This window comes from Triturus cristatus, chromosome 8 (genome assembly GCF_964204655.1).
Source record: "Triturus cristatus chromosome 8, aTriCri1.1, whole genome shotgun sequence".
Lineage (NCBI taxonomy): Eukaryota > Metazoa > Chordata > Amphibia > Caudata > Salamandridae > Triturus > Triturus cristatus.
The window spans coordinates 599,557,928-599,630,016 of record NC_140591.1 but is presented as its reverse complement, the minus strand read 5'-3'; the positions used below and the strand labels follow the sequence as shown (position 1 = coordinate 599,630,016).

General features: G+C 45.4%; 1 protein-coding gene across 1 annotated transcript; it reads left to right on the top strand.

The window, feature by feature from the left end:
• Nucleotides 1–26,259: 26,259 nt before the first annotated feature.
• Nucleotides 26,260–63,497, top strand: LOC146802461 (glutamine amidotransferase-like class 1 domain-containing protein 3, mitochondrial). Its single transcript, XM_085620433.1, has 4 exons — nucleotides 26,260–26,388; nucleotides 36,589–36,760; nucleotides 39,779–39,983; nucleotides 63,263–63,497. Exons 1-4 carry the CDS (start codon nucleotides 26,275–26,277, stop codon nucleotides 63,453–63,455), a joined length of 684 nt encoding a protein of 227 aa, XP_085476559.1. The 5' UTR covers nucleotides 26,260–26,274; the 3' UTR covers nucleotides 63,456–63,497.
• The last annotated feature ends 8,592 nt before the right edge of the window (nucleotides 63,498–72,089 follow it).

Genomic DNA, 72,089 nt, shown 5'->3' with positions numbered 1-72,089 from the left:
ACAAGTGATTGTAACAAGACCAAGGACTCAACTCCAGCCACCATTGCCCTTAAGGAAACTGTTCCCCCTAGTTCAGCTCCAAGTGGTGGTACTCAGAATAAGGGTGTAGTAGGGTTAAGCCTGGGATCGGAGATGGACTCTGGCCTAGTCAGAGTTCCTACTCAGGCTGTACTGATCTGTGATGGAGGCATGGATATTGCCTCCCTATTTCTCAGTCCCAGTAATCTGGGTAAATACAGACAGCAGCCTTTGATAAATGGAAAAGAGGCCTTGGTATTCAGGGACACAGGAGCAAGTGTCACCATGGTGACAAAAGATCTTGTGGCTCCTGAGCAAATCATACTTGGTGAGATGTACCAAGTGACCAATGCGAGCAATGTCAGGACAGACCATTCCTTGGCAGTTTTTAATTTCACCTGGGGAGGGGTAACTGGCCCTAAGAAGGTTGTGGTAAGTGCAGACCTCCCTGTTGAATGTTTGTTGGGCAATGATTTAGAAACTTCAGCTTGAGCTGAAGTGGAGTTCAGGACTCATGCAGAAATGTTGGGAAACCCTGCAGATGTGTTTGCTATGACTAGGTCACAGGCAAAAATGTCTAACACTGAACAGGCCCTGGATCCTGGAAAAATAGACCAGGCGTCTTCCAAAAAAAGGAGCAGTAGGGGTATGGCAGTGTCTTCCCCCCTGACTCAGAATGCAGATCAGTCTCTTGAGGGAGATTATCTTAGTCCTGAAGAAGGAACTGTCTCAGATGAGCTTGAACCTGATCAGGTTGAGTTCTTGGGGACAGGGGGCCTTTCCAGGGCAGATCTGAACCAGGAGCAGCTGAGCTGCCCTTCTCTTGAACCCCTCAGACAGCAAGCTGTTGCTGAGGCTGCTGGGAGTGCTAGTGGGTCCCATAGGATCTACTGGGATTATGGACTCCTTTCCTCATAGAGTAGAGACCCCAAGCCTGCTGCCACCAGGAGGTTGGTTATACCTCTGACGTTTAGGGGCTTCCTATTGACACTAGCACATGACATCCCTTTAGCAGGTCACCTGGGCCAAAACAAGACTTGGAACAGAATTGTCACTCACTTTCATTGGCCTCCCATGTCTGAAGACACCAAGGAGTTTTGTCGCTCCTGTGTCACCTGTCAAGCCAGTGGTAAGGCAGGTGGTACCACAAAGGCCCCCTGATACCACTACCTGTGATGGGGGTTCCCTTTGAGAGGGTTGGGATTGATATAGTTGGTCCCATGGATCCTCAAACTGCATCTGGGCACATATTTATACTAGTGGTAGTGGACCATGCCACTAGGTATCCAGAAGCAATTCCCCTTAGAACCACCACAGCTCCTGTGGTGGCAAGAGCCCTCCTGGGAATCTTTTCCAGAGTGGGTTTTCCTAAGGAGGTAGTATCAGACAGAGATGCAAACTTCATGTCTAGTTACTTGACTGCTTTGTAGAAGGAGTGTAGAGTAAATTACAAATTTACCACCCCTTATCACCCACAATGCAATAGGTTCATTGAAAGGTTCAACAAAACCCTCAAGGGCATGATTAAAGGTCTCCCAGAAAAGCTTAGGCGCAGATGGGACACACTTTTGGCCTGCCTTCTCTTTGCCTACTGAAAGGTTCCACAGAAGGGGGTTGGTTACAGCCCATTTGAACTTCTGTTTGGACATCCAGTTAGGGGTCCATTGTGTCTAGTGAAGGAGGGATGGGAGTTACCTCTCAAACCCCCTACACAGGATATTGTGGACTATGCACTTGGTCTTCGCTCCAGGATGGCTGAGTACACGAAGAAGACAACTAAAAACCTTGAGGCTAGCCAGTAATTGCAAAAGGCCTGGCATGACCAAAAGGCTGTACTGACTGTTTATCAGCCAGGGCAGAAAGTATGGGTATTGGAGCCTGTGGCCCCAGCAGCCCTCCAAGACAAGTGGAGTGGCCCTCATGCAATAATTGAGCAAAAGGGAGAGGCTACCTACTTGGTGGACCTTGGAACTCCCAGGAGCGCCCATAGGGTGCTCCATGTCAACAGGCTCAAACCATATGTTGACAGGGCTGACATGGGCTTGCTCATGGCTACTGATGAGGGACAGGAGGAAGTGAGTGATCCACTCCCTGACCTGCTCTCACAGAATCCTGATGATGGTTCAGTTGATGGTGTAGCCTTGGAAGACAGCCTCACTGTCCAGCAGCAAACTGATTGCAGAAAAGTTCTCAATCAGTTTAGACAAATGTTTTCACTGACTCCAAGTCAGACTACCTGGTGCACTCATGAAGTGGACACTGGGGACAGTCTACCTGTTAAAAATGATATTTACAGGCAACCTGACCATGTCAGGGACTGTATCAGGACTAAAGTCCAGGAGATGTTGGATTTGGGTGTGATTGAACCCTCGGGTAGCCCTTGGGCTAGTCCAGTAGTCTTGGTAACCAAACCTCACACCAAAGATGGTAAGAGAGAGATGAGGTTTTGTGTAGACTACAGAGGTCTCATTGCAGTCACTAGGACTGATGCCCATCCAATCCCTAGGGCAGATGAGTTTATAGATTATTTGGCCTCAGCCAAGTTTCTCGGCACATTTGACCTAACAGCTGGCTACTGGCAGATCAGACTAGCTGATGATGCAAAGCCAAAAACTGCATTTTCAACCCCTAGTGGGCACTACCAATTTGTGGTGATACCCTTTGGTTTGAAGAATGCACCTGCCACTTTTCAAAGGTTTGTGAACAAAGTCCTTACAAGCCTGGAGGCCTATAGTGCAGCTTATCTAGATGATATTGCTGTCTTTAGCGCCACCTGGGAGTATCACCTGGTCCACCTGAGAAATGTTTTGGAGGCCCTGCAGAAAGCAGGCCTAACTATCAAGGCCACCAAGTGCCAGATAGGGCAGAGTCAGGTTGTGTACCTGGGCCACCTTGTGGGTGGAGGCCAGGTTCAACCATTGCAGAGCAAAATCTATACCATCATGGACTGGGTTGCTCCAACCACCCAGACTTAGGTCAGAACTTTCTTGGGCCTGACTGGGTACTATAGATTTGTCAAACGTTATGGATCCATAGTGACCCCTTTGAATGATTTAACTTCTAAGAAAATACCAAAGAACGTTCAGTGGACAGTCAGCTGGCAAAAGGCATTTCAGGTACTTTAGGTAGATCACAGATTGGAGTATGCGGTACCCTTATAAGTCCCTAGTATATGGTATACTATATGCCCAGGGCATAGGTACCCCAGAGGCATCTCAGGAGCTGCAGCATGTCAATTGCCACCCCTGGGAGACCATTCAAAATGACACCACAGGTCTGCTACAGCAGCCTATGTAAGGTGGTGCATGCACCCCTTATTTAGATATAGGTTCACTATATCTATCCTAATCACTGCACAAATAAACCTATCAGTCATCCCTATGGCAGGCCTTATCAATCCTGAAGGCATGGTGCTGGGTTTTATGTGAGAAGGTGCCCATGCATGAGCAGAGCCCCTCTGCAGCTTTCTGAACCTTTATTCTGGGGTTGTTTGTGATGCAGCCAACCAGATACTCTTAAGTGCATTATAACCTCACGGTAAATGCTAACTTTAAAACGGCTGCATGGAAACATGTTGTGTTTGGTGTCAAACACCTTGGAATCATAACTCCACACCAATAACTGGTGTGGGAGGTATGATTCCACCCTACTAGAGGGAGAAATATGACTACACCGGCACACCCGGTACCAGCTTTAAAAAACCTGGCATCACAAAATGGATGCTGCCAGCCACAGACATGAGTCTGCCCTCCTGCTGCTGGATAAAACACCAGCAGTGGATGGCTGGACAATAGGTTTCCTGTCACAAGGAGGTTGACCACCTCCCAGACAGGCTTTAGTGTATTGGGGCTGGGTGGGTGCACTCTGAGAGTGCTTTGATGTCTGCACTGTGGGTACATTTGGTGTCCCTGTGCATAGTCCAGCTTAAACCGGTTACAGGAGCTATCAGCCCCTGCTCCAGCACAAAAATGGACAAAAGACATGGGTGTAGCCACCCCTCTGTCCTGACCCTCCCATAGGTGGGTCTCCAGAGTTTGTCCCACCCCTTCCTTGGGTATACAGTAGGAACCCCTGGTTACAGGACTTTAGATTTACCTAGACGAAACTCTGCTACAGAAACCAAGTACTTCAACTATCTACACTAGGTTGGATGACCGAAGTATCTCCCTTAGAGTAAAGGAGTTACTCCACTGCAAGGCAGGCACCTGAAAAGCATCTGACCGGTTTGCATGTACGCAGCTCCTGAAGGACTCTGAAGATTTTGCAACACAGGAGGTGGGTTCCCAAGCTTCCCCAAGGTCCTGAAACACAGAATGGGACTGTCTGGAGCTGTATTTAACTGGGTCGCCTCTTTCCTCCAAAATAGATCCCAAAGATTCAAGGTCAGTCAATCCCTATCCAATTCCATGCCAGTCACGCTAGGAGTGCCGCAAGGCTCCTCCCTCTCACCCACCCTCTTCAACCTTTTCATGGAACCTCTCACCGAACTTCTCAGCCTCGCTAAGATTCACTTCCATATGTATACAGACGACACACAAATCTACATTAAGATCAACTCACTGGAAGACATCAAATTGCTCAACACCACTCTACAAAAAACCCAAACATGGCTGGCCGAAAACCACCTGAAACTAAACTCCCTCAAAACGGAATTCCTCCTTATCGCTCCCCCTATCAAAACACCCTCTATCCTGGTCTTGCTGAAGCACTTAACTGCTCTCAAAGGTCAACCTCTCATTGTTGACTCAGCGAAATCGCTTGGCGTAACTTTGGACAGCAACCTAAAAATGCAGAAGCATATCAGCGCTTCCACAAAAGGAGCTAACTTCCACATGAGGACACTGCGCAAACTGAAACCCTTTCTGCCATCCTTCGATTTCAAACAAGCAGTTCAAGCCCTAGTAATCCCTAGAGAGGAATATGGGGCGGTTACCTTATGCTGCCTCCCAATATCGTCGACAGCCCCGCTAATAGCCGCCATCAACTCCGCTGCGAGACTCATCACGGGCTCTAAGAGAACCTCTCACATCTCCCCAGTCCTGAGAGCCCTCAACTGGTTACCGTTTGAAGCAAGAATTCATCTGAAAATCGCGTGCATGACGCACAAGGCCCTTCACCATAACTCCCCGCACTACCTAGCTCAGAAACTGGTGCTCTCAGCTGGCTTCAGAGCATCGAGGAGTGCCAAGACTCTTCTTCTGAAACCACAACGATTTGCCAAGAAAAAAACCTACAACCGATCCTTCTCTGGTATGGCTCCCAGGATCTGGAACGCGTTGCCCATTGAAACAAGAATTAACCCTTTCTCTGCCTCCTTCAAAAAAGAAGTGAAAGCGATCCTCATGGCGAAATTTACGTGAATTTACTGTCTTATTACTGTACTTTTGTTCTCCCAGATCTGTTTTTATGCTCCATTCTGTCTTCTCTCTGCTATCGTTAGCTGTATTATTACATTAATGAGCATTGTACGTTTGGACGCACTTATATCTTTGTTTGCTAAGGTTACCCCTTGTTTTCTACATTTTACTTGTAAAGTGCTCTGATACTCGCAAGGGTCTTGTTCGGATTATGTAAAACATTCAAATAAATAAATAATAGACTAGTGCTCTCAGCAAACCTGAGACCTGCAGCCCTCGTGGGGACCATGCAACCCGTACCCCTGGACACCCTGCACATTTGCAGCAGCATATGCTTTTTGGTGATCCCTGAGGCTGTGCTTTGGGCTACTTGTAGTCCAAACCCCGAGCAGTGATTCCACTGAACATTACCAGACTACACTCCACGAGTGATCTGTGGGCTGGTATTTTGTGGTCCTCTCAAGGTCCCATCATGATCCCTAGTCCGTCGACCTGTGGATCCCTGTGAAGGCAACTTTGACTTTCAGTGGGCATTCCTGTTTGCTCCAAATGTGCCCTGACTCTCCATTGCTTGGCGAGTCCCCTGGACCTTGCTAGTCCTCACCGAAGCATCTTTTCCCTAACCGCGTGGGTTGCAGTTGCCAAGGCTTGTTGGTCTCCAATCCGGACACTGACCCCCCAGCACTCAACATCCTTTGTGGGACTGCTCACCTGTGGACTTTGGTTGTCGTTGACATCTCCTGGTTCGCGTGGCTGCAGAGTTAAGCTTCACCTCATCTCACCTGAAATAACCGACATTGGTGGGCATTCGTCACCCGAGCCCCTGGTCACCCTGAAGTGACCTAGACTCTGTCACCTCTGCTTTCAGGTTCTTCTCAGCTCCGATCCCAGTGTGGATCACACCGGACACTTCTCATCTTACCGGCAGCAGCACTTTGCAGCATCACGCCATTGAAAACGACGAAGATTCCTGACACCATTTGACACCTATGCACTCGGCTTCTCTGGGTTAGGTAACACGAGTACTCCAGTGCTCACATGGGTGCTGGCCTTAGAACCTTCTATGGTTGAAAGGGTTTGCTCAAAGTCCTCTCCTAAGTGTCCTTAATCTTTAAAACTCCAACCGCGACTTTCCCATAGGATTGTATGGAGCTCGCCGCAGTGTTCTCACACTGCATGCGTCCCCCGTGGGTCCCCTGTGTCACTACCTTGGGTGGTTCCTTGGGGTCCCAGTGATTCTATATGCTCTAGGCACTGTGTCTAGTCAAGTCGTGGTTGTTATACCACTTTCTTAATATATGGTTTGGTCTCCCCCTGGGGCCCACTGTGAATTGTGCTATTTACTGTTGTTCTAGTGCTTTAATATTGTGTATCTTGTTCTCTAATCTCATAAAGAGGTTAGTAGAGAGTGTTTAGAAATAAATGCATATCTTTTATATATACCTTGTGTGGCTCTCCTTTCATTTGGTCATTCAGGGGGTTATGATCTGGTAATCCAAGCTGCTTTACATTCCTTCGAGACTTAGCCTGAAGGCTGCTCTCCATAGCTTCCACTAGGATAGCTTTAAATACATGTTGTCTTTAACCTAATCATCAATAAGGGTCGTTTGGACTGGTGCAAGGTGCCCACTATAACTAGTGGACAGCATATACCAGGCCAACTTCTCAATTGGTGTGCTGCTGTTGGAATTCAAGCTTGCTAATGCTTACCAGATAATCTCATTGAGTGACTAACTGAAAACCACTATAGGTACCTAGGTACATATAATCAAGACTAGAATAAAGTAAGTTCTACTGAACTTAGAGTTGGGTAAGACAAGGGTCTAGCACACCCTTTCTCCAACTCAAGAGAGTTTAGTGGTTCCCACTAAGTTAGGTAGGTGCCACACCACATAATACTAGTATGTCTTCTAGGGCAGAACCCAGTGGGGCTCTGACACTAAGTATGACCATATCCCATTCCAAGAATTGAGGAGTATGTTTACTGCTAGGAAACTGAAGACAGTGAAAAACCCCAGAACTCAACGCCTCATAAAGGCTTTGCTTTTAGATGACCTCAGAAAGACCCCAGGGTCTGATGAGGCAGGCACGTTGTGTGGGACAGCAGAAGAGGAAAGGACAGGAGGTGAAAACCTCTATGACCTGAAATCTGATGCTGGCCAGGGGGGATCAAGATGATTCTAACCTGGACAATACAACTCTTCCTGAAGGTGAGGGAGAAGGCCTCAGTGGCCCTCTCTTTATCCCACCTGGAACTTCTCCCACCCCCCTTCCCTCTCTCCTCCCTGCCTCCCTGCATGACGGATGTAGAACTACCCACCTCCCCAACAGCGCAGAGTGCTTAGTGTCCATTCCCAATACCGTAATAAGGGGGAGAGTCGTCTGCAGTCCCTTATATCCTCCCCTTACTTCATAGTGTACCTTAGTTGGATTGTCCCGTTCAGTGGTCAGTGCAATAGAGATGCAGCCCTGTTTCACGGTAAATTGTCTCAGAAGTGTCTTGTGGTCCCATAACTGTCTTCAGAGAGCCGCCCGTCACAGTGTCGCCCACTCGGTGATAGAGTCCGGCCTTGCAGACCGGTATGCATTTGCGTTCAGCCAGTCCACCAGTGTCAGTGTTCATTTGTAATATGGGCGTGTTTACTCTCCGCTTGCTTGCGATAGTCTTTCCGTTGCTCCTGTCTCTCCTGACTCAGAGTATGGGGTTTTTAGGAAAAACCTTTGTAAGTATTCTGACAATTCAATTTCTAATTCCATTCATAAAGTGATCTCTTCATCATTTAGAAGTGTGGCCACTGATACAGGAAATTCTGAGGTGAATGATATTACTAGCTCTTTGTCAATACCTGTGGATGGCAAGTCACTTTCCCAGCTAGGGGAATTATGTATCCATGGCGACAAAAGAATGATGAAGAAAAGTTATGTTTCCCCTCATGGGTATGAGGGAAACGGGTTGGCAGACCTGCTACTCTGCAGTAGCTGCAGGGCCCTGTTTTACACCCCTGAGCCTGAAAGATAAAAACTGGGAATGAGCCTCATATTGTTAATTGAGAGGAGGGAGGAACCACTATGTTTGAGCCAGAACTCATTCAGCATCCACTTTTGGCGGACTGGGCTCATCCGATAGGAGTGTTAGATCTAAAATGAGGGGAGAGTGTCTGAGACCAACATTACATGAGAAAGCAGCCATAACTCTAGGTTTAATAATACAATTGTAACATTTTTAAGCAAAGGTGGCAAATATCCCACTAAAGATGTGGAAATGGCATGCATGGTCCTTTTTCCAGGATCCATTATTAGATACCCAGGATCCTGTTTCCTGTGTTTGGTGTGCTGCTGAAGAGGTAAAGAAGTGAGGGTGTCAACTAGACCTGGAAACAATTTCTGGTTTGGATTAAAAGTGTGATCTGTTTTTTGGGGAATGTAAATGCAGGACTTTCTTTTGAATGATTCATGGGCCTGGTGTTGCATATTGATCCCAAACCTGGCGAGCTGACAAGCACAAATGCTGGGCCACTTAGCAAGATTATTTGTTTGGGGAGATATTTATAAAAGAAATTGGGTGATATGTTCAGTTTGCCTCTGTGCACAAGTCACAATCATCCCTAGCTCATGTGTTGATTGGTTCTCTCTTAGGGCCAGTGCATATGGGGGTTGTTTCACCAACCGGGGAACCTTATACAGACCCTTTTACCATCAGCAGTATGGACACTCAAGGTCAACATTCTTCCCACAAAGAAAGAAAGGACGCTTTGTTGTATGCAGAGGCCAAGCAAGGGGGGGTGGGGGGGACTCAAGGTAAATGTAGTGTTGTCTTCCTTATAGGGGAACGAACATTACTACACTAGCAAGATACAGGTTCACCCTCTATGTTCAACAGTTGGGTTTACCGTTACAAGACACATGGGTATTACGGACTGTGAGAGGGTTTCAAAGAGAATTCTATGCAATCACAGTACAGACCTGGTGCCATTTGCCAATACATTTTGATAAGGATGTTTGGGATCTGATCACCACAGAGGTACAGGATCATTTGTAGAAGGTCGTTATAGAACAATATCACTTACACCCCCAGTGTACACCCCATGCGTTTTGTCAGCAATATCATTCTAGTGCAGATGAAGAACAAAAAATATAGGTCAGTAATAATTTGAGGGACAACTACCAGTACAGTCTATACCACATTTTAAAATGGAGACTATCATAGGCCTGAGTGACATCCTTCTTCCAGGGGACTGCATGGTGTATCTATATTTAAAGAACACCTACTTGGCAACTCCAATATGGCAAAAGCACAGAAAGTAACTGCACTTTCTGTGGCAGGGACAGGTATTTTGATTCAAGTCTTTCCATTCGGTCTATCTTCCACTCCTCGGTGCTTTACCAAGTTGATGGAGACACTAGCGGAGGCCCTCAGAGCACAGAGACTGAGAATGGTGGTATATCTGGATGATAGATTATTTCTGGGACAGGTGAGAGAGAGGCTAGTAAAGAAGATAAGGGTGCCATAGAATTGATTCAGTCATTGGGTTTTGTTATCAATGTGGAAAAACTGCAGTTGGTGCCCTCAAGAAAGATGGAACTTTTTGGTTGCCAGAAGGAAAGATAAAGGTGATGAAGAATGAGCTGCGGGTGACGTTGTCACAACAGTCGATTTCTCTCCATCAATTAGCGAGGCTAGTGGGTTGCTTTCCTCCTCTTTTGAGGCAATTTTCAATGACACCTTTAATACAGGTCTCACCAGTGTGTGAAGACAAAACACCTTCAGAGAGGTCTAGAATACTCACAAACCACCCCTTTAGATCAGGAGTCAAAAGAGGAGATATACGTCTGGCTGGTCATGTAGAAGCCCTAAGTCCCCAGAACTTGCCTTAGAATCAGATACAAATCTGGGGGCTTGTTACTGGACTGGAGGAGGATAATCCAGGAAGGATTCATTAATGGACATACATTGTTTAGAGCATCTTGCATATTTCTTTGCAATTCAGAGGTCTTAAAAAAAACACAGGTTTCAAACGTAATGTCCTCCTTTGCATGGACAACATTAAGACAGTCAGGTACATAAACAGACTGTTAGGAACAAAGTCAAAGCAATTGGTGGGTCTAGCCATGTCTGTTTGGGAGACCACATACAACAGCAGTGAGGGGATCTCCAAATATGTCAAGCTCTAGCAACAGATGTTTTTTTTCCGGGCTGGTCCATTGGGAATATTTATGCTTTTCTACTGTTTATCAGGATTCAAAGATGTGTTTCCTAGATCCACAGACAGTTGGTAAGGGTCAAAGTGCTAAATACATTGTGGAGGGCATGGCCTTGGATCCTTTCACTCCTGGAATTGTCAGCTGATTGCCCAATTCTTATTCCAATCTTTCGTCTGCTATTGAGGGACTCTAAGGGACAGTTTCACAATCTGATTTTGGAGGGCAGATACACTCTGGTGGCATGGAAACTTTCAGGGTGCTCACAGGTATGCTGGGCTTTTCGAAATTATCTTCTACTTGTATCGGAGTGTCCTGAGTGAAAAGTCAACCAATCAATCAATCAATCAATCAATAAATCAATCAATCAATCAATCAGGGATTTGTGAAGCACGCTACTCACCCCAAGGGTTTCAAGGCATGGGGGAAGGAATCGTGCAGCTACGTCTTACCCAAAGAGCCATGTCTTGAGGCTCCTCTTAAAGGCATGCAGAGTGGGGAACTTTTGATGCTGAGCGGGAGTTCATTCCAGGTCTTAGCAGCGATGTAGGAGTAGGCTCTTCCCCCCCTTCTGGGTCTACGGATGTGAGAAGTTTTAGCATGGGTGAGGTCGGCGGAGTGGAGAATTCTCTTGGGTGTGTAGAAGGAGACTCTTTTGTTGAGGTACTGGGGTCCGGTGCTGTGGAGGGATTTGTAGGCATGAGTGATTAGCTTGAAGGTTACTCTCTTTTCGACTGGGAGCCAGTGGAGGTCTCTTAGGTGCTGGGTGATGTGGTCTTGTTGTGGGATGCCGAGGACGAGTGTGGCAGCGGTGTTCTGGATGGTCTGGAGTTTTCGGAGCAGGGTTTTGTTGATTCTGGCATAGAGGGTGTTTACGTAGTCCAGTCTGCTGGTTATGAGTGCATGGGTGATGGTCTTTCTGGATTCGGGGAGATTCATTTGAAGGTCTTGAGGAGGATGCGGAGTGTGTCGAAGCACGTAGTGGAGACGACGTTGACCTGTCGGATCATGGTGAGGGGTGAGTCAAGAATGATGCTGAGATTGCGGGTGTGGTCCATAGGTGTGGGGGGGTTGCCGAGGGCAGTGGGCCAACAGGTGTTGTCCAATGCAGAGGGGGTGGGTCTGAGGATGAGGACTTCTGTCTTCTCTGAGTTGAGCTTCATGCAGCTGCTGCTCATCCAGGAAGCAACGTCTTTCATTCCTTCCTGGAAGCTGAGTCTGGTGGTGTTGGCTTCCTTTGTGAGGAAGAGGATGAGCTAGGTGTCGTCTGCATAGGATACTATGCTGAGTCCGTGCTGTCTTGCGATGCCGGCGAGGGAGCTCATGTAGATGTTGAAGAGCGTGGGCTGAGAGATGATCCTTGGGGTACTCCTCAGCTGATCTCTGTGGGTTCGGAGAGGCAGGGCGGGAGTCTGATTCTTTGGGTTTCCCTGGTGAGGAAAGAGTGGATCCAGTCGAGGGCGATTCCCTGTATGCTGGCGTCGTGGAGTCTGGTGGTGAGTGTGTGGTGGGAGATGGTGTCAAAGGCTGCAGAGAGGTCTACTAGGATGAGGGAACCTGTATGGCCCTGGTCGAGGAGAGTGTGGATGTCGTTTGTGGCAGCTAGGAGGGCGGTCTCGGTGCTGTGGTTGCTGCAGATTCTGGATTGGGAGGAGTCGAGGATGGAGTTAGATTCGATGAAGCTCGTGAGCTGGATGTTGCCGATCTTCTCAGTTACTTTAGCTGCGAAGCTGAGGAGAGAGATGGGTCTGTCGTTCTCGAGGTCCGTCGGGTCGGCAGAGGACTTCTTGAGGAGGGGCTTAACTTCTGCTCATTTCCAGTCGTCGGGGAGCATGCATGTTTATGGTGCGTCGTAGTACAGGTGCTATGGTGGCGGTGGCTCTGTGGAAGATGTGCCGCATGCAGGGGTCTGTGGGGGCTCCTGAGTGAATGCTTTTCATGGTTGTGGCAGTGTCTTCTGTAGTGACCGAGGTCCAGGTGGAGATGGTAGGCTGGCTGCCGTTGCTGGAGATAGGTGAGGTATCTGTTTGTTTAAGTTGTCATAGAGGGACTTGATCTTAAGATGGAAGTAGGGACCAAGTTTGTTGCAGAGGTCCTGGGAGGGCGTGATGTCTGAGGCTTCGCTGGGGATTTGGCGAATTCCTGTATGATGCTGAAGATCTCCTTGGGGTTGCTGGAGTTGGCAAGGATCTTATCCTGGATGATGTTCTTTTTGGTGGATCTGATGCGTTGGTAGTATTCTGTCATGACTTTCTTGTAACTGGTCCATGCTTCCGGGGTTTTGCTGTTCCTCCAAGTTTCTCGAGACGTCTGCAGGTGCATCTGAATTCTCAGACGTCAGTGGTGAACCAGGTGGCTTTTGTGGGGTGCTGTTTGTCGGTGTTCCGGAGGGGGGCGAGCTTGTCTGTGCAGTGGTTGATCCATCTGTGGAGTTTGTGGGCTGCAGAGTTGACGTTGGTCATGGCGGGAGGGGGTGCGTGGCTGAGGGTGGAGTTGAGGTGCTCTTTGGTGACCTTACTCCAATTCCTGCACGGGAGCGTGGTGTAGGTTTGTGTGTGGTGGGTTTAGAGAAGGAGAAGTGTATGCAGTGCTGGTCCTTCCGGAGGGGTCACGTGGGGTGGCTGAAATGGATGTTGTTCCTAGGGGTGGGCGGAATTTGCAAAACTAACTTTCGCAAATTATCGCGAAAATGTTTAAAATTATCGCAAACAAGCGGAAATATCGCGAAGATGCAGACGTTTTTTTCCGGCATGTTCGCGAGATTTTCTGCATGGTTGCGGGTCGCCAACTTACCCATGTGGTTGCTTTGCGGGCGCGGCCATCTTGTTTTGAGTTGTCTCGCGGTGCATGATCGCGAGAAGAAAGACGTGATCGTGCGACGCATGACGTCACTGCGGGTGCGAACTGTCACGAGACAGCGCAAATGGCTAAAAACAATACAACATCTCATGGAGAACGCGACCGGATCAAGAAAACTTGTTGGCGAACGCAGGGATTCAGGTAAGGCGATCGCGCGCGCGCGAGAATGTATTATTTTACAGCGCGAGCAAGAAACAAATTATCGCCAAGCTGCGGAAACCGGAATTTTTGACATTTTCGCGCTCTCCGTGGAACGCGAAAATGTCAAATTATCGCAATTTCCGCGAACGGAACAAAATTTTCGCCCAGGCCTAGTTGTTCCCTCATGCGAAGATGGGGTCGAGGGTGTGTCCTGCCTTGTGGGTGGGGGTGGTGAAGAGCTGCTTTAGTCCGATGTTGGCGAGGTTGTCCAGGAGGGCAGTAGAGTTGGGGTCGCTTAGGTTGTCGAGGTGAAAGTTCAGGTCTCTGAGCAGCATGTAGTCCATGGAGGCGATGAGGTCAGTGATGGTTGCGGCAAACATGGTTCACGGTACCGGAGGTCTGCAGGCAAGGGTACCGCGTAGGGTCATTCTGGGGTTGGTCTTGATCTGAAACTGGAGTTGTTCCGTAGTGGCCAAGTAATCGTTTGTGCTGGATGTGGTGAGTTGGAGGGAGTTCTTGTGTGCGATGGCAAGTCCTTCTCCAGGGTGGTTGCGGCGGTCCTTCGTCTGGATCTTGTATCCGCCGGGGATGGCAATGGCGAGGTCGGGGCGGAGGTGGCGTTGGTCCAAGTTTCAGTGATGAAGGCAACGGTGTTGAGGAGGTCCCAGATTTCTACTGCGTGTCTGTGCAGGGAGCGTACGTTGAGGAGGATGCAGCTCAGGGGTTTGGGTGCGCTGGCGTCCGGTGGCGTCCGGCGGGTGGGCTGTAGCTGTGGGGGTCCGGAGTTGGGTGAAGGTCCGGCGGCAGTGTTGGCAGGAGAACTGGTTGTGGGTGGCGTTTGGCATCGACAGCTGGCAGTTGTTGTTTCTTCCGGGGTTGAGTAGAAGAGGGCAGCTGAGTCGTAGCGGTGGGAGGTCAGAGAACCAGGGTCCCTGGCACTGGTTGTGGTCGGGTCTCAGACGGGCTTGCCTTTGGCACACCAGTGGCTCGCCTGCTGCGCTCAGCAGCCGCCATTAAGGTATAACAAGGACCTATAAGTAAGCATGGGATTCAAAGAGTAGGTGATGTGTGGTAAGAGATATTGATCCTGTTTTCTTTGACGTCACAAGTGTGCTACATTTTCTGGCATTGTTAGCAGTGAAACAGAAGTCTTATAGGACTATTAATTGATGGAGATCAGCTATGTCAGCAGGGTTTCAGAAAGTTGACGGGAGACCGCATTTGCAGTACTGGCTAGTTTGTAAATTACAATATCAAGATGTACCAAGAATGCCATTGAGTTGCTTGCCTTTTCTCTAGAACATAAGTTGTGTTTGGTCAGATGCCTCAAGTAGTAAGTACACATAACAGAGCTTGAAAACTTCTGATCTGCAACTTTGATAGCTTTGCACAAGCCAGTTATTCCTATATCTTCTACTACTCTTTGTTGGTGGGTTAAAAGTATAGTGACCATGACAGGGGTAGACATCGATTGTTTTGGGGTTGTTGGACTTGGCCCTCCCTGCAGGGCCACCCCAAACTTTCTGCCTTCAACTCTCCTGTTTTCTGAACCCGTCTTTGTTGGCTTTTAGGACTCTGAGTACTTTACCACTGTTTGCTAGTGCTAAAATGCTTGTACTCTCTCCCTAAAACATGGTAAAATTGGCCTACTCCTGATTGACACATTTAATTCACTTATATGTCCCAAGTAAAGGGGGTACCCATGGCCTATAAATTAAAATGTTCTACTAGTGAGTTTGCTGCACTTTTTTTGTTCCTTCTACTGCTGTAGCCATTTCCAACATGTCTCAGGGCTGCTATTGCAGCCTGTCTGCATTTTTAAACTGCCAATTCAATCTGCCAAAATAAACCTTTTTAATACATACATACATGTCACCGCTAATAGGGCAGGGTATAGTGTATTTAAAAGGTTGGACATGTAGTTTTACATTTTCACGTCCCAGTAATGAAATACTAAATTCCTTTTTCACTACTTTGAGGCCTGCCTCTTTCACATTGTTAGAAATGGGGTTTCTGCATGTCAGAGTTTGTGCTCTTTATAAGCTGGAACCACCACTCTAGTCAGGGTAAGGTAGATACACACTAAAAGATAACCCGTGCTCACCCTCTGGTAGCTTGGAACAGGCAGTCTTATCTAAAGATGCAATGTGTAAACTATTTGTGCAACACAGTAACACATTGTAAAACACCAGATAAATACTCCACACATGGTTAGAAAACGAGTTTATATTTATATGAATAAAACAAGACCAAAATGACAAACATTCAATATATAGAACAGGAGTTATGCATTTTTAAAGAATAAATCAAAAAGAAGTGCTTAGAAGCAAATAGCGCTTAAGGGTTATTTGAGGACATGCTGGACTGTGGTAAACCCAAAGTTCAAGCTGACCGCGATGGAGGGCAGGCCGGATACAGGACTCATGCAGGCAGTCTCAAGAATTTGGGGGCCTGGGACCAATTGTATTTTGGGGGCCTCTTTTTGGAACAGTTTTGAATTTACGACCCAGTTTCAGCTCCTTCGTTTCCTCTTTGGCCAGGTCACGGACAGTGCAGAGGCACACTCATCCAAATACTAAAGTTGTTACATCTAATATTCATAGATTGTGATGCATGTTTTCAATATTGTAACACAGCACCAGCTCATAATATTGCTACCAATATTCTCTGTGACACCCTCCCATTTTCGTATATGAGATCCTGTTTTGATCTAAAAGAAACGTTATTTATGGATGTTGCATCAAACATAAACACACCATCTTGCTGCAAAATGTCTGTATTAGACTTTCACACATCACTCACATCAAAAATAAAGTAAAGATCAACAGTATTTAAAATAATGTGTTGAAAAATTATTCAAGGTCATCAGGGCAAGCTTCTGCAAAACAGAGCTGGCTCTACAAGGGGTCCCCTGGAAGGCTGGGGCCCTGGGCCAGAGCTCACTTTGTCCATGTCTTAAAATGTCTCTGCATGCAGGTCCCACTGAAAATGTACCTTGGATGGAGAAAGCATCAATGTCAAAGACTCAATGCGTCTTTCCCAATCCGTGTAGGAGATGAAGGCTTCATCGCCAAACTCCTTTACAAGGCATGCACTGCGTCATTGTTGAGCTGTGCTGCCCGTCATCGTCGAGCAGCGCAATCTGTCAAAGAGATGTCTATCAGCTCCTGCGTCTGCGTCCAAGGGCAATGCGTTGGTTCCAATTGGCACAAAGTCATCACTGCATCGATTTTGATGGTTCTGTACAGCAAAAACACCCTTTCAAGGGCCCAGGACTGGGTTGGCACCACTTGGCAGGGCAGGACTCACAGATGGTAGAGTCTGGGTGCTTCTGCAAGGTTGAAAAAAAAAAAACAATGACATCTAGGAGGAAGATGGCGGCCGGCTAACACGCTCGGTCGGGAGCTCCGACAAAAAACCAACTTAATGAGAAGCATAAGAAGCAGAAGAGCTTTCTTTTCGTAATACTTGCAGATTTTTTTGAAAGGGGACTAAAGCGGCGCAGCTTTTCAATGAAGGGACTTGGAGAAAAAAAAAAAGAAAGAAGAAAGAAATGGTAAACAGGACCCAGAGCTTACCTTTGAAGCAGGGATTCTCACGGAAGTATCCCTCGGCAGCCGGAGTCTGGGTGAGTGCGCAGAGAGCAACGCGGAACTGCCGGAGGGCGTTCCAGAAAATTACTTTCCAGTTCCGGGGCACGAGTGGCGGAGTCAGCGGGGGAGAAACTGACAGGCAGAGTTGCAGTGAGTCGAGTCAGCAGAGTAAAACGGTGATTGCACTTCAAGTAGCGGGGGCATTACAAAGTGAAAGAAAAGAGAGCAGAGAGTACATCATTAATATTAATTTACAAACTGCAACTTCAGTGTACCCCTGGCTAATGAATTTTGAAAAAGATATCCCACCATTAATAACTCAGGAGGGAGTGTTCGCCTCCGTTACACGAGTTACACGAGGTATCAGAGCTCAGGATCCTTCAGGAAGCTTGACAAAACCAGCAAACAATAAGTGTAACAACATAAGAAGTATATTCAGTACTGGGGGAAACATACTGAAGATAGCGGAACCAGACCTGATTGTAAGCTGCTCTAATAAAGAGGGTTCTGGGAAGTGCACAGGAGAAAATCATACGCTTATACAACACAAAACGAGGGTGTATAATACGCGTTCTGGGAAAATAGGGAGAAACCCTGTTTCCAGCAAAATAACAGAGGAAGTGAAAGACAAAGACCTAGAAGGAGGAGGAAAATACTCCTACTGTTTAAGGAACCATAAACTAGCATCGCAGTTTTCACCTGTAAAGAAAAGTGTGTCTCCACGAATAACTAGACGTAAACGGAGAGTGCTACCTGAATTAGCAGAACTGGCAGAAAACGTCAAAATAAGACCTGCAAGATTAAAACCTCCCACAAACCAAAAAATTAAAGTTACTCCTTCCCTACGATCTTATTTTAAGGTTCAAGAGACATTACAAGTAAGAAGTAGTAACCTTTTAACACAGGGAGAGTGCTCTGAGCCTTCAATTAGTTCCGATGAACTGCTAGAAAAAACACCTATACATAAGAAGGCCCCAGGCAATGTGAGTGGTGGCGAGGAGGAGATCTCAAAAAGTATCAGAGGGGAAAGATTAACTTTTCAGGTTAACGCTATTCCAGAAATCACACATTTAATGGAGGCAATGTCATCACAAGGTAAATTTGCAGAGAGATCTTCAGAACAAGGTTCCCCCACAGCGGCTACAGGGCAAGAAGTAATGATAACTGAAAATAATGGCTGCAATGAATGAAAAATGTTTGGTCTCTGAAGAGAATCAAAATAAGATACGTGAAGTATGTGAAGGATTAGACCAAAAATTAAATGACCTGGGACAGAGAGTTACTGCAGTAGAAGCAGCAGTGGAATCCCTTAGCGAAAAGGTTAGCATGGATCAAAAAGAAATTTTGAAAATAAAAGACAGCGAGAAATCAATTAAAGAGAAGCTGGAATCATTGGAAAATCAAGGAAGAAGAAATAATCTTAGGATTCTAAATGTCCCAGAGAACATGGAAGGAGCGGATATAAAATCGTTTATTGTTGCACTTCTTGAGGAATTTTTCCCGTGGGCTAAAAGTCACAATTTAACGGAAAATATTCAGAGGGTCCATAGAGATCCGTTTAGAAAAAATAAGGAAAAGAAAAAACCCAGGAAAATTCTGGTCAATATTATGTTTTATACTCTCAAAGAAAAAATACTTAGTGAAGGTTTAAAAAAATGGAACATTGAACAAAGATAATTGGTCATCCAAATACGCTCTGATATATGCAAAGCCACACAAGATAGACAGTGGGAGTTGGGACAATATATGCAGGAGCTGAAACATTGGGGGCAACGGTCCAGATGAAATTCCCAGCAGCACTAAGAATAATGTGGCAAAATAGAATGCATAATTTTAGAGAGCCTCAAGACGTAGAAAATCTTATAAAACAGATAAAAGATCAGCCCCGAAGGGAGAATTCAAACTAACTGAAACCTAAGAGATATCCCTTAAGAAAAACCCTGTTAAAGAAGGAAAGAAGGAAAGAAAACTCTTACAATATATATAAGTAAAAAAGTTTGGTGAGTTGGAGCTCAAACTGGGTGGATAATATCACCCAAAAGAAGAAGGGAGGCTTCCTCAGGGGGGGGGGGGAAACGAATCTCACAGAACATTACAATGTAAATAGAAAACACAAGGGTGGGGAGCAAATTAGGGAAAAAATCCAGAAAAAATATCCTCATAAACCAAATGGAGTCAAAGGATGGCAAATAAAATATGTACAAGAGTGCCTCAACACAGATCCTACTGGAAAACTCACTAAAAGGAAATGAAGAAATGAAGAAAGAAAAAGTAATAAATATATTATCATGGAACGTTAATGGCCTAAGAACCCCAAACAGAAGGAGGAAAATTATGGAATATATAAAAGAGATGGACAGTGAGATTATTATACTACAGGAAACTCACCTTGTTAGCACGGAATGGGATCAGATAATAAAAAGATTAAGCTGGGTTGGAACATGTATATGTACTACCCAAGACTGTAATGTGAAGGGAGTAGCAATTATCTTAAAAAATTCTTTGAAGGCAAAACTGATAAGTAAGAAAGTAGACAATAAGGGAAGATGGGCCATAGAAAAAATAAGAATAGGAGGGTACACATTAAACATAGTAGGTTACTATGGCCCAAACTTAGATGACCCTATACCCCTTCAAAACTTATACTCGGAACTTTTATTAACATCCGACCCCATTATAATAGGAGGAGACTATAACATAATAATGAATCCACAAAAGGATAGATCACCCTCAACTAAACAACTCAACCTACCCAAGATGAGGGAATGGCTAAGTATATATAAAAAAGATCTAGATCTGGAAGATATGTGGCCACAAAAAGGAGATAAGATATACCCTTTTACCTTTCACAATAAGAAATTAGGACACAAATCAAGGATAGATTTTTATCTCTTAAACAGATCTTTACAGAATAGAGCCATTAGTATTGAACACATTCCTGCTCACATTTCCGATCATTCAGCGGTAAAATTAACCTTGCTTATACCCAAAGATACAACCCCTTCTAGATGGACAGTAGATCGTTCTTTACTACACAAACAACAGTATATCAATCAGCTAGAAACGGCTACATCACAATACTTTGAAGAAAATACAACGGACATCTCAAAACAAATAACCTGGGATGCTTATAAAGCTGTGATAAGGGGAAAATTGCTTAGTCTAGGAGCACATAAATTAAAAATGAAGAAACTGGAAATTAATAAAATGGAATTGGATATCAAAAAATTGGAAGTAGAATTAGAGAACGAAACTGTTCCGGACAGAAAAGAAGAACTGGAGATAAGATATCAAAGATCAAAAGAAAAACTAGAAAGTTTTTTAGAAAATATCGTGAGAGAAAAATGGGAAAATAGTAAACTAGCGGATTATGAATACGGGGAAGGATGCGGAAAATTATTGGCATGGAAAATAAAAAGTGAACAATCTAGAAATAATATACCATGCATCCAGATACCAGACCAATCAATAGAAACTTTCGAAGACGATATAATAAGACAGGAGTTCTTAAAATATTACTCGGGTATATATAACGAAGATACAAACCCAACTGAAGAACAAATAGAGAAATATCTAGAAGCTATCTCTATTCCTAAACTAAAAAAGGAAGAAAAGGCAGAGTTAAATCAAAGAATTAAACCGGAGGAAGTTAAAGAAGTAATAAACAACTTAAAAAGAGGAAAAGCCGCTGGACCAGACGCCCTACCAAACGAAATTTATATAACATTAAAAGAGCATCTAGTTAACCAATTAACAGATCTAATGAACTGCATATATATAGATCATGAAAAGATTCCAGACTCTTGGAATGACGCGATAATCAGCATTATTTTAAAACCTGGGAAAAACCCAAAAAGTTGTGAGTCATATAGACCAATATCGTTACTTAACTGCGATTATAAAATCTTTACGTTAGTTATAGCAAAACAACTCGCCAAAGTTATGCCTAGATTGATTAACTCAGATCAGAAGGGTTTTATAAAAGGGCGGCAAATTCATGAAATTACCCATGAGTTGTTTGCGGCAATTGATATCGCCACTTCCAAAAAACTTCCCCTAACTATAATCACCTATGACGCAGCCAAAGCGTTCAATAGGGTAAATTGGGCCTTCCTAAATAATGCAATAGAAAAATATGATCTAGGGGAAAGTGTTGCTTATGCCGTAAAAGAAATATATAAGAATCCAAGAGCTAAAGTAATAGTTAATGGCAGCCTTACCAATAATATTAAAATACAACGTGGTACACGGCAAGGGTGTCCACTATCGCCGTTACTCTTTGACCTTTATATCGAACCATTGGCCGCTCTGATTAGAGATCACCCACAGATTCTTCCTTTCAAATAGCAAAATTGGTCCAAGAAAATAGCATTATATGCGGATGACTTAATGGTCTTCACAACAGATTATGAAAATTCACATCAAGTATTGGACAAGATGATGAGTGATTTTGGCAAAGTTTCAGGTTACCTAACAAACAAAGAAAAAACTGAAACAATGAGCTGGAATTGCAACCCAATTTCGCCTTATAGTAGGGACAAACTAAAATATTTAGGAGTCACTTTAGTCAAAGAATTGGACAAAGTCCCACAACTAAATTTAATGATAGTCGCTAAAGAAATTAGAAGAATATTTAAAACATGGTTAAGCTTATCATTAACTTTCCTGGGAAGATCCAACGTAATAAAAATGTCGATTATCCCAAAGTTTACATACCTTTTTAATACCATACCATTGGATTTTAAAAAAGCACCCATGAAGAAGATACAAAGCGAAATTGCAAGTTTTATTTGGGCCTCCAAAGGAACGAGAATAGCCTGGAACAAACTAAGGAGGAAGAGAGAGCAAGGAGGGATAGCTAGTCCTGACTTACTTGAATATTATAGGTCTTTCCAATTTAAGAACTTTAGATCTTTACTAAGGAAGTATCAATACTACCCAAGTTTCCTGCAAAGTATGACGGAGAACACAGACCACTTCTTGTATAAATTCGGACATCCAAAATTTTTTAAAAACATTAAATTAAAGATTCTATACAATGCCGCTAGACTTTGGTTCCAAATAAGAATTTCAGTAAACATACCATACTATAGCACCAAAGCACCAATATGGGATTCTCCAGGGTTGCCGGAATGCTTAAAGGATTCTCTAGCAGTACCACTCAAAACAGCAGGAATATTACTATGGGGACAATTATTAAAAGGTAAAGAGATAATTCCTTGGAATTTACTATATGAACAAACGGATGGCAAGATATCGAAATTCAAATATTATCAATTATCAAACTGGGCCAAGTCCCTAAAAGAGGGTAATATCGGAAATGAGATTATTGAAAATGAAATGATAAGAACCACATTAATAAGAAAAGAAATATCAAAATGGTACTGGACACTTATCGAATCAGGGGAAAAAGATTTCTTAATTCCAGAGAAAACTTGGAGAAGAGATATATCAGACCAAGAAATAGATTTACAAAGGACATGGCAGGAATCTATGGGGAAATGCTGGTCTTGTATAAAATCAGCACCACTAAGAAGAAACCATCTGTTTACAATACACCGGGCGTATTGGTCCCCAAAGAAGCTATCTAAATTTAAAGGTTCCAGTTTCAAGCTCTGTCCCAAATGCGGGGAAGCAAGAGCCGACGACATTCATATGTTTCAAAAATGCCCTGCAATAACCAACTACTGGGAGGAGATTGGTAAGACCGTGAATAAGATCTTAAGAACCAACATAACTGTAAGTACCTCTCTTATCATTTTCGGGATCCATAGTGGTATAGAGGCGGATAGCAATAAGCTAAATAAAAAACAGGAAAATTTACTCTTTGTACTAATGCTACTAGCCCGGAGAGAAATCTGTATTAACTGGGTTAAACCAAGCGCCCCAAATTACACAAATTGGTTAAATTACATCATAAAAATTAATAATTTAGACAGAAACAGAGGCCATACAAAGAGAACAGATTTTTGGGAAATTTGGGAAAATTACTTCCAAAGCAATTAATCGTTTTTTCTGGGTCATAAATAAGAAATCCAATGATTAATGCGTAAACCATAATACCAGGCAGAAATGATTTCTGCCGAGTAGCCAATTTGGCTAGCTCTTCCCTACTAAACCAATGGTAGTATGGGAAAAGATAAAAGGTAATTGGAGGAAAACTGATGGATCAAATAACGAAAGTGACACTCTCCAATGAGTTTTCCCGAAAAGTGATGGGACTGAAAAGGCAAAGATTAACGAAAGAAAAGATCATCAGACTCCAGAAACCTCCTTATCAATTCAATCGCAAAATGAGGATAAAAAAAAAAAAAAAAAAAGTTGAAGAAAGTATTTGATGGCCCCGAGACTTCAGAACAAGGGGGCAAGTCAGAAAGCTGTTGGAGTCGCTCTGGGTTCATATGGGATGGGTCCAGTCCTTTTCCTCAGCAGGGCAGAGATCAGCAGGCTGCAAGGCAGCACAGCAAAGAAGAAAAACCATTGTTCCAGAGCAGCAGCCAATCAGAGTGACAATCCATGTAGCATAGCAGTCTTTACTCCAGGCAGAGTTTTTCACAGGTCCAGTAGTGTCGTGTCTTGGTAGGGTAAGATCCCCAGTACTTATACCCAGTTGTACCTTTAAAATGGGGGTGACTGCAAAGAAGTCTCTTGGAAATGCGCACAGGCCCTTTCTTCCTCACCCTGGTTCCAGACTATCAGTAGGGGGTAATCAGACTTATGTGTGGAAACCAGGAAACTGCCTATTGAGGTGTAAGTGTCAGCTCCCCCACTCTTCCTGTCCAGGAAGAGCTATCAGAATGCCGATGAATGCAGATGAGTTCTCTGGCACACCTACCCTTCCTGTATATGTGGCTGTCTAGAGGGAATGCACAAAGTGCAGCAGTCACCCACCCCAGACGTATATTGGAGATAGGCTGCAGGCACAGAGAGTAGTAAGAGCAGAGAAATGCCCACTTTCTGAAAGTGGCATTTCTAAAACAGTAATGTTAAATGCAACTTTACCAGTAAAGAGGATGTATCATTACCATGCCAAATGTATAAAACATGATGCAACTACTCCTTTCTAATCAGGAATTGAATCTTAAAAGTGTATTAATGAATGCTCAATGCTAACCTATGAGAGGAGTAGGTCTCACTGTAGTGAAAAACGAATTTAGGAATTTGTCATTACCAGGACACGCAAAACTTACCAGCACCTTTCCTACCTTTTACTTACACAGCACACTGTCCTATGGGCTACATAGGGCCTACCTTAGGTGTGACTTATGTGTAATAAAAGCAGAGTTTAAGGCTTGGCCAACGGTTTTAAATGCCAAGTCGAAGTGACAGTAAACTGCACACACATACCCTGAAATGGCAGGCCTGAGAAAGGTTTCAAAGGCTACCTGTGTGGGTTGCAGAACCAAAGCTGCAGGACCACAAGTAGCTTTTCAGTTTGCAGGTCCTGGGAAAATACTATACCACTTTAAAAGGGACTTACACATAAACTAAAGATGCCAATTGTATATACGCCGATGGTACCATGTGTAGGGGAGAAGCACATACACTTTAGCCCTCGTCAGCAGTGGTAATGTTCTCAGAGTCCTAAGGCTAACAAAAAGAATCAGCAAAAGAGGAGGTAAGTAGGCAAAAAATGTGGGAGAAGACCATCCTAATGATGAAAGGTCTAACACACATGATAACATTGGTTTACTTTAATACATTTATTAAGTGCTAACTTTCGATTGGGAACAGGTAGAAAAATCATGTTTGGCCTCAAACGAATTGTAATTTAAAATCCTCTTTAATGGCAAAGATGGGTTTTAAGACATAATTGTGAAAATTCCACTTTTAGAAAATTGGCATTTACTTGTCCTAACCATTTGGTGCCTGCAGTCTGTATTCTGGGTCTCATGGCTATGAATAGTTGGCAGTTGGCCTTTGTGTATTCCTTCCAAACAGTGAGACAAAGGGGAACTGCCAGGACGAAAAGGGTGAAGACATTACCTACCCCATTTACATTTATTATTATTATTATTATTTGGAGTTTTTATATAGCGCATAGCTACCCTAGGGCATCCCAGCGCTTGTCCAGGGCGACAACCATTAGCAAAAGACAGGTTCAACATTTCAAACGCCTACCTTAAGCACCCTCAGAAAGTAACTTGACAACAGCCTTATGTCACCCTAGACCTCTTGGAACTTGGGCAGGGAAAGGAAGGCACTTTCCAGAAACAGATGTGGGATTAGTCTAGAAATTTCCCGCACTTCATAGGCTGGCACCAAGTATAACTATTGGACTCTCAGACCAACTCTTTAGTTCACTCCTGGACCTGCGTCAGACACGCAGAAGGACTGGTTTATACTTCAGAGGTCTGCTCTGCTGCTTGAAGCTTGCCCTGAGCTCAGCATGCCTTGTTTCTTAATCCCAGAACTACCAGAGGGACTCCAAGGGGCATACCAAGCTCCAGAGACCTTGAACCCTGTACCTTGTCTCTGCCTGGAGTGAGTCCTGAACCCTCAAATGGTGGCCAACAAGCCCTGAACCCTTGGAAGTGTTTTTAAATCCATGCTAAAATAAATATAGCATAACCATCACCTATCACAATGCAACAAACTTTAGTCTAAAAATCTAGGATTTGGTTCAAGATGTCACACTTTATCCTACTGGGCAACATTTGCAAACCACCAAAGAGGTTTTGAAAAAAGTCTGAAAATGCTGTTCGCCCAGTGATCAGCATTGAAAGGAGTGATATTTTCAGAGAGAAAAAAAAACTAATAAAGTTAATTAAATGATATTGTTATTCAAGCACGACACAGGGAAGCGATCAAATGAAGGGTCCTAATCCGCAACTCTTTGGGAACAAACTAACGTGCATATTTTACGCGGCAAAATTTTTGCACGCTGTGAGATGTAAAATCAGACAAGGCTGCAAATCAACGGTAATCTAATCCCAAATTCCATGCAGGTGTCTCATTCTCAAGTCAATGGTGCTCGTGGCGAGTTTCACGATAAAGTGGTGGTGGCTATATAGTATGTCTTCTAGCTCTACATACAATCTTGCATTTAAGCACGCCCTGCGCTACCGTTCTCTTATTTAGTTTTATTTTCTCGTGCAGGCAGTAATATGGCAGCGAAGAAGCGCGTGGCTGTGGTGCTGGCCGGCTGCGGCGTGTTCGACGGCAGCGAAATTCATGAGACGTCGGCCGTGCTCGTGCACCTCAGCCGCAAGGAGGCTGAGGTAAGTACACCCCATGACTTTTTCCGCGGAAGGCTACTTTGCTTACGCCCCATTCGGTCAATTTGAGGGTGCACTTGTTTACACCGCTGGTTGACCTGTGTGGTAGAGGGCACCGGTTGTATGTAGCCAGTCCGCCTAACTTAATTATTTCTGGGACCTAATGTGTGCGCTCCGGAAACCTTTGGTGTTACTCGCCGCTACTTTGTAATGTTTCCTTCCACATAGTGTGTGTTTGTCACTTTGTTTCCCTCTATTATTGATACAAACCGTGACTGGGGGTATATAGTGTCACATCGCTGTTAACAGAAGAGGGAGGGGCGCATCGAATGGCGGAGACTTGCTATTCAAGTAGTTGGCTGTGTGTTGTGGTATTGGGGCGTTAAATACTAAGAACTTTTTTTTTTTTTACCTAAACGGAGGGTACGCGCCCCTCTGAGCAGGGATGTATATATTTAATGGGAAAGTAGCAAAAGAACTCTTTACTATAGTGAGTACTTGGGCCTTTGTCTTATTTTCAAGCTGTGCGCGCAGCGCGGTCTTTACCGTCTGCGGCGGCGCGGTGTGATCATGGGGGGTGATTAGCCAAAGGATTACTTCATTGGGGGGAAAAATAGATTTAAGTGCAGTTGGTCACCAAGCGTGTTTTCATCTTGTGCTGCTTAGTAATGACCTGCTTAAAGAAACGAATGCCTTCTAGTGGTCATGGAGAGTAATTGGACCTATCTTTCAACGTCGTCTGAAATAACTTGTACCAAACCGCACAGGGGCATGGCCTCTTTCTCTCTGAGGGCGGGTTACTTTGACTTGAAGTAGTTCCGAATTGCGTGAGACGAGTCGCGCTCTTTGGCAATTCCTGCATAAAGCACAGTGAGTCAGTGACATGCACATGTGCCGCACCATCCTATAGGTAGGGGCATACAGGGCTTTAAGTGGATGAAAAAGCGGGGGGGGGGGGGGCTCGGGCTCAAAGGGGTTTGGCCGGTATAGTTAAGGGCGTGGTTTAAAACCCATAAATTAAACATCTGTGCTTAGCATAGTGTGTCGTCCTACAGTTATTTAGCTTTTTCTTCCCTCCCATCTGGCTATATAATTAAAAAATTAACACTACACATTCTACAAGCCAGGTCTATTGGCTTTCCCAATGGTGGTTAGTTGCACAAGAGAAGTTGGCAACAACTATGGGTTCGTTTGTAGTATTGAAAATACTCCCATTCTGAAATGAGATCATGAAAGGACTATAACGAGTATCTTTGAAGTTACATCAAAGGCGGTGAATGATGGCACTGCTGCAAAGCTAAGATTATTTTCACCCTGAGGATGAGGGAAGGGATGGACAGCCCGATAGGGACCAGTCCCCGCTCCTGCTTTTTTTTTTTTTTTTTTTTTTTCTTTTTTCATATTAGAACTGCCGGTGCTGAGCACTGACTGGACCCGGCCCATTTAAATCCCTGAGTGCATACACATTTGTTAAGTCTTTCACTGAACGCAATCAACAAAAAATAAATAACTGAACTAAATTACCTAAACAGTGTTATGACCTCAAATGAAGTGTTCTCATCCTACCAGATGAGGTCAGGTGCTTTCAGGTTGCAATGGCCCTATGCGTCGTCATCCTTACCAGGTCCTTTTAAGTGGCTATGCTTAATCACCTGATGCATAAGATGAATTATACCATTGCCAGTAGTAGGAAAGCAGGGCTCCCAGAGTTCCCCAGTTAAATAGGGGAAGATGTCTTGCAAACTGGTAGACCCATAGTCGGGCCCACTGGCATGTGGCAGGGTCGAGTAAACTATGCGGCAAGAAAGGGCAAGCTATGCAGAACATTTTATGATGGTAATATTGCATTATTTTGTCACTTTTACCTTTAACACTGTCTGGCCATTGGTTGCACATCATTAATACCAGTTTAATATATATCTATAGCTCAAAAAGCAACAGAAAGGTGGCCAGTCCAGGTAAATAAAGAGCCTTTGCTGTTCAGCAACACATCGCTGCGTTTTGAGTGACATTTAAGCAGTTTGAGCTAGAAACACACTTTTTTTGCAAAAAATTTCAAATGATGCAGCACATCTATAAATGTGCGAAAAAATGCCACAGCTGCACATTATCTATTCCAGTGGCCATGCCCTTAGTGATGGAGATAGGGGCTGATAACTGACTGCAAACAAAGTAACCATGATCAACTGTGCATGCAGGTTTCAAGTAAACATACTCCATCTGCATGAAGTGATCGACTGGCAGCTTAAAACCATTCTGATTGAAGGATTTCTCTCAAATAAGATTGCTCAGCAGTGTTGGATTCTATATTAGAAAAGTTCAGGGTGTGGACGTGTGATCTTAAAAGGTTTAGATGTTATGTTTGGGGCGGGGGTGGGGGATGAATGGTCTGTTTAAGATTGAGCTCCTCGGTTTTAGTCATGGGTGGGTATTAAACGCTTCCCGAAAATAGAAAGGAACAGTAGGATATTAAGAGCTTTTCAGGGGGAAACCGAATTGGCTCCAGTAAAATCTCAAATCTTGCAGGTAGCAAGAGTAACCTGAAGTAGCCTATAGTAAAACGGGTATCCGCTGCATTACAAGGGACCTTTATGGCTTTTTTTAATTGGAAAAGCAAGCTCTGCAGAGTAAGTGTGGATACATTGACTAGGAAATAATAAAAAAAAGAATCTCCGCTTCTGACAATGTAACAAATAACATGAGGTGCAATAAACACTAACCTACCGCTTTAAAATACCTATTCCATCGGTTCTGCAGAATGAAAAAATAAAGAAGCAAATAAATGTGCAAGAAAAGTCTGGCAGTATGCCAGTTTATTGGTATAAAGCAAACCTAATGGAATAGACTAGTCTTAGCTAGGCTGATTCCAATTGGGTGTTCAGAGTCCCAGTGGGTGTTCTGGATTCATGGCACAGATGTACCTTCCCTATATATAAACTACCAATTAACATGGCATTGGGCTGCTGCACAAGAGTGATAAGCAGTTCACTATCTTCGTCATTAGACACTGGGCCTGATTCACAAAGGTTCAGTGAGATGAAAGTCTAACTTTAGGACTTTCGGTATTCGCAAAAGTCATTTGAGTAGTTAAGTTAGACTTTTGTCTCAGTTTAACTGGTCTTCAGTTTAACTAAGACCAAGTCTAGTCTCAGTTTAACTTCAGTAAAATTTTTTAAATATACGCACACCCACCCACCCACCCGCGAGCCATGCCGGCCACCACTGATTAATAGTCTGTGATTTAAATGTGGTTGTGCCATAGAATTTGTTTCTTTTGACAGACCACATACCCCCGTATAACAATGTAGATTATGTCTCCTGTTGTAGACCACATTTCTCATAAATGTTACATCACCTAGATGTGTGGGGCATGTTTACTATGGGTCACTTTTTACCTCCACTGCTGGGCCTTTGACACCCCGGTATTGAGCCCTTGTTGGCTATTTTGAGTAATTGCGCTTGGGGCTCCATAACTATTTTCCACATAAGCTATCCATGCCAAAATTGCTTTCTTTCCTTCAACATCCTGCAGATTCTAAAGGTACCCAGAGTTTGTGGGATCCCCTGGAGAGCCGAGAAAATGGACAAAATCCATCTAAATATGGAGGTTTTTGGGGGGGAAAAAGTTCTCAGGATCAGTGTTTATTTCCTTTTTATTTTCCTCCCTATAAAGGTATCCATGAAATGGCTTGCTGTGCTAAAGTCTCAATATTGCCAGCTTTCACAAACATGCAGAGCTGAATAAAAAAGTTTTACACAGTATTGGTGTTTTTTCAGAGGTGTGTTTTTTTTTTTTTTTTTTTTTTTTTTTTTTTTGTTGTTCTCAACCCAATTTTCGTTTGTGGTGGAAACTAGTGGGTGATCCAGGACAGCTATAGATTGCTGAAAAGTAGACAACATTCTGAATTCGGCAAGGGATCATGTGTAGATACCTCAAGGTTTCCCGGAGAAACCAACTGTTTGAAATTAAGACATAATTGAAAGTAAGTAGGGAAACACCGGCAGTTTGTGTAAACACTTTCATCAGTAACTTTTTGTCATGGCAGATTTACAAAGCAAAATACAATTGTCCTCCAGACCCTTTGTAGGGATATAGGGTTTCTAGGTACTAAAAGAACCCAAGGTACCAATAACAAACTGAACTACATCAAACCATGTTTTTTCCTTGTGTACATACCAATTCATATGGTGAAATGAGTAGAGTAAAAAACATGAGTATCAAGGAGCCCTATGTATTTCTGAAATAGGAACGAGACATGAAGTTTAGGAGCAGTTGTTTGTACATCTCTGCATTTGTGTGTACCCATACAAGTGTATAATTTAGAGGATATTCCTTACACACACTTACTTTTGAAACGAAATCCAATTGGTTATAACAAATGTTCTATTTTATTCTCCTGCATGTCTTCCGATTAAAAAAAAAAAAATGGTACCTCACATGCTTGAGTAGCCTACTGCCTGTGACGCACTGTATGGATCTGCAAAAGCAGTTGGACAGAATGCAGAACCATGTCATACATTCACCCCAGTACAGAGATCTTGGCCTAAATCCATTGTTTTTTTTTTTTGCTCGCATGCCATTCCAGTTTGAACCCAGCCATATGCTAATCAGTCTTGACCCTGTGCCTCATGGGAACAGTCCAGCCCAAACTGCCAAGCCAGGTCCTCCCTGGACTGGAAACAAGCATCCTAGGACCTGTTTCGGGGTTTCACTCTTCAGCCAGGATAGCTTGAGTCCAGTGGCATGGAGAGCATGAGACGGGTGTCTTTTGCACTGTATGGATACATCCAATTTTTCCACTGAACTGTCGTGGGGGTAGCTGTGGATTTTGGGCCCAGCTCAGCAGGCACCTAGGGAAACCTACTTGTCTGGCTGTCACTAGGTTATTTTATGGCTCTGTGACTGGGTGAGTATCTAAAGTTTCAGCGCTCTGTGGTTCTTGTTTGCTTTGTTGGCCCTAATTTGGCATGGTATGCCCACTCGTGGGCCCCTTGCTCACTCTGCCATTGGATTCAAGCAAGCCTGGTTGATGAGGGTGTTGCCCCAAAACCGGTCCCAGGATGCTTGTTTCCAGTCCAGGGAAGACCTGGCCTGGCTGTTCGGGCTGGACTGTTCACATGAGGAACAGGGTCCAGAGTCCAGACTCATTTACATATGACTGGGTCTGAACTGTGATGGGGAAGTGAGCTAAAGAACGACTATGGATTCATCCCAGATTTGAGCCTGGGGCGAGTGTCTGAAAGTTTCAGCACTCTGTCCATCATCTTTGTGTTTACTAGGTAGTTTTACCTAGAAGCCCTTGAAACGTTAAACTTTGGTAAACGCACATTTTCCGTTGCAAAAATGTAATGGAAAGCTCTAGAATCTGCGGGGAGCTTCAAGTTTCCTACCGTTTAATTCCCACATGCCCCTGATAGGAATGGTTCCCACGTGTGGGTGTCCCAGCAGACCATGACAAGAGGTCCTACAGCACTATGTTGATAGGCAATAGGGGTAGCTGCAGTATCTGGGGCTGTACTGTGACGCCACCCTTAATCTCACAAGCCAGACCTTTTTGAAAACTAGACAACTGGAAGATTAAAGGGTGGTGTTGCATGGATCCAGTGAGGTTTTCTTACCCGCAATGCTCTGCAAACACCACTTTGTCAGAAATTGGGCATTTTCCTAACATATTTGTGATGGAAACTTCTGGAATCTATGAAATTCCTACCAAGGTCAATGGGAGCCCCTGTGAATGGACTCCCATTGACACCCCCCCCCCCCCCCACCCCCACCCCATGGTTTGATTAGTTTGTTGCAGGCACTAGACCCAACCACACAAGTGGTACAGTGTTTTTATCTGAACTAGTGAGGCAATGCTGGGTGGTATGAATTTTGTGAATTCCTTCAGATCCCAGAAGTTTCCATCACAATTAGTAGTATGCATGGTGTTGCGATGTGGACAAAAATCTTATGAGATCATGCCAGGCATACAACTCTGGAATCCCCTGGTTGTCTAGTCTAAATAAAAGTCTGGTTGGTAGTTTTCCTTTGGAAGAGTACAGCCCTAAAATCTGCAGTCGGTCATATTGCTCATCTCCCCACATAGTGCTATAGGGCCACTTGTGTCAAGGTCTTTGTCCACTCACAGGTAGGCTATCCTTTTATCTGGAGACTTGGGGGGGGGGGGGGGGGGGGGTGGAGGAAAATGCTTTGAGGTAGGAAGTTTGTGGCTCCCCACAGATTAGACATTTTCCTTAAATGTAAGGAAAATGTGCATTTTTAGTTAGAGGTGTGCAGGTCATTGTTGGCAAGAAAATGGCATGGAATCAATGAGAAGCTCACTGCCCTGGAATCTCATGGATGTCTAGTCTTTAGAACTATAGGCCTGGTAGGTTCTTCCAGGTGGCAGCTTACCCAAGCCTAAACATTGCAGTCATTAACCATTTTGGGAGTAATTACCCCCCCATTTGCCCCCAGGGGTGAAAGAAAAACTGATGCCATATTTAATTTGGGTTTGGGCATGCCCATGGTGGGCAGCCCCCCTCTATATTGAAGATCCTTCTATGGGTGTCTAGTGGGCTTTCAGGGAGGGGGGGCAGATCAGGGTAATTTCCCTTCTGCTCCCCAGTGGGTGAAAGACTGGGGCAATTAAATATGCTGGGGAAGTACACGTCCTTGCTTAAGGGGGTTTCCCCCCCCCCCCCCCCCCAGTGTCTAGAGGGTGGATCCCTGCTTGGGAATTGCTATCCCATGGTGGTCCCCAAGCAGTGATTTACTGGGCAGAGATGGCATTTAAAAGGGGAGTCTCCCCTTTTCAACAATACTTCTATCAAAGGAATCGCTGCTCTGCAGGTTGAGATGCCCCGCGCACTGATTCAGTGAAAGTACAAGGAGCCTAGCCTCTGTTTACTTTCACTTTCCTGTAATGTCTGTGCACCCTGCATGCTGATCATCATTGCGGGGGAAAATAAAACAATCTGACTGCTCGGGAAACTCTTCCCGAGTAGCCTGATTTAGAATAATAAAGTACTCCCTCTGGAGCTCTGCACTAGAGCTCCTTTAAATACCTCCCCAGTGTTGGCCAATGGCCGACAACTGTACTGGGGATGTAGTGCGGGCAATGGCCACACCTTAAAAGGTTCAGCGAGTATTGATGATTACACAGTCCAAGTAGTATCGTGCAGGCTCTAATGTCTCCAGTATTATACCCCAATTCCCATACCCTCTAAGCATTTCGTTGTCTAGACACGCGGAGCATAGTTGCTATGGGTCGCTCCATATTCACAGCAAGTAACATGTGTTTACACGGTCTCCTCACTGAGACTGAACAGGGGACGCTACACAGGTGAGATAGGCATTCCATATTTTTCATATCATGTTCACTTTTGTGCTTTTAGATCTATATGATTTGAGTGCTTGCTGCTTTCAGTATTTGATATGACCCTTTCTTGCAGATCTTCAGATAAACTGAACTAAAAGCTACTTTAATTCTTGGAGTACTCACTTGAAGGCTGTTGATTGCTGAGCTCTAACTCCGTTCATTTTCATTATGAGGGTTGTTTAAAGTTATGAAGAACTGGATTGGATCACTTTTCCCTTTCTTTGCATGATTTACAGACTGGGGGGGACATTGTCATCTTCCTAGTCTCTCTACCTTTTTTATACCCTTTAGAGTCAGTTTAGGTTGATCAACTAAGGCTTAAGTTGAAGCTTAGCACTCTGCTTGATAGCTGGTGCGCAATTGCTTTTAGCAGGTTTTTTGGGGTGATTCAAAGGCAACATGCATAAAGTCTGGTTTGTTCGTGTCCCACTGTTGTGTGCAATTACCTACTTAGTTTTTATCATTTAACTCGTTTTAAGTGCTGAGAATAGTGGACCTACTTGAACTGCTTGTGGGCCTTTTTGATGGAATCTGGAAGTGTGTAACCATTTTTAGATTTTGAGCAGAGTGATTACCTACTTGTTATGATGAATGTCCATAAACCCCCTGACTGGGTCCTAAGATGGGCAGAATCCTGTTGACCTGGTTTAATTAAGTTTAAGGTCTCACTCCCCTCGGAGTTTGAATCTGCTGCTTGGGGACCAATAAAGTTATTGGTCCACCATAAGGCAGTTTTAACTTTGTTTTGCACCTACTCTACTCCATCCGCAACTTGCGCCCAAAGGGACCCCATTTGACTGCATATTAACACATCAAAGAGCTCCTTTAGGATTGAGCAGGAAGTTGTATCACACCATTAAATTAATTTTCAATGGAGCATGCGGTCTTTAGTATTGAAAATAATTTTCTTAAGTTATAGGAGTTTTGCCTGAATGGTAGCATTTTGATCTCCAGCTTTTGCTGACTGTATCTGTGTGGTATTTAGTAGCTTTGGACTGATGCATGTCTAGGTCACTCAATTTCCTCTCACCCTTTTGTATTGAGCAAATAAAAGGTTGGACATTTACTCTTAAGTTTTGCATGTCCTGGTAGTCACAAACTCCTAAATTCGTGTTTCACTGATTACTACCCCTCCTGTAGGATAACATTTGGGATTCCTTATTGCATTTACTAAGCTGTAATTTCCAATTTGGAGCTGGTGGATATTTCATGTTTGTCTAGGAAATTTGAATGATAAAGCCTCTTAATGGTAAAAAAATATTTTTAAATGACTAACTTTTTGAAAATGCCACTTTTAGAAATTTACGTTTTCCTATCCTTAGCCCTTTCGTACCTGTAGTGTCTTGGGTCAAATGAATGGGAGGCTGTCAGCTACACCCAAACATTGGACAATAGATGGATTAGGTGTGCCTAAGTAGTCCATCTGCAGGCAGGATATGGGGCAGAGCTGAGCACGGGCCCGTTTGTGCCCTGCCTTCACACAAAGGGTCAAACCACCCTGAATTGTCACTTCAGCCAGCTTGGTGTCAGGACAGGGGAGGCAGGACATGCCATGCACGACATGCCATGCACTTCAAAGCAACTGTCTAGAAGCTTCTCCCACCTTTCAGCACCATGGTATAAAAGAATGACCTCGGGCACTAACTTAGAGTATCAACAGGTCCAGAATTGAACTAACAGGAATTACAGCTGTCTAGCTACATGGGCTGCCGCTTTGCTGCCCTCTTGCATGGGGAAGAACTGGACCTGCAAGGTCACTTTAGCGCAGTATCCCCGAGTGACTCCACGGGCTAGTCTGCTGGGCTCCTGATCTGACCTTCTGGGACATAAAAAGTTCCCCAACCAGCTCCTGACCCAGCTGCCTCAAGTGCCTGACGCCTCCACCATGCTACCGCTCAGGTCCTGGTCCTTTGGTTAGGCGCACAGGCTCTTAAATCAATCTTTTGGTCTTTGCGACTACAAACTGGCCCACTTTCACTGAGATCATGCTACTTGCACTGAAATACAGCATGAGCCGCTGCCTCATGCAGCGATATCGACTGTGACTGGGAAATGCCAATGTGAAGCTCCAGTCAGTCTGTGGCACCTGGCCTGGTCTTCACACCATGCTGACAGTCGCCCTGATGCACTCCTTCTGTGTGACCCTCTCCAAATCGAACTGGACTCTCTGCACAAAACAGCAAGGTAAAACCTCAGCAGGACTCATCTGGGACTGTATCTGACCTGCGCTGCATTGTGACTGGCGTGAATTTTTTACTTTGACTCGGTCCAGATGACCAGATAGTGGCGGTTGGTGCTTTGTGCTTTAAGGTGCTATTTTTCACTTTATTGTTTAAACATTCACAACTCTGGCTCTACTGGCTGGGTTTCTGTCATTTTGCTCTTTTTTTTTTTCTAACTTGATTTGGGGTCTTTTTGTGTGATTTACTGTGTGAAGTGTTGCACAAATACTTCACAGATTGCCTTTAAGTTAAGCCTGACTGCTCTCTGCCAAGCAACCAGGGGGTGGAGCACAGTTTAATTTGGGGTTTGTTTGTGCTTTACCCTGGCAAGGATTGTGGTTGCTGCTTGACCAGGGCTGCACCCCAGTCAGCCAGTAACCCAATTTCTTACAGCATCTAATTTCAGATGACAACATGCTTCAGCACAATTTTGTACTAATGTTTCACTGCTCCTCCTGCAATAATTCATACTGACCTTATCTAAGATTCAACTGGCCTGCTCTGGAAATATTTTAGTAAATTGGGGAATAGTTGGTGTTTAAGCTAATGATTCTAGGTGGCTTGAGTGTTTGTTTTTTGTTTTTCTTTTATAAATTGCTTTCTAATTTAAATTTTAGGTACAAATATTTGCACCAAACATTGACCAGATGCATGTGGTCGATCATTTGAAAGGAAGTCCCACTGAAGAGAAGAGAAACGTTCTTGTTGAAAGTGCCAGACTAGCACGTGGTGATATTAAAGATTTAACAGACCTTAAAATCGACGACTTTGATGCTGTCGTTTTCCCTGGTAAGTCTGTGCACTGTTGACGTTTGTCTTTTTCTGAGCCCAATTAGCAATTCTAGCTTGGCTTTATAACTATCTATATTACATGCAACGTTGTTGGCTAATACTTGGATTTGATCTTAGGCTATTTATGAAAATTATAGGTATGGTTTGCATTTTTCCCTTTTTGAAGGTAGAACGACTTGTTAGGATTTCATTCACTTCCTAGCTGAGAACGCTAATGCTTAAGTTGTACTTTGGGTAAGAAGGTTTCAAATAGTTTGCTTATTTGCACTAACTTCCAATTGCTTTTTACACCTGTACTGTAGCTTTTTAGGTTGAGCCTAGCAGTGCATGCACTTCTCTTCGAGGCATGCTGTAGCTCCTCAAGTGACCTTAATTACATCCCTCCCACCCCATTAGCTCCTCTGGGTGCCGGTCTAAATTCCCTTCCTTCAGTGGCTAATTTTTGCATGTGTCCCTCCTTTTGGTGGGTGGTTTCTGGCCCTGTTACAAGTATTATGCCCCCTGTCTGTTTTGGTGGTTTTTCCCCCCACTTTTTTTCTGTTTCTGATAGCTTTCGGAACGGAAGCATTTATCTTGTCTCTTAGCCAAGCACAAGACAGGCCCTAGGCCAATTAAGGAATGTTTGTTTTTCTACTCCTTGCAGGAGCCCCTCACCACATCATGGTAGGCCCAAGGAACATACAGTGGGCGATGCTATTAATTACTATTTATTTGCTTTCTTAAAGTGCTTACCTATTTCCTAACTGACTTTGTCCCAACCGTACTAGCTCCTTTTTTTTATTTGAAACATTATGTTCACACAATATAGATTTAAAACGTACATTACATAAGCAACTACATCACTTTCTAAGCTCTACCGTACAACGCGCTATCCCTGCATGCATTACATGCCACTCTACTTTACACCACTGAACTCTACACCACTGCAATTCACTCTATGCCATGCCACTCAGCTCAACTTAGTGCCACTACACAACACCAATCCATGCAACGCCACTTCAATCGTACTAGCTTTCTATTTAAAACATGATCCATTTAGTTTTTGTTAAAAATTTGTATTGTTTCGAAAGCCGTTTGGTATCTAAATATTGTATTGGTTGAGTGCCAAACTAAAGATGCATAAATATTGTATTGGTTGAGTGCCAAACTAAACATGCATGCCCAAGCCATTTATACTTCATTTAAAATGTGTATTTGTGACCGTACGTATCTCACAAGATCCTATCACAGGGTCTTATTTATTTACAAAAAGCTGCAGGCCCAATGCCAATCTGCAAATAAAGCAGAATGACCTGTGCTATTCGAATTGTCCCAGCTCTTCCAGATTTTACGTTTATAGTTATTTTATTATGGCTTGCTAGCAGTTGACTAAAAGCAATGCAGTCAACCGTAATGTGCAGCTCACCAAATGTTAATATTTCAGCTTTATAATTAGGACGCCCTTTGCTTACTTTACAAGTAACAGCCATTACAATTATATAAACTAAGTTACCAACAGGCCGGTAGTTTCCTTTTCAATTGAAAGTTTACTATTATAAACATGTTAGATTGATCCATTGGGATATGTGCATTACATTTGCTCTTATTGCCTTTTAATAGTTTCCAGACAAGTGTAATTATTCTAATTACAATTGGTGATTTTTCTTTTTTTTAAAGATGCATATACCACCCACATGCACCCCAGCAACACACTTCTCACATGCATCCCACCAACACACACCATATAACACATCACTACATTCAGCACCATGCCACTCCTCTTTCCCCCCCCCCCCCCCCAAATGTTACTACACTAAGCAGAACTTAGACACCAAATTTGCAGTACGGAGCACAGCAACCACACTGATTTACATCATACCTTGAAAAACATTGCTCTGGCTAAACACTTGTAAGGTCTCAAAGGCAAGACCTATTGGCTATGCCAATGCTTGTTTTATCTTGCAAGTCTGCATAGTTGTATGTAGTAAAAGCTATTGGTCCAAATTAATTTCCCTTTTTGCTGTAACAAGTCGTCGTACTTTGTCAAGTACTCTTGCATGCACCATTCCTCCATGAAAGGGGGGGGGAACTTTCCTTAAAAAAAAAAAAAGTTCGAAATGTACAGGTGAGAAAATGGTCACCCATATTAATGAGACCACAGATGAGCAGGGTCTGTCAGGAAGTATGCTTGGGTGTATTAAATTGTGAAGGTAGGGCGTACTCTTTGAATTTTGACCACTGTTTGGCCATTGGTTGAGCACAAGAATGTGGTGCACTGACTCTTTACGGACTTCTCAATACTACCTTCTGAGCAATCCAAGGAGTGCTTAGGCCTTCCACAGAATAAATCTTTCGACACACAGAAGCATTTCAGCTTTTTTATGCATGCTAATCTGTTTTTCTAAACCTGTTTGAAAGGTTCTTAATGAAAGCTTATTTGTGCTGCATACTGTTCAGTTTTATAGATTTCTTCTGCTTTGTGGTGCTTCGCATCCGTGTGACCACATGCTGTTAGCATATCTTTACACTTGCACATAGTTCATGCTTCCAACCATGATAGTGTTGGTTAGATCAGGAGATGTGCAGCAGTAATGTGTTCATGGGAAACAAAAGTGCACAGCATGGGCATACTGTGCTTCACTTTAACCTAGAGATTAACTGAAAGCGACTTTCTAGCCTGAGGAATGCAATTTATTTAATTTGAATCAACTAGTGTCTGCTGGTGTTATGATGTGTTTTTTTGGGGAGGGGTGCAAAATGCAGTAAACTAGTGCAACGGCTTGTGATGTTGCTGCTAAATATTGTGCAAATCTGCTTGAGAGCCTTATGGAAAGGATGGATAGTTTGAGAGGACTTGTGGTTTGTATGCAGTGTTAATTGATGTGTGATGTCAACTGAACTCTCATTCTAAATTCTGGTATATGAAAACTACATTGGGTGGCTGTCTTGTATCAAATTGTCTCCGAACTGTAGTGTTCTCCACCTTGCTATTCTTATCTCCTGCTTTAAGGTTGGCTCGACCACTTTTAATTTCAGGTGGCTTCGGAGTGGCCAAGAACCTGTCGTCCTGGGCAGTGGAGGGCAAGGCATGCACAGTTAATGACGAAGTGAAGTCCACTCTTGAAGCTTTCCACAAAGCGAAGAAGCCCATTGGACTGTGCTGCATTTCTCCAGTATTGGCGGCTAAGATCTTCCCAGGCTGTGAAGTGACCATTGGCAAGAATGAGAATGTTGATGGACGGTAAGAGTCTTGTAAAAAAGTGCTGTAACAAATATTAGAATTTTACATTAAAAGTAGCTAGTGTAGGAATGCAGAGATGGAACTTCATAGTCAAGATCTTATGATTTGCCAAGTAGTAGTATGTGCTTCAACTTGGAGCAGTAGCTCTCAAACATTGATACATGGCATATGCTTTAATGGTCCTCCGAACTTTATACTTCCTCCATCTGTAGAATTTGATTTGTTGGGCTTTTCTGTAGTCTACATAAATGGGGCTAGATGTCTTGATCTTTAAGGACAAATTGGCTTCTACAAGGCAAGTTTAAACTGCAACCGTTTCCTAAAATTGTGCCCAAATGTTCTATTTTAAAAACGCTAGAATTTTGTCTGCATTCAGAAATGCAGCTCTGCTAGTCCCATTTGTATTCTTAACTAAAGTCTTGATACTAATTGTAAGGTTTGCTTCAGGTAAATTACCAAGTGAACCTCTGTAAAGGTGATCCCGGTCCTAATCTTTTTGAAATGAGTGTCCACTAAGTGCTGTTACTGGGAACCCTAAGCGTTTCCTTCCAGATCTAATCACTGCTAGACCTGGTCTTAATGTACAGAGCAAAAGTGCAAGCATGGTTGCAGGGTGGTTGTGAAATTCCTTGCTTGGGGCTTCAATGAGCAATAAGGGATTAGCGCTTTATAACCGGAAGGAAGCAACAATCCCCTACCACTGAGCCTTCCTGTCATGCTGGAAATATGTAGTACCAAGGCTTATTGAAGTTTCTAGGCCTCAGGCATGCACCCTGAACTGGGTTTCTACAAGCGAGATTGTGGACAAAGGAATTTTGTGAGCTGGATGGCTTCGCCTAGTGTGAAGTTTACACTCTTGCTGTACCTCTTTGAACTACTGTTCTTGGAACTGCCTTGGACTTTCAGCTAAAACTCACAACTACTTCTTTGAAGCAAGTGTCTCAAAGGGCCTACAAGCCATCCAAAGCTCCAACCTGGTAGATACTACCAGCTAGTGAACACTTAATACTTTGGGCCATATACATAGGGTATGCTTGTCTATAAATTTGTTTATATTCGAAAATGACGCTATTCCCCAGATAGCCCACAAAGTCTGGATATTTGTTATTATATCTTTTTCACCGTAAAGACCTCTATTACACTTGTCAATGTCTGGGTCTTTTTTTTTCTTTCCTAGCTTCATGGTTTAATGCATTTTTCGCTTGTTCATTAAAGTGATGGTATTTTGCACGAAGTGGTTGCTTAACCTTATGCTATTTAGCTGTTTTATGTAACCTTTCTGTTTTCACGTTTTTTTTTCTATTGAAACCAGGAGTCTTTCTTTGTTCGGTTTGAATATGCTAGACTCGCAGCAAGACGTATATCAAATTGGACGGACTGACTGCTTTATTCATCTGCATACATTTTAATTGTCAACTTGTGCAACTGTTAAGTATCTTGCTACTGTGCAGCTCTTCGGCTTTATCCTCGTAGTATTGGCAAGTAAGATGCCCACTTTCAGAACTCAGTTGTGCTGCACGAGAACGTGCACATTTTTGGATGGAGTAGTTGGTGTTCATGGCCACTTTGGCGTTCTGCTCTCCATTTTGAGTTCAACAGTATCACACTTCCCATTCTGTCCTAGAATGCATGCATTTGTCCCAACCCATAGGAGTAAAAGTATTCAACATTCATAGAATGAGGCAGTTGTCTTATTTCAACTACACCAACACTCACCCTGCAGTTGGTAAAAACCTTGAAATCAATTGTCACCTTGCAGCATATCTTCTAACGTGATTTGGTTCTCTTGTACGTTTTGGCTAAGGCAAGTTATTGCATGCTTTAGTTATGTATCCCCACTTTAAATTTGGTTTTATCCTACTTTCCTAAGATTTCTTGTGCTTTTTGCACCAAGTTGCTTACTACGCTGCCAACCGCTACCCAGTTTATAACTTGTAGAAGTCTTTCATGTTGAATGATCTTGATGCTAAAATAGCATTTTTTTTCATGGAATGTTTTCACATATTTAAGTTCTAGGATGTTACTTTGGGGTGTGGTCATTTTGCTTACTCTTTGGCACAACTGGTTGTGGGCTAAAATTTGAAGCATGTTTGAGTTTTGGGAACATCTGCCATATTGGACTTGCTTGACAATTTAATAGTTTGGTGTTTTCTGGAGCACACCTTCTCCCCTCACCCAAGTGGCTTGAAACCACTTCTTGGTTTTTCCTGACCAGGTGACATCTACCCCTGGAGAAAAGGATATCTCTGATGACCCCTTCCTTAAACTAGGATTGTGGAACCTCGAGGCTTGGTCTTGCAGGGCTAGATGAGGGGTCCCACCTTAAGCCCCCAAATTGGTACACATTCAAATGCTAGTGTTTTATGGTTTGTGCCATTTTAATACAAATGAGAATTTTCTCCACATTGGACGTAACCACCAGTCTAGAGTTCTGTTTGCTTTCAGTTAGGCGGTTTGTAGCAGTTTCATAGGGCTTCTGCTTACCTGCTACAGACAGACAGATGGTGTAACGGTAAATATCGCGACAGACCACATGTCCTCCAGCTTGCGATTTCTCTCTACCCCTCCCTAATATGGGAGGGTTTCATGCCCTTTCCTCCATAGCGGTACTTAATTTGTCAACATAAGTGCCAGGGCACTAGTCACACCACTGCAGTTTACTTCCCCCCCCCCCCCCCCCCTATTGCCCCTACCAGTGTTGCAAATGACAAAACCGACACAACTGCTATTGGGTTATTTGTGATAAATTTTTATTTGAGAACAGATTTTCATTGGGAAACCCATTTATACTGATTAACGTTCAGTACATGTCCTAACCGTGCCTCAAAGTTCCTTGGAAATACAGTACTAGGACAGAATCCATTAACACATAGTAAGACTGAAGTCTTGAAAGCTTCCCAGAGCTTGTCAAACTTTGCCCTTTTTTTTTTTTTTTTTTAATATGGAAAAACCATGTCCTTAAATCCTGCCACTACTTGAGCAATACTTTCCACGTAACAGTTATGTATTTTTCAAAAATTCGAAAATATTAAAGTCAATTATCTTTGGGTGCTCATGACGGATGTTTGAGATTACCAATCATTAGTTAAAACCAAAGGATCAAACCTTGCAGCTTTTATCACCTTGTTTTGGCAAACCGTCAGGGTACATTATGGGGAGCATTGCAATTCCACAACCTTCCTGAACCGCCTCTTACAAATTCCTTTGGAAGTCACTTATGCAATTTCTTTGGATTGTGAGGAAGTGAAGGAATGTCAGCTGTAAAGAGTCCAATTGTGAAGTCATCTATGTTGGCCAAGAAACTAGCAATTTCAGCATTGCTTAACCACATGCCTTTGCAGTCCACAATCATCCAGTTGTCTTTGTTTGCCTCCAAATAATAGATTCTAATTGCATCCATTCAACTATTCTAGAGTATACGTATAGATAATTCAGCAGTGCTTAGTAATTGCAAAATTACTTCACAGAATTGTTTAAAATATTGCGAATTACTGTAGCTACGGCTTTCAGAGTGCACCCAGTTTCAACCGAAACATTACAATTGTCTTTCAGGCAGCAATCTTTGGGTGTTTTAGATCACTGTTTGCTTATGGACGATTTGTTCTTAATTGTATAGTTCCTTTCAAATGGGCAATCTCTTCAGTCTGTATCCTGTTTATGTAATGAAAATAAACTTCCTTTAACCATTGGCCAGTATTGTCTGAGAATCTATCCTACACCATCTTTAATAAAAAAAAAAAAAATATTCATCAATTTTTCAACATACATCGGTATCTAACATGCATGTCACTTCACAGCCGCAACAGACTTGTAGAGTAATAGAGTGGGCACATTCACTTTATGCAACAGGCATCAGTACATAACGTCTTTAAATATATAAGTTAGGCAGTCAATCGCATTATCCAGGTTTGACATAGCAGCAAGCAATTAAGTGTTGCGTTGGGAGGCATATCCCCTTGTTCCCCATCTCATAAAGCAGGCACCATATTGGGGCAACTCCCACGATCAGGCATAGTGTGCAGTATTGGGAGTGTTTGTAAGTCCCACCGCAGTCTTAGTGATGCGGTTAAGTGCAACTGGTAGGCAACGTGGTCTGAGATTGTGTGCGCATTGTCTCTTGGAGTGCAGGGACTATTTCTTTACATGCGTTGGTCCATGTCACATGTCCCTGGGCCTGGATGCCATGGGCATTAAGTCCCAGTATGCAGTTAGCATCTCTTGGCAAGAAGTGATGTCTTGTATCCACGAGTCTACTTTGGGTGCCCTTAGTGAACCACAGTGTATCGCAATGCAACACCTGGATAAGAGGAGTATCATGGCCGACACACGGTCCGTGCCCGGAGGGGCCTTAGCAACATGGCCCAGTAGAGTTGTTGGTGGGGTGCGGTCCAGCCAAATTCCCATCACTTCGTGAATGTCCAATACGTTATCCCAGAATTGTGAGATGGGGCAGCAGAGCCACGCTAGGTGTAGAAAGGCCTGTGTCGGCACATCTCCACCATTTGGCATCTGGTCTGTGTAAATATTTAAAATGGATGAGCCTCTGCTTTTAGTTTGGGGAAATATTGAAACTGAGCTCAGCAAAAGGTCCATTCTTTCTCAGTGGGTTGTGGGTCTAGATCTACCCTCCATAGCTCCAGTACCCTAGGCGTCGTGATCGGTGAGGGGCTTTGTGTGATGTTATAAATACGTGTAATTCGTTTCTTGGGCGACTGGCTTACCAGTATATTCTCCAGTGTAGCCAGTGGTGGCGGTGCAGAGGGGAAGAGGTGTGAATTTGTCTAGAGTTGGCTCTGAGCTGGTGGTAGAGGAAGAGTTCTCGTATGGGGGGGGAGGTTTGGGTGCCTTCCTGATTTTGCGGTCTGGCTAGGAACTCATTGTCTGAATAAAGGTCCGCAAAGGTGGTCAGTCCCATCTGGCGTGCATGTTGGATGGAGCAGGCGTCTTGCATAGGGGGAAAGTTAGGGTGATATGCTAGTGGCAGTGATGGTGCATATAGTAAATGGCAGTCGGCAGCGGGGCTGGGATAGCGATGATGTCTTTTTCAATGGCAACATGGGGTTGGCATGGAATAGGGTGGGTCCAATAGTGGAGATATTGAGCCTGAGCACTCTATGCGTACAACTCAATCTGGTGGACCTCATTGGTTTTAATACCCCCGATTGTTTGGCTATGGAAGTACCTCTTATAACTGCATTGAAGGCTTCCCACAGTGTGGAAGGGGAGTCTACTGACTTTATTTGTAGCAAAATATTGCAGGAGCTCCTCCCGCACCTCTCTGAATGCTGTGTCTCTTAATGCGTGCGGTGGCAAGTGCCAGCTGACTGCACACTGTGCAGTCAATGGTATGGTCCAAGTGAGCAGAACTGGGGCATGGTCAGACCAGGTGCGCGGCAAATGTCTGTTTGTGGTCCAGGATGCTATATCCCTCGACACTAACAAGTAGTCAAGCCTGGACCATGCATTGTGACATGTGGAGATGCATGTGCCCTCCCTCATGTCTGGGTTCCAGAAGCACCATATGTCTATCGGTCTGTACTCTTGAGCTATAGAAGTGATCATGTGGTTGGCTTTGGGATGTAGTTGTCGGGAGATCCCTACCCAGTCCAAGGAGTCCTGCATAACTACGTTGAAATCACCTCCCCAAACAACTGTTTCCTCCCCAGCAGCGTGATCTTAGACCATATAGTTTCAAACAGAGCATGGTTGTCTTTATTGGGACCTTACACGGCAGCTAGTCATTGGAGTAGTGTGCAATGTGCCTCTTGGGAGGATGTAACGGCCCTCCGGGTCAATTACCGATCTGGTGGTGGTCCAGCCCACGTTGACGCAGCAAGATTGCCGTCCCGCAAGCATAGTTGGAATATACTGCGGAGTGAATCTCCCCCAGTATCTGTTATGCAGCTGAGGGTCAGTGATGCACTGGAGGTGTTTCTTGCAGAAAATGACATTTTGTGCCTGATCAGATAGGCAAGACTGCTCCATGCCTTTCTGTGATTAAGCCATGTATGTTCCAGGTTAGAAACGTAACCACCGTCATTTCTTGTAACCAGTGGTGTGGCATGCATGCACCTGATGTACTGCTTTTTGTGTCTATTGGCAGGTATGTGGCGCTCGTATGTTAACCGATGTGTCTTGTCAAGCAGTGTAGCCTGCCGCTTCGTGTGCGTTCTGAAGTGAATGAACTTGGCATCTCGACATTAACCCCAAATCGTTGCTTAACTTGCATATTGCCCTACCCACCCCTCCACCCACAAAAATTTGGATGGCTTAGGCCAGGTGTAACTAAAAACCAGAACCTGCAGGGCTGACGTGTATAATCATTGTTACGGGGTCTGTCCGCTTCGTCAGCCTGTTGGATGAGCGGGGCGAGTGCTGTCTAGAGCAGATATATTTGGTGAGCGGGGCGAGTGCCGTCTAGAGCAGATATATTTGGTGAACTGAAGAGCCGTAGGCATCAGTGAAGTGTGCTTGGCCATCGTGCGAGATTTTCAGTTTTGCTGGATCGAGCATTGTATACAGGATTTCAGCACATTGTAGAAGGCGCGTCGTGGGTAGAATTTGTTTTCGTGCGGCTTGGACCAGAGGGGTGAAATCCGGGAAGATGGATGATGTTGCCTTGGTGACTAATGGGGCCATGGTTTCTGGCTGCTTTTAGTACCGAGTCTGTCACGGTAGTTTAATAATCGCGCTATTTTGGGTCTAGGTGTGCCGCCAATGGGTGGTTTAGGTCCTAAAGATCGGTGCGCATGTTCTACCACAAATACAGCAGACAGTGCAGCCGGAAACCAGTCTCACAGATTCAACATATGGTTCCATTTTTGGTATGACAGTGGTTTCAGGTATTCAGTCACTGCGAAGGGTGTTGCACCAGGAACGTGCCTCCAAATTCTCATTCTTCGCTTTGATCAGTTAGGATTCATTCCATGTTGAGGGTGTTCCTTGGAGTCCACTTGGTACTAGTGTGCCTCCGCCGCACGGTTCTCAAGCGAGTCAAGCCTGGTCTCGTGTGATTCCGCATGACATTTCCATGTCCAGTCTTAAGGTGAGCCCATCTAGTTTCGTTGCTAGAGTTCAGGTTTGTGTGGACCTCCAGCATAATTCTGCGCAGGTCTTGTTTGTCGCCACCCTGGTTCGGTTCAGTGTCTGTTTCCGAGCTAGTGTCTGCAGTGTGGGTGTGGCGCTTGTTCGCAAATGAGTTTGGACTGCTTGGGGTCTTTTTTTTTTTTTTTTTTTTTTCTCCTCTTTTCCCCATGTTGTAAGCGAATGGAGACACCTGGCTCGAGGGGACAATGTTTCTCTTGCTCTGCTAGGCTGCTGCTTCAAACGTGTTTTTGCAGGGAGATGCATGTGTTAAGCTTCGGCCTCTACTCGGCAATCGGCCCGCACAGGCTGCAGGGTCGCAGGGGGATTGGGGCACTATGTCCAGCCAGGAAGGGGGGGGGTCACGGTCGCGAATCAGTCCCAGCGCCAGCAGGGAGCTAAACTGCCTGGGAACTCTGCACCGTCCAGGTATTGCATCTGTGCCTACCGCCATCTCCCCGTGCAGAACCCTGAGGCCCACAAGGCCCCAACCGAGCCGCTGCTGACTGGTGTCCCCAAACATTAGGGGAAGGCCTAAGTGCAATGCCCCAGTGCAGTGGAGGACCCGCCTGCTCGCACCCAGTGCAGTGGAGGACCCGCCTGCTCGCACCCAAGTCAGAAGCGCACTGGGCCCAAGGCCTGCTCACGTGGCTGTAGTTCGTCTTCTGTGGGAGATCTTCACCGTGCCCACCGATCAGTGCAGGTGTGGTCTGTAAGTACACGCGTCTTCACTCTGATCACTGCTGTGGTTTCGGACTCCTCTGGCTGCCTGCGTGTGTCTCCAGACTCCGTCGCAGCCGGTGCCTGCTATAATTTAATGTGTGCTACGCAAAAAAATGATGGACGGAATGCTGAATGATTCAAACATTCTCCCCAGTCAAGCGAACTGGGTTAAATCCATTCTTTTGCCCACTACGCCACCCCATTTTGAACCCAGCCATATGCTAATCAGTCTTTACCCTGTGCCGCATGGCAACAGTCCAGACTACTGACATGTCAGCTCCTTCCTGGACCAGAAACAAGCATCCTGGGACCGGTTTCAGGGTATTACCCTTCATCAGCCAGGCTAGCTTGTATCCAGTGGCACAGTGAGCAAGGGACCCACGTCTGGGCATACCCATCCCACTTAGGGTGAAAACTGCTACGCAAATGGATGGAATGCTGAATAAATTATACATTCACCCTGTTAAGAGAATTGGGTTAAATCCATCGTTCTTTTGCTCCCCATGCCATTGGAGTTGAGCTATCCTGGCTGAGGCCTGAAAGCCCGAAACCGGTCCTAGGATGCCAGTTTCCAGTCCAGGGAGGGCCTGGCCTGGCAGTTCGAGCTGGACTGTTCCCATTGGGCGCAGGGTCAAGACTGTTTTGCATATGGCTGGGTCCAACCTAGAATGGCATGGGGAGCAAAAAATGATGGATTCAGGCCCAGATCTCTGTACTGGGGTGAAAGTATGATGTTGTTCTGCATTCTGTCCATCAATTGTTCTTTTTGCATAATTGGATGTGTGGCAGGATTTTATGCCAAAGGCGGCCGCCGCACAGGCACTGCCTGATCTTACTCCCCCGGGCAAAAGGTGGGTCTGGCAATGCACATGCCGCGTCACACTTCAGCCCGGTCCGGCAGCTTCCACGACTATTAACTGCACAGCGCTGCTTGCCTCCCAGGGTGTTTTTGGTAGGTCATTGATGGCCGCACCTAGTCTGGTGCGTCCAGGTGTCGACACCGCGCAGCTGTAAATACAGCAAGCGCTATGGCACAGAGCTTTGCTGTGAGTCTCGGTCCCGGGTTGGCCTCTCCTCCCACCACGCCAGTGTCTCTCAGGCTGTAACTACTACTCGGAGCGGCGGTTCGTCCCAAAGGGAGGATTGTGTAGCTTGCAGTGCATGGAATATGGCTCACAGTAGCTGAAATCTCAATCGCCATGTAGTAGAGAGGATATTGGCAAGCGGCCATCTTTCTACTTCGCCAAGCCATGCCCCATCCTATACCATCTTGATCACCTAAACAATAGGTGCTACAGTATTCTCCTCATTGCATTGTAACTGGGGCATCTGGTTTTATATCCATCTTGTGCATTTCCATCTGCATTTATTTGTTCGTATTATCGGTTTTTTCATTTTGTGAAAAAATGAAGCGGACACTAGCGCTTTTCCACATTTACCTGATAATTGTACATTTACTTGAATTCCTGATAGGTTTCAGTGACTTGACACCCAGAGATGGAATAATCAATGCACATATATGAGAACCTACTTTTTTTTTTTAAGTACTAAAATTTCACTTTTTAACCCACCCAGTCAATCCCCATAGCTATTGGGTGGCAGTCATGACTGGTGGCATTTAGAATTGCTCAAAAAATCCAGAATTTCAATTTTTATCCTCCTTTGAAAAAATGGCAGGGAAATAGTTCTATATGTATTTATCTGTTAGTCAGTAAAAATGGAAAACTGGGAGCTTTAATTGTAATTAACTTCATGTAGTTCTTCCTACCCCTAATTAGTTTTTAAAGCATATTATGGCTACACCATAACCCAGGGTTAGTGGTCAATATAATGGTTATTAGTTACTATTGGTTATTCGATTATACTTGTACTTTATGGAAATTTTTACTCCATTTCTTGTGGTAGGTTGGTTAGGAGTATGGTGCAATTAATGAGTTCATGCAAGTTGAAAATGGAATGAGTAGATGGGTTAGAGGAGGTTGAATCATGTTGGATAGGCAGGAGAGTTTAAACAGAAGCAGTTTCTAATTTGTGATGAGCAGTAAGTGAAACTAGGAGGTATAGATAGCTAGGAATGGTAAAATAGTTAATCCAAAAGAAATTTGATTTGTGGCGATTTGATTATGATACTGAAATATATAGTAGAGGAAGGAGAACAGGTATGCAACTGAGTAGCTACACAGAAAAGGTATGCACAGGATGAGCTGCAAGGAAAGTGTCTTTCGATAGTAAGGCTAGAGAATAATCACTTGCCATAAAAATAGTCTGTGTTTTGGACCGGATCTTAACAGTTTGGAAGTCGCTGCTCGTCTAAGCAGGAATTGGTGTCTGGAGAGGGTTTTGAATGACTTTTTCTTGCTCGGTGTGATTCATAGCAGCGTACAAAAGTATCTTTTGGCCATTGGAGCCGGTGTAGACTTTCAGACTGGGGATACGCGTGTTCACATATTTACATTTTAGTAGTCTTGCTGTAGAGTTTTGGATTATTTGCAGACTTCTGATAATTAGTTGAGTGGAAAGTTGTGGTATAGTCTGTTAGCCTAGCCAAGTTTGACAAGGATGATGTATATCTTTTGAGAACATCAAAGATGTGGGAAGAGGTCTTTTCATTGTGTAGAAAGTTGATTGAAGCAGTCTGTCCACTGAGTATTAATAGTGTAGAATTGAAAGATTCCAAGACTACTTTCACTATTGGTGGAGGGCAGTGGCGGCTAGTGACAATTGAAAGTGGTATGGTGTAAACATTGGGCATGACTTTTATATAGCGAATGACATGAACCGGTTTAATGCACATACCTGGGATCCAGGGGTGGGTCCCTCTCCCAAGAAAAATGAAAAAATTGCCAAATAGTACATTTCGAAGCACATGAATGTAGAGATAAAACGAGGCTTATAAAGGAGTGGTGAAGTATAGTCTTGAAATATTAAACACATAAACTGCCCCATATGTTACTTCATTAATATGTTCAGTTAATGTAATGTGTTAATTGTACAGCGTGACAACTTTTGCACTTTAAAATGTAAGCTTGCACACTGTCTTGCACTGCATGCAGCATTAACTTTGGAGAAAAATGCTCTAACCACCAGGCTTCAGGAAGCACCCACAGCTGCTGGCTGAACATATTTATATGACTGATTGCAGACAGGTCTTTAAATGGGATGGAAAAAGTAGGGCCTCTCTATAAAGGAACATGTAAAATTTCTGGGTTTTTTCTCAGTGTACCAACCGACCAGTATTTTGGTTTACTGGTTTCTCCGAGATCTAATTGTATCTAGATAAATGACTTCACTGATCTACACCTAAAACCTTTCACTACGATTGGCTTTGTCAATGGGTGTTAGCTGGTTAAAATAAATGAGTAACCAGTATTTGTTCTAAATAAACATTGGAAATGTTTCAATTCTGAAATAGTGAGTCTGTGAATTAAATAGCAGTGAGGCCTGTGGAAGGAGTTTTGGCCTTCATTTATGTGTGCTTATGTTAGATATGTATCTTCTCTGCATATCTTGTCCATCTGCACATCTTAAACATCCTCTTCACTCTTCCCTAAATGCACTTCCTTGCATCGGTCATGTCACTGCCCCCAAGTACACACTGCACTCCCCAAAATGTAAGCACTTTATTCTCTTTTGCTCTGCTAATATTTTGACCAGTGTTCCCCTTTACACACACACCCACAGACTTTCAGTTGAAAATGGAAAACATAAAAATTGTTCTGTGCTCTGCAGAGAGGCCAACCCACTGACCAGCACTTTGTTTGAGTGCGCAGGCGCTAAGGCTGAAGCCAATCCAAGCCCCTCATGAACACCTGGCATGGCTTAAGCCTCAAAGTATGCACAGAACAAAATACAAATAGAACATTATAGAACAGTTAACTCTTGAGAATGCAAGATTAAAGTATGAGAAATAAGGAGCTAAATCACTGAAATGTATTGCCTCAACGTTTTTAACATTTACTGTTTGCCATTAGTTAACTTGGGGGCATGAAGCCACAGGCAGTTTTAGTGTCACACATCCGAGAACTGTCCACTGTAAGCACATTTCTCGCCTTGCTTCACTGATATTTGCAATTACTTCACAAGGGAACAACCAACCCTGCTCGTTATTTGGATCCATTTCGCGGTGGAACAAATGCTGAGGCTCCACTTCTAACTGGGCCAGCTACATGCAGTCAGGGCATGGGAGTCGCAGTGGGGGAGGTTAGCTTGAGGGGTCCCAACACAATATAAATAACACAACTTTAGCTTGCAAACACTTACCATTCCCGTTAACAAGGCACTGGATCAGACGTGCTTGCTTCCACTTTCACATATGACGAAAGGGTGGGATCTACGTCTTTAAATGACCGGTCTAAAGTTACACAGGGATGAAGTCTCCGACTCCTAAAACCATGACTAATTGCATCACTGGCCTACAGAGTGCATGCAACCATAGACCCAATGGCAATGAAGGGCTTTAAAACTAAAAGCACTGTGTCCTGCATTACAATTCAAATGGTAGATTTACTGCCTGGCTTCCGTCTCCTGCTTCAGAGGTAGGTGGAAAAAACTATTGATGGACGGAATGCAGGACAAATCAAAACATTCACCCCCAGTCAAGAGATCTGGGTTAAATCCATCATTCTTTGGCTCACCATGCCACCCCAGTTTAGTCCTGGCCATATGCAAATCAGTCTTGACCCTGTGCCTCATGGGAACAGTCCAGCCCGAACTGCCAAGCCAGGTCCTCCCTCGACCGGAAACGAGCATCCTAGGACAGGTTTCGGGATATGACCTTGTCCTGCATTCTTCCAACTGTTTTTGCATTTGTCACCCAGAGTGGGACGGGTATGTTCAGACGGGAGTACCGTGTTCTCCATGCCACTGGAATCAAGCTATCCTGGCTGAAGAGGGGTGAAACCCCGAAACCGGTCCTAGGATGCTTGGTTCCAGTCCAGGGAGGACCTTGCTTGGCAGTTCAGGCTGGACTGTTCCAATGAGGCACAGGGTCAATTCTGATTTGAATATGGCTGGGTTCAAACTGGAATGGCATGGTGAGGGGGGGAAAAAAACGATTGATTTAGGCCCAGATCTCTGTACCGGGGTGAATGTATGACCTTGTTCTGCATTCTGTCCATCTGTTTTTGCATCAGAGGTAGGTGGAGCAGGCAGCCTGAAACTGCCAGCCCAGACCTAAATACATCGATTTACTTGGTTATGATCGTATCTCTAATTCTATCTAATGTTATCTGAATGTGTAGGAATTTCAGAGGTGCGTAGCCTTAATGGAGAAACCTCCCCTGGTGGAGTGGTCAGTTCATCTGGCCAGAAAGATTATCATAACTATTCCATTCACCCCAGAACAATATTTCAGTTTTGTGGAGCATTGACCTTGATGTAATTCCACATCTATTGATCTGACTTGGGCAGGGATTAAGTGTTCATGTTCCTGTATCTCGACGCTTCAAAGCTGTCATTTGCTTAGTTATTGCAGATGAGTTTGAAAGTTGTGATTTAGCACTGGTTTAATGTATGTTGAAAAAAAGTAAAGGCGCTTAGATACTTGTGGGGCTTTGAGATGAGAAAGGAGGCATGAATTGGGCAGGACTTTATGTAAGAGTGCCCCATCTCTACAGACTGTCTAAGAAGCAGTGTATCATGTGAACTGTTAGCTGCCGAGTCTGTAATGCAGCAACACTTTATTTTAATCCATTTAAAAAAAAAAGTGTTTAGGTTATCCACAATTGTGACTGGTGCTGATTTGGTCCATTTTTAGGTCTCGCCTGAGCCAGCCCATGCGCTGCTCTGGCGAGACATTTAGTGAGTGGGCTTTTAAAGTCCGACCACAGCTTGTGTGGCATACAGTGTGCAGTTACGCGCACAGGCATGAGCAGAGGCTTGCCTCTCGCTCGCCCAAGCGCGTATGCTTCAATGCCCCTCCCCTAACGCAGAGCGCGTCTGGCAGCTTGTTTTTCCTTCAGCGCGAGGTGCGTGCCTTTCTAGTCACCCTGACCCCACCGCCCTTCGAGGTGTCTGCTTCCTTCCCCCTCTCACCTTCATCTCCAGCTCTAAAGGTTTTCCGTTATTATTTCCCAGTATGATTACGTCACTTCACACCACTGGTCAACGCAGGTATAGCGCGTCCAGCGTAATACCCACACCTTTGTGTCTGGTCAGCGTGAGTTGCCCTTGCTACCCAGTCGCTGCGCTCTTTGGCTTACCTCTACGTCCATTATAGTGCATAGTTCAATTCACAGCTCCCTCGCCTCACGTAACAACCGTTCAGCTGTAGCCCCCCGTTCCATGGTGCCCACTCTGATCTTTGGTCGCCCATCAAAACAATCCCCAGCCATTAGCAGAGCTTCTGACACGTCCAATTCTGCCTTTGACACTTTTTTAAATAAAATTCCAGGTTTGGGTATTTTCAGATCTGGTCGTTCATTCTTCTGCAGCACCTTGATAACCAACCGTTTGAGCTCAGTCCACCAGTCACCCAATCAGTAGTGCCAGTGCTTAGCTTTGAGGGGCAGGGTGCTGTCTTCATACATCAAATTGATAAACTGTAGTACATGGGCGAGCTTTTTTTTTTTTTTTTTTTTTTTTTTTTTTTTTTTTGTAATTTTTTTTTATCCTGATACCTTAATGTGATCTGGATTATCTTCCTGAATAGCTATTTTTTTTTCTTGACTGGAGGTTTCATATTTTCCTTCGCATGTCCGTTCCGTCACAAGTAAGGTGTAAGGCTCCGTGATCCCGTTTGATCCTCAGTGTTTGCAGAGAACACACAGCAGTTCACTTGCACTGACAGTCTTGCAGTCTTCGTGAGTGAGGGGTGCTGTAATTCAGCAATAAACTGGATTTTAGTGGTTCAGCATGAATTTCTTCAGGACGGAGGGATGTGTTTGGGGGGGGGGGGGGGTCAGGAACATTCCCCAAAATTACCTCTTTAGGCTGCTTGGTAAAGGTACTCTGCTGGCCAGGAATGTTATGCATTCCAAGAACTGTCTGTAGGGCTTATAGCAGGCTGGTTATGATCCACAAGGAAGCTTCACAGATTTTTCTTTTTTGCAAAATAAGTTGCTGCAGATGAGGCACTATTTGCAGAGCTGTGAAGGCTTTGGGTGGGTGGCATATGAAGAAGACTGCATGGGGTGTCGCATAGCATTTGCATAGTGCAAAGGGGTAACGTAATTGGCGTACGGGTACCGAATGTCACGGCATGCAGTCCTCGGCCGTACATGTCTGCCCCTGCACCCTGGCTACATCTGACTAGCTGGTGCTTGACCGCCTCCCACTCAGCAGAACCCCCAGCCCTCAGACCTCATTACTCTAATGCCACAGAGCACCTCACAGCCGCGGATTACGTTCCTGATCTGTTCACCGCGGTCCTGGCAGAAATGTTGCCATTTCAAGGTGGTACAAAAGGGGGTAGTGATGGACGTTTCAAGGTGAGCACTGCTGCCTCAGGCTCACAGGAAAAGACTCTTCAGCAGGAACCTGGTGGCGGGTCCATTCCGAACGCGTGCAGAGATTGACTGGCTACAGTAACCCTGAGGCATACCCAGGCAGGACATGTGGCAGGAGTCCTTAGTAAATTCCTATTTTTTTCAAATGGTAATCCCCAAGTTGAAAACAGTATATAAAGTACCCCCAAAATTAAAATGCAAGCAACCTTCCATTATGCTTTGTTTCCAAATGACATACAAATGACATACAGTATCTGTCACTGGGAACATCCCTATGACATACATTTAAAGATGTGTCTTCTCAAATGTTACACTGGCATCCGTGAGGGGCAGTCTGTTTGGCCACGAAAGCGCTGCCACGTGCTATGCAAGGGAACTGTTAGTCAGTAGCTGGAGGTATATCGCCTCCCATAATACATGGTATTGAATAAGTGTCAGGAGAAACACGGATAGGTGTAATTTTTTTTCTCAAAATACACAACATTTTCACCCAAAAAACCAAAATGAGTTGCGTTGTGATAAATGTACTTGGCTGGTATCTCGCAAGATATGTGAGATACTGGTAGAAGTGTGGCTCACAAAGTAAATGTCTCTAGGCTGCAGTTTTAGTGTTCTTGTGAGACTTATTTATTTTTATTTTTTTTGAAACCGTTTATTACATGTTAAAAAGGTTACAGGTAGGGGCCTACAACCATCCGGCCGGCCGCTAGAGTGGCAGAAGCATATGACATTCCTACAGTAAGAGTCTCTTGGCGGTGCAGATCGGTAAATCAGGAGATATCAATAGCGCAGGTCACATAACCCCAAGCCCACAATACGGTTTCCTTTTTTTTTCAAAACAGAACACCACAAAAAACCACACCCGCAAGGCAATCCGCAATCCAAAGTGACAGCACGTGCTCCTTAAGTGGGGGATCCCAACCAGCAGCCAAACTCTGAAGAGGGGGATGGGAATAGATCAGGGACAGGGGAACCACATGCCCGCAGCTGGGGGAGGGGGTCAGCTAGGGGGACGGAGCTGGTGAGGCGGCCAGTGGCAGTGGCGGCTCACAAATGCCCCCGCGGTAGGTGTTCCAGGGGCCCCAGATTTTCACCCACGCCCCAGGCTTACCCCTCGCCACATACACTACCTTTTCACGAAACATACACCAATCCATATGTTCTTTCCAGGCCAACACCGCCGGGGGCCTCTGGGATCCCCACAATTGAGCAATGTCACGCTTAGCTATCATGTATCCCAGAGTCACCCACCGCTTCTGCGGGACCGAATAGTCATTTGGTTCCCACACATTCAGCAAGCATCTCCTCGCTTCAGGCAACAGCGCGACACGCGTAACCACACGCAGGACCTCATGCACACCACGCCAGAATCGCTCCACCTTTGGGCACTCCCACAGAATATTCATGAAAGTTGCCAAAGCACCACAGCCACGCTTACACAATCCGTCACCAGCAAAGCCCATACGTAGAAGCCTTGGCCCCGTCACGTAAACCCGGTGGAGGATCTTAAGCTGGACGAAGCGAAGGCGAGCCGGGATGGCCACCTCCTTCGGAGAGGCCACCGCGGAGATCCAGTCCTCGTCATCCAGTTCCAACCCGTCGGCAACCCAGGCCTCGCGGAGACTAGTCAGCAGGCACGATCTGTCGTTGATCAGCTTTTTATATATAAGGGAGATCGTGCTGTCTGGGACATGGCCATCCAGCACTCGGTCCTCCAGGGGGGGAAGACTCCGGAATGGACGCGACATCCGGGAAGACGGAGCCCAGCGCATGGCGGACTTGCAAGTACCGAAAGTACTCACTGCCCTGCAGCTGAAACTCCGTCTGCAGCGTCTCAAAAGTTTTGAATCCCCCCCTCGTCCAGAGATCTCCCACTGTGCTGATTCCGATCGTGTCCCACTTCTCGAAGCCCTTCGATGTCCACAGGGAGCCCAACCTCTCAGACGCATATAGCGGTGTCGCCCGGGTCAAACGGTCCTTCCACCCCATCGCTGCATTAGCCGCGTGCCAGACACGCACCATGACACGCGTCGGTCCCGTCAGACGGGAGCCGGGCGCGCCAGAGTAGAGCGCTCGATTGTAGTCGCCACCGGGCAGGAGCATCTTGTCCATTTCAAATGCCGGGTTCAAGGCGGGCCCGTAAAGGCCATGATTAATTGCAGCTAGCTGGGAGGCCCAGTAATACCGTTTAATGTCCGGGAGGGCAACCCCCCATCGTACCACGGGAGCGTCAATTTAGCCAGAGCAATACGCGGCCTCCCGTCCCAGAACAGGCGCCGCTGCAGGCTCTCCACCTCACGGAAGTAGCGCGCCGGAACCAAGTCCATAGTGTTCTGAAGCGCATACAGAAAGTGCGGCAAGGACATCATCTTAAACAAGGCCGCTCGGCCAAGCGGCGAAAGCGGAAGACGCCGCCAGCGCGCAACGTCCTCCCGCAAGCGCTGGAGGGGGGGTAGTAAGTTCCGCTCGTAGCGGGCCTCCGGGTCAAGAGTAATATATATACCCAGGTACCGGAACCCCTGGGAGGCAATCTGGATCGGGCAGTCCCGTGGTAGGGCCGGAGCCTCCCCGGAGAGCACATACACGCAGGATTTCGCCCAGTTGATGACAAGGCCTGAGTTACGACCGAAGGAGCGCAAAACATCAACCAGGACAATCGGCGAGTTACGCGGGGAGGCGAGATACAAAAGGATATCATCGGCGTAGAGGGACACGCGGTCCTCATGCTCGGGGGTCCAGCGGAGACCACGGATGGAGGGGTGCCACCGCAGCCACTCCGCCAAGGGCTCCAAGGCCAATGCAAACAGGAGCGGTGACAAGGGGCAACCCTGACGCGTGCCCCGCCCCAGCGCAAAGGGGGCCGAGACTCGCCCATTCACCACCACCTGCGCCAATGGGCCCGAATACAACAATTTGACCCAGCTAATGAAACCCGGTCCAAATCCAAATTTCGCCAGCATCGCCCAGATGTATGGCCATTCAAGCGTGTCAAACGCCATGGTGGCGTCTAAGGACGCCAAGATGGCCGGCTCCCGCACAAACGGGACACGCGCGAGCACCCCATGCAAGCGTCGCAGATTAAGAGCCGTGTTGCGATGGGGTATAAAGCCAGATTGGTCTTGGTGGACCAAATCGCCCACCACGCCAACCAGCCGGTTGGCCAGTACTTTGGCGAGGATTTTGGGCTCCGCGTTCAAGAGCGAGATAGGCCTATAGGATGTAACCCGCTCACGGGGTCTCCCCTCCTTGTGGATCACCACGATTGTGGCCAGACGCTGGTCCGGCGGGAGGGAACCCTGCGAGTGGGCCGCCAGGAACATGGCGCGCAGGTGGGGCGCCAGTACATCTGGTCGTAGCTTGTAGAGCTCGATGGGGATACCATTGGGGCCCACAGCCTTGCCGGATGCGACCGAGCGAATAGCCAGGGCGATTTCGTCCGAGGTGGGAGGAGCGTCCAGCAAATCCCTATCCTCCACCGTGAGGGAGGGCAGCGCGATGTCCCGAAGCAGGGCATGGGAATCTTCCTCCGAGCAGGGAGAAACCGGGGAGTACACCTCGCGGAAGTAATCCGCGAAGCAGGAGACAATGGCTTCCGGCTCGGTAACAGGCACACCATCCATCCCCTCAAGCAAAGGAACCACACGACTCGCTCTCTCCCTCTTGTCCAACCACGCAATCAATTTACCAGCCTTATCACCCACATCATACAGTCGCCCCTGTTGCTCTCTACTGAGGCCCCTGGCCGCCTCCGTGACGAGGGCCCTATAGGCCGCCTGCTTGAGGTGCAGAACATGCAACTTGGCGTCGGTTACCCCGCTCCCCAGGTCACCCTCTAATTCCGCTATTTCGGCCTCCACCCGGGTTACCTCCTCCCGCTCGCGCCTCCGGGCCTGGGAGATAAAGGAGAGGGCCTCCCCTCTGAGAACTACCTTAAAAGCCTCCCACAGGGAGATGGCCGAAGGGACAGACCCCACATTCTCATCAAAGTATCGCTGTAAGGATTTGATCAAGTCGGCACGAATAGTGGGGTCACGCAAGTACCAAGCATTGATTGGAGCCACCCTGCCCCCCCCCCCTAGGGAAGACATCGAAATGTAACAGTACTGGGGAGTGATCTGAAATGCCCCGCGCCAGATGGCACACCTCTCCCACCCTCCCAGCACAGGCCGCCGGGACAAGGATGTAATCAAGCCGCGAGAGGCTACCATGGGCACCCGAGTGGAAGGTGTATTGCCGCTGCGCGGGATGCTTTAGTCGCCAGCAATCCACCAGGCCCAGAGTATCTAAAAGGCCGGACAGCCAGGCCTGTGCCCGGGGGAGGTCCCTAGGGGGATGGCGATCCAGAGACCCAGAAACTACCGCATTAAAGTCCCCCCCCCCCAACCACCAGCAGGCCACCCGGGAGGTCCAGGAGGAGGCGCCCCAAATCCGCAAATGTAGTAGATTGTAACCCAGGCGGGACGTACACTGATATAAAAACAAACACTCTACCCTCCATTCTACCCACCAGAACAGCGTAGCGTCCCCTCTCATCATGGCGCACCTCATCAATCTCCAACGGGAGCGAGTTCTTAATCATGATACCCACCCCCCGCGAGCCCGAGGTGAAGCCCGAGTGGGCCACCAAACGATAGCCTCGCCGATTCATGGCATGGAAGGAGTTACCAATAAGGTGTGTCTCCTGCAGGAAGATAACATCTGGTGAGATACGTTTCAGGTACTGCAGGACCACACCACGCTTAATCCTGTCCCCCAGACCGTTAACATTCCATGACAACACAGTCAAATCCCTACCCCCCATCATACGTAGAAGCAATCAGTCGTCCCCCACAGAGCATCTCGAGAGCAACAATACAGTAAAGGGCTTGCCTTGCGGTGCAAACAAACGACACACCCCCCCCACCCCCCATCCCAACAGAACTCCCCCCTCCCTGCACCCCTGCATGAGCCCAGACAGCCCCCCCAAAGTGCAGCGTGCCTGTCGCCCCATAGATGAAAATCTAACTAGTCCCCCAGAGGAGGAGGGAAGCCCCCAACAGACCCCACACGACCTCCATCGGAGGGGAACATAAACGATCAGTAAATGGTAAAGGAATGTTGTCCAGAGCAAGGCCTATTCTTCACCCCTCAGTTCTGATCCGGCGGGCCCTCCCCGCCAACCGCACCCCCCCCACCCTCTCGGCCCCGATCTCCAGGCAGAGTGTCCAACCAGTCCCCAGCCGCCTCGGGTCGGTCAAAAAAGTGCGTGCGCCCATCCACCTCCACCCTTAGCTTAGCTGGAAAAAGCATTGAATACTTAAGATTCAGGTCCCGTAGGCGACGTTTAACTCCGATAAAGCTCAATCTCAGTTTTTGGACCGCCGGAGTAAAGTCTGGGTAGAAATGCACATCCATGTTATCGAGCTTGACCGGTCCCTGTTGCCTGGAGGTCTGCAGGATAGCGTCTGTCCCGAAAATTAAAAATCCGGGCAATGAGAGGCCGCGGCGGGGCACCGGCCTTAGGTCTGCCCCCAGGGACCCGGTGAGCACGTTCCACCGCAAAAAGCTTACTCAGCCCCCGGGGCTGAAGATGGGTAAGGATCAATTCTTCCACAAAAAGATCTGCCGCCTCCGCCTCTCGTCCCTCCGGCACTCCCACAATGCGAACGTTATTCCTCCGGGCCCGACCCTCGGAATCCTCCAGTCGCCGGTCCATCAGGGCGCTCACCTGGCCAAGCCGGCGCACCTCCTTTTGGAGGGCCACCACGTCCGTCGTGAGGCTCGTCGTGGTGTGGGCCAGGGAATCGACCCGGTCGTTGGTTTTGGACAAGTCAGCCCTCACGAGGCTAACATCCACCAGGACCGAGTCTATCTTTTGCGCTAAGGTGTCGAAGCGCTGGTCCACCGAGGCCTTCATCTCTGCGATGGCGCCCATGACGTCCCGGAGGGTCAGATCCACCGGCTGAGCAGATGCCTCCATCGGGCCCGCCGGGGATGTGCGCGATGTCTCCGGAGATCCCTTCTGGAGGGTGTAGCGGTCCATACTGTTGGATTGAGGCGCCGGGCCGCGGCGGGTCGTCTTCACCTTCGCCCGGTCGCCATCTTGTTTGGTGGACATGCCTGCTCTCCCACCGTCGTGCCAATCTCCTCGAAAGGGCCGGTAAACCAGTTCACGGGTTCCGGGGGGGGGGGGAGGGCGACCACTGGGCCGCAGGACTACTCACGGCCGGCGGGTCAGCCGGACACCTGGACAAGGCCACACCAGCGCACCCCGCTCCGCAACCCTACCTCGCTTGAGGGCAAGGAGAGCGCAAAAGCGAAAGTACGGGATACGCGAGTCGCCCAGCCCTGCCCGCCGCTGTTGTTCGCTTTGTCCCCGGATCACCCCACTACTCCAATCCGGGGGGCCAGCGCGGAGAAGGCCGCAACCTTCAATCGGTGCTCCCACCGGTGTCCGGGGTCCGATTCGGAAAGGAAAAACGGATGGCGCCTCAGCTCGGGTTCACCGATGCAGTCCCCTCAACAAGGACAGGATATAGCCAGGATTAATTCAGGAGGTCGTGGTGGTCCTCGGGAGCCTCGCACCTACGCGGCCATCTTGGTTGCGCGCTAGGCTCCTCCTCGAGACTTATTTTTTAAATGAACCACTCTCACTGGGATGCAAGCATTGGCATAGCCAATAGGTCTCACCTTTGGGACCTTATAAGTGTTTAGCCATGCAACAGTTGATGTTGTTGCACTAAGGATATTGTGCCGGATAACTAAACACTTATAAGGTCCCAAAGGCGAGACCTATTAGCTATACTAATGCTTATGACTGGAATCCTGTTTTCTACTCTGTTAGTTTCCTTCTATTAATTCTGAGATCTTGTGAAAGGCTGTTCTCTCCAAGTTTGTTTGCTTAGGAAAGCTATGTTGGAGATTGTTCTCTCGCTACAATCTTGAGGGCCCAAAGTAAGTGGATGTAGGCCAGTTTCCATCTCTTCAAAACTCCTACGTTTAGGGAGTAACTGGTTATGTCTAACCACTATAGACGCAGATGTTAATTGAAGGACTGCCAGCTTTTAGCAGATCTTTGAAATTTGGAGGCTCAAATGTCTTGGTTAGTCTATCTGTTATGATCTTTGGTTGTACAACCATGGAGCTCATTTCTCTAGTCACTGTGGAGCCTATTTCTTTTGTTGCATAAAAATCTAGTGTATTTGTTTGGGTAATGTATTGCTAGTTTGTAAATCTTGTGTTAAATTGTCAGCGGTTTACCAAATTCTGACTTCTATGTAGTGCCTTGGCTGGGCTTTTGGTCTTCTGCTTGTAGTGGATTATTTTCAGCCTTAATGTAAGATTTTATTTTTCTGTAGTGTTTGTCTTATTTTTTATTTGCTGGTCCTTGACTGAGCCATCAGTGTTGCTAGTGGAGATGAAAGCTCTACAGATAGCTGATCAACGTGAAATGGAAATAAGAGTATTGGGTTCACTTAATACATTTTTACATCCAGATTGAGTAAAGAATAAACTGCAAAGCCTCTGGATGCTCCCAAAGACCCTTATAGACCCGAACCTCCAGCACCTACTGTAATATCCTATTTAGGTACAGAACCTTGCAAAAACGATGGCAGGTATTTTGCTGAATTGAACAAGTTCACTTCTGACCGAACCATGCAAATTCCATATCCCGTTACTGATTGCAAACTAATTTCCCTCTAAAGTGATCGGTTGCGTTTTTTTTCTTGCATAAATCTTTCCCCTTTCCTGTCTTGTCAATGTGGTGGCTCAACAACAAAAATGAGAGCATCCCGGTTTTGTACCGCAGAACCCTCTGGATGTGTGAAATTGCAGCAATTTACACTATGCTGGAATTGCATTCTTTCATTATCTGCCCACATTCCAAATTCACAAGTTCTAATATCTTAGTGCTGTTTGCCCAGCTGCCTAACAAAATAAACATTTGAACTTAAAATGGCTTCCTTTAGAAATACCATATTTGCAATTGAATGGTAGTGCAATCAACAGTCTACTGGGTCATTTCTTACTGTCCATTTTGTTTTTCAGGTTTCCTGATGCTGCGACTGCTTTAGCAATAGAAGAAATTGGAGCTAAACACATTAGTAAAGATGTTCATGAATGCCATGTGGATGAAGCTAACAGAATAGTTACTACATGTGCCTTTATGTGCAAGGCTCCTCTACATGAGGTTTTCGATGGTATTGGAACACTAGTGGATGAACTCTTGAAGATTGCCTAAACTGGATTTGTGTAAAAAGCAAATAAAATAATTTCAAAATGTTCAGTGTTTTTGTGAGCATATGTAGAATGGGGTTGAAAGAACTTGGTATCTATATAGTTTTCAATTAAATGGAAACCTGGTCTGAATACTTCACACCATGAAATGATCTGCAATGGTGACATTCTGTACACTCTCATGCGGTCACATGGTTCTGATGTTGTAGCAGAAACCTGTCCGATGACGTTGTGTAAGTAGGCAGCGTACTAAATGCACTCTTCATTATGGTTAGTTTTCCACCCCATATATTGGATAAGCATGGGGGGGTGAAATCAACCATTAAATTTTGAAGCGCTGTGAAATTAAGTTGCAATCTTCGTTCAAATGGGTAGGTTGTGCTGTGCTTGTTAATTATTGGAGCAAAGAAAGTACAAGCTTACAAAGGACATCGCAAAGCATATTTATGCCAGGGAGAGTAACGGGGAGGGGGTTGTGGTAAAGAGGTTTTTCCAGAAATCGCCACTCCTTGCATAGTCCTTATAAGGACCAGACAATTAAGATACTACTTGAACCTGCATACCATATTGACCATAATGAGCCTTTTGCTTCTGTAAATGAAATGCTTGCTTTGTGAAATTAACAAGATATGTGCTTTTTATTGGACGGTATTTTGGGGGGGGGGGGCTAGCCTTATAATCTGTCATTAATACAGCAACCTACTTGCTCTCAGCACTGCCAGACTCCACTTCATGACTGGGAGTGTTTCTCTGTTCGGATTATTATCCTTCCTGGTTTTACGGTTTGCTGACTTGCCACATTAGCTATGGGCTCTTTTTAGACCCATATCAAATCTTCTGAAGCCGATAAAGTATGCTTCAGCAGTCAAAAGGACCTTGAGCTTTAGGGCACTTAGAAGCATATATTTGATTATAGTGGCTCTCGTTTTCTGCTTCACACAGGTCTTCTTCTAAAGTTGCTGTCTCAGTTTTGTAGAGTCTGGAAAGAGGAGTATGTGGGTAGAATTTAAAGCTCACTGGACCTTTGTTGCATGTTTTAATATAATGGAGTCGTCACTCTTAGTCAGGTGACCTGGTGCTAAGAGCCTCAAGGCTGGTGATGCATTGGTTGGGCAAACAGTGCTGTAGGTGGGCAGAGTGGCTGCAGGAGAGGGGGAGGGGTTGGGATGGTTATGTTGATATGGGACCCAGGAAATGCTGGTGCACCTACTCTATGGCATCTTCCTTCATTTAGAAGGTTTTGGAGAAGGTGGCCAGTTTGTCATTCATCTGTGGTCATGAAACCATCTCCACTTCAGACACTTGGTGATCTGTGTCTAGAGTTTGAAATGGATGTGGAATTGGAAAATACTCCTCGAGGTCCAGAGCATTGGTGTCCTGACACTAGCACAATCCACCTTTGTGAATCTGGATAAGTCTGGTACCCTGCCTCAGGCAAGCTAGTGGTAATCACGGGAGATGCAATTGGTGCCATACAAATACTCTGTTCATGTTTCTCCTAGTGGGATTGTGACCTCCCTCTAGTGCTCATAATGGTGAGCACTGCAACATTTCCTTAGTGCTCTTCCTTTGGCAACAAAGGGTTTTTGCTGCCTCCGGATCCAGGCATCCAACCCTGCTACCATCTTGTGACCCTGGTTAGGCCTTGACTCTTGCTTGTGAGCACTGGCGGGTGACTATGCAGCAAATGTTCAGCCTAATCCTTATTTAATGCAACTGTTGCCCCAATGTCCACTTTTGAAGGCTGCACTGGAATCACGAAGCAAGTCTTACAAATACTCCAGAATGCAGGTTCCAGACTCTTCCTCAACGTCACCCTATGCTCCCATTATGCCCCACCTCATCTACATTTGCTACCAGTCCTGAAGTGATGCCAATTAAAACTGCATACCCAGGCAGTGGTGCCTGCAGATTACTTTTAAATCTGTTTTGATTTGGTCTACAAAATGAAGGCACTGCAGTGCTCCATACATTCCGAGCAAGATCACATGGTGTGAGAATTAAATGTGTCATTGCCCCATCGCTTATGCTTTATACGGTTTGATTAGCATTCATGTAGCTATTTTGTATTGACCGCAATTGCATATGCATGTGACCAGCCCCTTCTAACTTTGTGCGGGTTAAAGTTGGCATCTGTGACGCCATTTTCTTCCATGTAGCCTCCATATTGTGTTGTGATCAAAACCAGGCCTCTATGCCCCCCCCCCACCCCCTTGCCTCAGTAGAAAGCTGCTGTTCAGTTATGTCCTTATCGTATTCAAGGTTGAAACCCAAATGTACTAATGAATAGCTTATTCTGCTTCTGCATGCCTGTCTGGTCATAGTTATGCTCCCACACCAGAGCTGAGACCCAACAAGACTACCTTGGTAGTCTGATAACATGTACCCATTCTGCAGGTGGTAGCTCATCCTTCTGCGCCTTTATTTCAGCCTTTGCCCAAGCTGTATTTTTTTCATCAGGGGCGGGACTTGGGAGGTGTTTAAAAGCTTATTTTGTGTTACCGAGTTTTCTGAAGTCTTTCCCTTAACAGTTATCCCAGGAGGCTGGTCAGACCAGACTCCACTGCGGTGTACTTGCTAATTAAGGCGTTTGTATTCTCCACTGTTTTCCTGACTCTTCGTTGCTGGGAAGGCCGAGAGGTGGTCGTGAGTGACCTATTTTGGGTCACTTTAGGTGTTGCCTGAATAGGGTCTCCATCGGGGTTACCCATCTCCCCGCAATTTGGTGTAGAGGATGGGGCCGGGGCAGATTTGGGATCCCCACACGATAAAGCTTAGTTCTGGCAGCTGCTCCACCTGTCTGATTGGGTGGGGCCTTACCCAGCGGTCATCCCAGCTAGGGTCCTGACAAGGCGAAATCCTTGGATCCGACTGTTTGGTCCGAATAGTTGGTGGTGGAGAATATCTTTGCTTGACTTGTGTGCATCTGGTGAGTTTGTCTTACCTCTTGGTAAATATGGAGCAATCTTGAATATGATCTGAGGACTATTCCTAGCTTTTTTTTAACTATGTGGGTCTGTGGACCCTTGAGATGGTGTTTGAGAATGCTCTGCCAGGCCACTTGCTGAATTTGGTTTACTCTTGAAAAGGCCTGGGGCTAGAGCCTATCTTGTCTTGATACAGTCTCTGGACTGTCTTGGTGCAGTCCGTGGGCTGCCTCTTGTGTTTTTTTTTTTTTTTTTTTGGTTTTTTTTTTTCGTTCGCTGTTACTTGTTTTGTGTGAATGTGTCTTGTATTAAGATGCCTTGTCTGAGCAAAGTATGGTGTTTGGGGTGCCACTGTTCTGTTGAAGCTCGGCTAGAGGAGAGGCATTCTCCCCCGGAAGGCACCCTGAATTTTGGTATGTATACAAAGCACGGCATTGGCCCAATTATGTTTAGTACGTTATGGCACAAATATGAGGACAATGCTGAGCTTCAGTGGCCACCGACAGGTACCTTTGAACAGAAATAGAACTATTTGCAGGATAAATTGTTTGCCAGAAGTAGGCAGTCTGTTTGATTCTCTTCAGGTATGGCAGAAGGAAGCTAGGCAGAGGTGCATGCGTGCAGAGAAGGAGGTTCGGAGGGAAAATGTAAACCAACTCGGACCGCAGTTGCCTACGATGGAGAGAAACTAGAGAAAGGTATAGTGTGCCAATAGGAAGTTCCGATTGCAACGTGATAAGTCTTATCATGTTGCCCGAGAGGAAGGTGATGTCTTTGTGGAGGAGCTATTAGAGGCTCGACCAACAACCCCACAGATAATATATCCAGTTATTCCGAAATCTGACTTCTATACCTCTTGCTTCTACATCTGGCCCTTCTGTCTCTGACCCAGCTGCTTCAACTATGGCCCGCCTGGCGCTGCAGGTGCAGTGGCTGTGAGCCTTCCTGCTGCCCCGCACATGTTCTTCCCCCCCCCCCCCCTTCTTACACCTTCAACAGTCATTACGAACGTTGGTGCCCATCCCTTCATCCATTGTGACCTTTTTGGACATTTCCACCCCTACATCGCTGGGTGCTGGGACACCGGTGCGTGGGTTGGACGAAGGGAATTGGGCAGCAGCAGGAGAGTGAATGGGGTGGGTAATGATTCGATCTGACGTGGGGACTGTGGAGAAAAAGATGGTAGCAGACCAGGCTGCACAGCGGGCACAGAATCCAATTTACATTCTAGACCTGTGGAGTGTGGTTTAGGATATTGAGCCGTTCGTACAACCGCATGCCTTTAAGCATATGTCAGCTACATTGACAGGGATGTGGGGTCAGTGTTTTGGTGGAGTGGCACCTTGCATATATGCTGCTGACATGGCCCCTAATGATTTCAGTAATGTTGCGACGTTGATTGGTTACCGAGGTAGGATACAACAGAAAACGCCAACGACAGAGTCCCAATTCCCGATTAGGGAGATGCATCGTATTTTCCATCCCGAGATCTCAGAGCGGCGCAATTCACAGGATATTATTCAACCGCGAGTAGAGGCTTGTTTTCAGGAACAATGGGTTTACACTCCATGGAAAAGGAGTGAGTTGGTAGCCCTTATGAGTCAGCTGCCGGACCAGAGGAAAAACTCCACTGCATATCACAAAGAATTAACGGAGGCCGCCTCATCGACCGTGATGACATTGGCAGATGTTGAGATGTTTTTCGGATTGTTGGTACCAGTAGACCTATGGAGGCAGGTGCATACGCAGGACCACTAAACTGAGAAATTCTAATTTTAAGGCTTTCGGTATTCACAGAAGGCATTTAGGAGTCCTAAAGTTAGGACTCCTAACTTCTGTGAATACCGAAATGAGGAAGTGCCTTCTGTGAATACCAAAATGGTAGTAAGTTTAGGATTTTGTCTTTAATTAGTTCTGTGAATCTGGCCCTTAGAGTAGCCCATAATTTTGGGCAGAGGGGATTCTTGACTTCCGTTGGTACAAAAATACAGCACATCCCCTTGATACAGACTTTTAGCAGCTCTGACTCTTCCCAAAAGAGTGGCAATAGTGAAGTGTAGTGTCCATAAGGTGATTACTGATGTGGGAAGGGGAAATGTGTTTGCAGATCAGACCGCTAAAGCGACAGCGAGGTCGAAGGTAAAGAGAATGTTTGCGGCGGGACCAGCTAGATGGGTGCCTAAAAAATGGGATGATTGAGAACACACTAGAATGTGAAATACAGAGTGAGGCAACCATTGAGGAGCTGGCACTGTGGCAGGAGAGTATGGGACGCTTAGACTAGGAGGGGTGCTGGACCGATAAGTCGGAAAAGCAAAGATGGATGTTACCAGATGCATATGTATTCCCTGTAGTTAAAATAGCAAATGGCCCAGCTCATAGTGCCAAAGGGATATGTAAACTACTGGATCTTTTATGACGAAATGACAATATCCCTAAAGTAGCTGCTCATCTAGTGAGGAACTGCTGGTTTGCCTGATGTATAATCCTGGGAAGGGTACCCCTACACCACCTGAACATTTTGCACCCCCTTCCTTCCAAGGTTCTCCAGATGGATTACATCAAAATGGAATGAGTTAACAACTTGAAATATGTGCTGGTGGTGGTTTGTGCATTCAGTAAATGGACTGAGGCTTACCCCACTAAAGAGAACACAACCATAGCTATGGCAAAGGCCCTTTTAAAGAAGTTTTTCCCACACTTCGGCTTGCCACATTTTGTTTGGAGTGACAACGGGAGTCACTTCAATTCAAAAGTTATTCTGCTGGTGTGCGATCTGCACACTAAGCAGAAGTTTCATGCAGCAAACCACCCCCAGTCAGCAGGTTTGGTTGAGAAGTACAATGGTACTCAAGTTGAAGCTGGCAAAGATCAGGGAGAGCACAGGATTGCGATGGCCAGATGCGCTACCTCTTGCCCTATTTTCCAGGAGGGTGACTAATCATTCTAGAATAGGATTGTCCCTGTAGGAGTTTGTTTTCGGTTGTCCTGCAAATGTGTGGGGCGTTTCCTGCCATTTTGTGAAATGGAATACCCATTACTTGTAGATTGCTTATGTGAGTTGACAAAAAATTTGCGTGCTAATCAGCTGATTCATGAGGCACTGCTGCCAACACCTGAGGGGCCAGGGCACAACATCAAGCCTGGCGATTTTTGCAACTATCAGAGGAAGGGGTGCTTGGAGTCAAAGTAGAATGGGTCTCTGCATGTCCTGATCACTACACGGATGGCCGTGAAAGTGGACGGCTGGAAGCACTGGATTCACTCATCGCACTGTCGGTGTATCCTGCTGCCTCTCCCCTACAACAAATGGGTCCTTGATGGCATAGGGGACCATGAGACAGAAGGTGCCACGTTTTGTTCCTTTTTCTGATGCCAGACCGATCTGGGCGCAAACTGAGAACGAGGCTGCTATGAATGAGGTGGTCCCTCCCAGAAATAAGGGCTGCCCAGGATCCTCCTCTATCTGGCCCACAGGGGCTTGAGTCTCAGTCCCTTGCCCCCCTTCTGAATTTAAGATTCTTTTTTGTGATGAGACAGTGCCTGGAGTCACTAGGTACAATCTGCGTCCCCGACGAAGGGACAGTTCACCAAACAAAGTCAGATCAGTAGGGATGGACTTCATGGATGAAGAATAGGGTACACGTACCTTGTCGGTGGAACCGATGATAGATCAGGAAAAGGGAGATTGGTGCATTGTCGAAGACATTGGACAGGATAAGTTGGGGAGGCATCTTCCCAGGAGGGAGGGTGACCTATCCTGAGTGAAGAGACAAAGGGTTGTGACCGCACAGCCCGGCCGAAGTGCTCAATCGCACCATTGTGGAAAGATGAACAATAGGAGTCTACCAGTGAGGCTAGAACAGACACTGGCTTTTTTTTTTTTTATCTCTTCTTTTCATACCTGGCTCCATAGTATGGACCTTCCTCTGCTAGTTTGCTATGTTGTCAAAACTATATATTGTATAATCGATAAATCCTTAAACTGATCCCTAAAAGAGCACGAGGCATACAATATCAAAGATTATCACTATTGTGCTTTCTAAGCCTCTCCGACAATTTAAAGTGCCATGTGTTATCAATGATGGTTTCCGGCTTCCAGGGGTTCTCCATAAAGTGTCATGTGCTATTACTTAGCCCCACTCCGGGACTTTTATTTAGAGAAATATTAAATAAAATGTCTTTAGCAATTTTGAAGTGATATGTGCTCTAGTGAGATTATTTTCACTCACGACAACTTAGTGCAAAATGCTGTTATTCAACCCCTCCTTATTGATGACTAAAATGTTTCTATCCTACAAGATATATTACCATGATATATATCTACATACACACACTCTGCTTCTCATTGTTTTTGGAGGTCCCATTTCATTTGATCAATATAAAGTGCAAAGTCCTCTAATGGAGGTGCTAGTGCAATATTTTATATACAAGAGTATCTTTCCTGCAATGATGCGATGTTATCTATAATGTGGTATTAATAAAAATTTCCCCTTATTCTCTTGTGATTTACATTTTCCTTGCTTCAGTTAAACATGTAAGTTTCATACGTGTGTATGTTCCTTAGTTTTTACTCCCTTATATAAGATACATTCAAAACAACCCAATATTTCAGTATTTATACACATAGTGATTCTGCACAATTGTAACTTCATATACTGATATCACTCTGTTATTACATTGTGCACTTATTAAAGACTATGCATGTGTTAACTAACGTATGTGTCCTTGTTATGGCCCCGAGGTACTTCTGTCGGGATTCCTGTTTTCGCAACTCACTTTCTCAATTTTCCCCCTCTTGGATGGGCTTTGTGTTTGATGCTCCAATAAGAGAAGTGGACAAGGATTGATTGTGTATCTGGTCAAAGTGGCAGGCTATTGGGTAGGTCTTGTCCCCATTTCTAATCGCTTTTTTGTGCTGTCAAATCCTTAATTTCAGCTTGTTTATTGTACTTACTATGTATAGCTTATTGCAGCTGCATTTTAATACATAAATGACAAACTCTGTGTTGCAAGTTATTCTTTCTCTGATTGGTACAGTGTGACCATCCTTCGTGCGATAGTTTACTGTTTGTTCCATACTCGCAAGCTTTGCATGAGGTGCATTTCACAAAGCCTTACTGTTTTTTTTTTTTTTTTTTTTTTTTTTTTTTTTATATATATATACAGCCCTGAGCCCATTTCTTGCTGGTTCTTTCTGGTAATATGGGGACTTAAGGTTAAAATGTCACTTAAGGAACATATCTTCTTTGATGTGATTTGTGGGCCATTTTCAAAGATCTTTGTTAAATGTTCATTTCTCAGCACACACCAGTGTTTGAGGACTGACCCAACGGTCGACTGTGCCAAGTTATACTCCAGAAAGATCCTTTTAATATCACCACTATTCTCTTCCTGGGACTTTTGAGGGTAAAGGGACTCCTTTCTTGACTTTTCCTGAGGGCTACGTCTTGCATCTTCAAGAACATTTCTCGGATATTCCCTCTGTCTAAACATACCAGACAGCCTGTCCACCTCTTCATGGTATAACTCTTAAGTGGAGCAAATCCTTCTTGCCCTCAACATCTGGCTGTACGGGATGCTCCATTTCAATGCACCTGGGAGGCCACTGTTAGCATGTAAAATGGAATTGGTTGCGGTAGGTTTTCTGTGGATCCTGGTGGTTAAGATTTCCTCTGACTTCCGATTGTACATCCAAGAAGGTACAGTGC

Bases quoted from the DNA above. Each gene is read 5' to 3' on its own strand.
- LOC146802461 (XM_085620433.1), top strand. From the start codon at position 26,275: ATGGCAGCGAAGAAGCGCGTGGCTGTGGTGCTGGCCGGCTGCGGCGTG. The intron at 36,761-39,778 runs GTAAGTCTGTGC...TTTTAATTTCAG, and splicing joins TGATGCTGTCGTTTTCCCTG to GTGGCTTCGGAGTGGCCAAG. The intron at 39,984-63,262 runs GTAAGAGTCTTG...TTTGTTTTTCAG, and splicing joins AATGAGAATGTTGATGGACG to GTTTCCTGATGCTGCGACTG.